The 72089-nt window shown below is 38.2% G+C and overlaps 1 long non-coding RNA gene across 2 annotated transcripts; it reads left to right on the top strand.

Annotated features, from left to right (window-relative positions):
* Positions 1–32012: 32012 nt before the first annotated feature.
* LOC110131302 (uncharacterized) lies at positions 32013–37449 on the top strand. Of its 2 annotated transcripts, XR_011490539.1 has the most exons (4): positions 32013–32119; positions 33164–33214; positions 35954–36080; positions 37311–37449. It is a non-coding gene; the product is annotated as an uncharacterized lncRNA (long non-coding RNA). The 2 variants fall into 2 exon arrangements; XR_011490538.1 differs by lacking the exon at positions 32013–32119 and having other exon boundaries at positions 33024–33214.
* Positions 37450–72089: the final 34640 nt, after the last annotated feature.

The following is a 72089-nucleotide window of genomic DNA, read 5'->3' as shown; positions in this document are numbered from 1 at the left end:
TTTTCTTGTTTCTTGAGGTAGGCCTGTAATGCTATGAATCTTCCCCTTAGCACTGCTTTTACAGTGTCCCATAGGTTTTGGGTTGTTGTGTTTTCATTTTCATTCATTTCTATGCATATTTTGATTTCTTGTTTGATTTCCTCTATGATTTGTTGGTTATTCAGAAGCGTGTTGTTTAGCCTCCATATGTTTGAATTTTTAATAATTTTTTCCTGTAATTGAGATCTAATCTTACTGCACTGTGGTCAGAAAAGATGACTGGAATGATTTCAATTTTTTTGAATTTACCAAGACTAGATTTATGGCCCAGGATGTGATCTATTCTGGAGAAGGTTCCGTGTGCACTTGAGAAAAAGGTGAAGTTGATTGTTTTGGGGTGAAACGTCCTATAGATGTCAATAAGGTCTAGCTGGTCCATTGTGTCCTTTAAAGTTTGTGTTTCCTTGTTCATTTTCTGTTTAGTTGATCTATCCATAGTTGTGAGTGGGGTATTAAAGTCTCCTACTATTATTGTGTTACTATTAATTTCCTCTTTCATACTCGTTAGCGTTTGCCTTACATATTGCGGTGCTTCTATGTTGGGTGCATATATATTTATAATTGTTATATCTTCTTCTTGGATTGATCCTTTGATCATTATGTAGTGTCCATCTTTGTCTCTTTTCACAGCCTTTATTTGAAAGTCTATTTTATCTGATATGAGTATTGTGACTCCTGCTTTCTTTTGGTCTCCGTTTGCGTGGAATATTTTTTCGAGCCCTTCACTTTTAGTCTGTATGTGTCCCTTGTTTTGAGGTGGGTCTCTTGTAGACAGCATATATAGGGGTCTTGCTTTTGTATCCATTCAGCCAGGCTTTGTCTTTTGGTTGGGGCATTCAACCCATTTACATTTAAGGTAATTATTGATAGGTATGGTCCTGTTGCCATTTATTTTGTTGTTTGGGGTTCACGTTTATATCACTTTTCTGTGTTTCCTGTCTAAAGAAGATCCTTTAGTATTTGTTGAAAAGCTGGTTTGGTGGTGCTGAATTCTCTCAGCTTTTGATTGTCTGTAAAGCTTTTGAGTTCTCCTTCATATCTGAATGAGACCCTTGCTGGGTAGAGTAATCTAGGTTGTAGGTTATTCTCTTTCATTACTTTAAGTATGTCCTGCCATTCCCTTCTGGCCTGAAGGGTTTCTATTGATAGATCAGCTGTTATCCTTATGGGAATTCCTTTGTGTGTTGTTTGTTGTTTCTCCCTTGCTGCTTTTAATATTTGTTCTTTGTATTTGATCTTTGTTAATTTGATTAATATGTGTCTTGGGGTGTTTCGCCTTGGGTTTATCCTGTTTGGGACTCTCTGGGTTTCTTGGACTTGGGTGGCTATTTCCTTCCCCATTTTAGGGAAGTTTTCAGCTATTATCTCCTCGAGTAACTTCTCATGGCCTTTCTTTTTGTCTTCTTCTTCTGGGACTCCTATGATTCGAATGTTGGGGTGTTTCGCATTGTCCCAGAGGTCCCTGAGGTTGTCCTCATTTCTTTTGATTCTTTTTTCTTTTTTCCTCTCTGCTTCATTTATTTCCACAATTTTATCTTCTAACTCACTTATCCTATCTTCTGTCTCTGTTATTCTATTCATGGTTCCCTCCAGAGTGTTTTTGATCTCATTTATTTATTAATTTTTAATTGACTTTTTAAAATTTCTTCTAGGTCCTTGTTAAACATTTCTTGCATCTTCTCAATCTTTGTCTCCAGGCTATTTATTTATAACTCCATTTTGTTTTCAAGATTTTGGATCATTTTTATTATCATTATTCTAAATTCTTTTTCAGGTAGATTCACTATTTCCTCCTCTTTTGTTTGACTTGGTGGGCTTTTTTCATGTTCCTTTACCTGTTGGGTATTTCTCTGCCTTTTCATCTTGTTTACATTGCTGTGTCTGGAGTGGGCTTTCTGTATTCTTGTGGCCTGTGGTTCCTTTTTATTGTGGAGGTTTCACCCAGTGGGTGGGGTTGGACGATTGGTTTGTCAAGGTTTCCTGGTTAGGGAAGCTTGTGTCAGCGTTCTGGTGCGTGGAATTGGATTTCTTCTCTCTGGAGTGCAAAGGAGTGTCCAGTATGAGTTTTGCGATGGGTCTATGTGTTAGGTGTGACTTTGGACATCCTGTATGTTGACACTCAGGTCTATGTTCCTGCGTTGCTAAAGAATTTGCGTGGTATGTCTTATACTGGAACTTATTGGCTCTTGGGTGGTGGTTGGTTTTGGTGTAGGTATGGAGGCTTTTGGATGGGCTCTTATTCCTTAATGTTCTGTGTAGTCAGGAGTTTTCTGGTTTTCTCAGGTTTTGGGCTTAAGTCTCCTGCCTCTAGATTTCAGTTTTATTCTTCCAATAGTCTCAAGACTTCTCCAACTATACAGCACTTATAATAAAACTTCTAGGTTAATGGTGAAAAGATTCTCCACTGTGAGAGACAACCAGAGAGGTTCACAGAGTTACATGAAGAATAGGAGAGGGAGGAAGGAGATAGAGGTGAGCAGGAGGAGAAAAAGGGGACTCAAGAGGAGACAGACAGATCTACGCAGTTATCTGTTCCCAAAGTGTTCTCCGTAGCCCAGACACCCACAAAGATTCACAAAGTTGGATTGGGAAGAGAAGGGGAAAGGAGGAAATAGAGGTGTTCTGAGGTAGAAAACAGAGTCAAAAGTGGGAGATTAATCACCACACTCATGAATAGAAATGGGAACTGAATATTGGATTCTTATATGTCCAAAATTTACATCACATACTGAAAAACAAAGATTAAAAATCTAGTGTAGAGGTTAGACTCTTTGAAATAGAATATTTAAAAACAAAAACAAAAAAACTTAGAAATGTATATGAAGTTTGGTTTAAAAATAGGGTTTCTCTCTCTCTCTCTTTTTTTTGCAAGGTTATAGTGAAATGAGAATGAAAATTAAGGAATAATAGAGGAGTATTAGAGGACTTTAAAAGGAAATAGGAGAGAAAAACAAGAAAAAGAAAAAAAAAATTTTTCCCTAATTAAAAACTCGTGAAAATATATGAAAATGAAAGTTGAGGAGTAATGGGGGAGTAATAGGGAATTTTAAAAGAAAATAAAAGAGAAAAAATAAAAAATAAAAAAAAGGAAAGAAAAAAATTTTTTTTTAATTAAAAAAAACATATACATATATATCTAGGAATGTCTCTGGAGTTGTTGCGGTCAGTGTAGGTTCAGTTCAGTTTCAGATAGCTCCTCTTTCCAGCTCACATTTCTCAATATCTATAGGCCCCTTCCGGTGTAGTCGGTGTTACCGTCAGGGATTTTAATCTGTTGCACCGGTCCTTTCTGAAGCGGTTCCCTTTGTTTATTTGGCTTCTGTTTGCCGTCTCTTCGGTGTCTAATTTCTGCCCTGACACAGGGGGGCGAAGGTGATCTCTTATTTAGGTTCGCTAGTTCAGTTCAGTCCTGCTACGGGGAGGGCGGTGCACTGCAGACAGATACCGCTCTGTGTGGATAGCACTCACAGTATTCCGGCCACACTGGGTTTGCCCTGCTCACGGTTGTCAGTGCTTTCCCCGTCTACACTGCTCAGGCTCCCGGCTGCTCTATATGGAGCGGGCCCTGCATTGAGTGCGGTTCCAGTTTTCGGGTACTCCACAAAAGCGCAGATTTGGTTGCGCCTGCGTTTTGTGCCTTCCTCGGCCTGAGCGGTTCAGGCAGCCAGAGGCTTGGGCGCACTCTTCCTGGATGCGGTGCACCTTTTCCCTCCGCGGCGAGCGGCCCAGGCAGCCAGAGGCTTGGGCGCACTCTCCCAGGGTATGGCACGCTTTTCCCCTCCGCGATCCCAGCGCGCGCCGCCAGTCGGGTCCAGGAAGTCTTTAGATAGGAACCGGGGGCCTGTTTGCAGTGTGGGAGGGGGTGGCTTCTCAGGGGCTGAGTTTGCCCTTTTCCCCTCCCCCCTGCCTCCTACCTCCAGCGGGGATGGGCCGGCTTTTCTCTGGAGATTCTCAGTCCCTTTGTTTTGCGAACCGCCGGCAGTGTGTTCGGGCCGGTTAATTTTGTCCCTTGCTATCCCACAGTTTAAAAAAGCTCCCTCCGATTGCTCTCAGGGTCTTCAGGCCGGTCCTTACCCTAAGCAATGCCGCCCGCTCCTCTCCGTTCCGCCCCCGCTTGTTGCTGGCGGGTACGGGCGTCTGGGGTACTTTTCTGCTGGGAGTTGCTTTTAGGCACGTAATCTGTGGGCCTTGTTTAATTTTTCCTCCCAGTTAGAATGCCGAAAACTTCCCCCAGTCCCGCCAGTGCGAGGGTTTCCTGGTGATTGGAAACTTCCTTTATTAAGACTCCCTTCCCGGGACGGGTCTCCGTCCGTAGCTCTTTTGACTCCCTTTTTATCTTTTATATTTTGTCCTACCTCCCTTCGAAGACAATGGGCTGCTTTTCTGGGCGCCTGATGTCCTCTGCTAGCGATCAGAAGTTGTTTTGTGAAATTTGCTCAGCGTTCAAATGTTCTTTCGATGAATTTGTAGGGGAGAAAGTAGTCTCCCCGGCCTATTCCTCCGCCATCTTGGCTCCTCCCCAGAGACCTGCGCACAGTTTTTCTAGTTGCAGCAAGCAGGGTCTGCACTCTAGCTGTGGTGCATGGTCTTTTCATTGCAGTGGCTTCTCTTATTGCCCAGCACAGAGTCTAGGTGCCTGAGCTTCAGTAGTTGTGGCGCAATTAGCCTCTCAGCTTGCAGGATCTTAGTTCTGGGACCAGAAATTGAATCTGTGTCCCTTGCATTGGCAGATGGATTTCTAACCACTGGATCACCAAGGAACTTCCTCTTATTTTTAATTTTTGAAAAACCTCAAATTTTCTCTTCTGTAGATCCTGCATTATTTTACATTCCCAGCGACAGTGTAGAGTTAAATCAGACAGATTTAACCTAGAAATTGCCTTCAAGAAAAATACTGAAATAGCATCCAGTTAAGTTTATATAAAATCTACCATACAAAGAATATAAACAATAGTAATGAAATGAATTGGGCCAAAATAATACACCCACCTAAGATAAGTACCTCTAAACCTAAAAATACCCATTCACAAAAAATTGTCAGTTGCTTAAATATCACTTCATTGTTCAAAAGAAAATCACTAAGATTATATCCTAAGATGTGAGAGATTCACAAACAAGATATTTGCTTTTCTCAGTCTTTGTATCTGTCTCTGTTGTCTCTCTCTTTTGTTAGGGGAAATCATGACAGTTATTTGGCAATTTAGGATTACTGATAAACCTTTTTCTTAACTGCTGGAAAGGTATTAGGCTAAAGAGGGTTATCTAACAGGCTAAACAGAATTTACTTGAATGTTTTTGTAGATTATATGTCTACACGTAATACATATATTAATGTTAATATTAAAAATCTGGAGCAACACCATTCTACTATACCTTCCACTTGTTCAACCTAAGTCACAGAAAGTTTTAAGATATGATTTGTTCACAAATTCACAGTTAATATCATATTAAACTTGGTTTTCTTAAAACTTTCACAGAAAAAAGTTCACATCCAATAATAACAAAACAACAACAACAAAAAAAAAAAAAGAAAAGAAAGACAGTTGGACTCAGGTCTATTATATAGAGAGCTTCACAGGTGGCTCAGTGGTAAAGAATCCACCTCCAAAGCAGTAGATACAGAAGACATGGTTTCATTCTGTGGATTGGGAAGATGTTGTGGAGGAGGAAATGGCAATCCAGTATAGTATTCTTGAATGGGAAATCCACGGACAGAGGAGCTCGTTGGGCATTAACCCATAGGGTCACGAAGAGTCTGACATGACTGAGCAACTGTGCACAATTTTAGAAAGCACTGTAATTTAGAAGTCATGTGAGAATAATGGATTTTTTGCTTAGTTGCTGTGCACAGGGCTTTCAAAAATCATGCATTAATGTACTTGTTTCCAGAAGTTTCCACTCTACTTTTTGTAAAAAAAAATGTTCATATACTTTCTTTGAAGGTCAAAATGGTTCATCATGAAACAAAGTGAAAAATGAAAGTGTTAGTTACTCAGTTGTGTCTGACTCTTTGTGACCCCTTGGACTGTAGCCTGCCAGGCTCCTCTGTCAGTGAATTCTCCAAGCAAGAATACTGGAGTGAGTTGCCATTCCCTTCTCCAGGGATCTTCCTGACCTAGGAATAAAACCTGGGTCTCCTGCATTGCAGGTATATTTTTTACTGTCTACCAAGGAAGCAAGTCCATCATGTTTGCTGACAAATTGTGCATCATTTGGATATAGCTGTTACATCAAGGGGTGACACAGTGAAAAATCCTTACAGCAAGTGTTACAAGTCATCTGTACCTAACATAAAAGTAAAAATCCACTTGTTCAGAAGTATCCACTTTTATCCCAGGCATATCCAATTCCTTCACCCAAGGGTTAAGTTCTTTATAAAATTCTTCAACCTTTCCTCAATAACTTGTTGGTTTCTCATTTCATCTTTGTTTTGTCCTTCCTAGAGTCATTTTTCCTTTGTGGAAGTTGTCTAGCTCTGACTCATTTTCATATTTAACAGCTTTGAGCAGACTTGGCACCCTAAGAAAGGAATCATGTCTTAAAGTATGCAAACACACAAGAGGATTGTCATTCTTCAATCACTTCATTTTGTTTGTTGGCATATCTCTTCTCTTCCACATTGGCAATCTTCATTCTCCATTTATTTATTTATTTATTTTTTCATTTATTTTTATTAGTTGGAGGCTAATTACTTTACAATATTGTAGTGGGTTTTGTCATACAGTGACATGAATCAGCCATGGATTTACATGTATTCGCCATCCCGATCCCCCCCCCCCCCCACCACCTCCCTCTCTACTCGCTCCCTATGGGTCTTCCCATTGCACCAGGCCCGAGCACTTGTCTCATGCATCCAACCTGGGCTGGTGATCTGTTTCACCCTAGATAATATACACGTTTCGATGCTGTTCTCTTGAAACATCCCACCCTCACCTTCTCCCACAGAGGGCAAAAGTCTGTTCTGTACATCTGTGTCTCTTTTTCTGTTTTGCATATAGGGTTATCGTTACCATTTTTCCAAATTCCATATATATGTGTTAGTATGCTATAGTGTTCTTTATCTTTCTGGCTTACTTCACTCTGTATAATGGGCTCCAGTTTCATCCATCTCATTAGAACTGATTCAAATGTATTCTTTTTAATGGCTGAGTAATATTCCATGATGTATATGTACCACAGCTTCCTTATCCATTCGTCTGCTGATGGGCATCTATGTTGCTTCCATGTTCTGGCTATTATAAACAGTGCTGCGATGAACATTGGGGTGCACATGTCTCTTTCAGATCTGGTTTCCTCGGTGTGTATGCACAGGAGTGGGATTGCTGGGTCATATATTATGTAAGCTCTACTAATTTCTTCCTCCACTTCACTAAATACTGTTGGGTTTTACTCTCTTCCAACAGCTGAATCATCCTCTTTGACAACTTCATCTACACTTGATCAGTCTACCCAAATGTCAGGATGCTGTTTCCTCACCTGTTTTTCTCTAGGAAACTTACCTTCACAATACTTGAGCTCTCTACTCTAGAGTCTTGCCACTGCCCAGAACTGTTAGACTTTCAAAAGATTAATTTCAAACTTATTATATTCTGATCTTGTATTACCACCTCTCCATGAAACCCACACTATCTAAGGTTTGGCCTCATAGGGATTTCCCATCTGTGATCTTTTTGCTTTTTATTTCTCTCTCTCCTGAATTTACACCTAAATCTCTATCTTTCAGCTCTGATTTCATTGTACAGTAATATTTCTCTTGATACTAGTCTCAAATCAATTTTTCTTTTAACTTAACCATTGGATGGCCTAGGGTCACTTCAGTTTTGGGAGAGTCAAATTATTTGATGTAACTGCTACCATATTTTTTTAGGGCTTGCATCATGATCTTCAACTCAGTTCCAACAGCAAGGTTCACTAATACTCATTAAACCCAGTCAACTCTCCATAGAGTCATTTCCCCCTTATTTCATTACTTTTTCCCAATTAATTTCTATTGGAATATAGTTTATTTACAATGCTATGTTAGTTTCAACTGTACAGCAAAATGACTCAGTTATACATATACATATATCCACTTTAAAATATTTTTTTTCCCCATGTAGCTCATTACAGGCATTGAGTAGAGTTCTCTGTACTACATAGTATACTGGTCCTTATTAGTTATCTACTTTATAGATAACAGTGCACTAAGAATTTAAACAGCCCAGAGACAGGGCAATCTGTGATGACTTGGAAGGGTGGAACGGGGGAGGGGGGGGGGAGGTGAGAGAGAGAAACTAGCACAATATTTGTAAAATAATTATAATCCAATAATATAAATAAAAATCCATAAAGTTCTTAACAGCAGAAGGTATGAATTTCTCCACTTTTCTCCAAACTTTTAAATCTTGCTGTCTATACCTGAATTTATCCTTTCTTTCCCCAAGGCTACCATGAAACTATGAGTCCTTTCTTTTACTGAGGCTAAATCTCTTAATTGTGTTCTGGAGCTTATCCTTCCATGCTTACTTAGAAATATCATTAATTATTGCTTCTCACACCTGAGACTTCTCTGACTCTACATTTATCTTCAGAGAAATTTGAACCCTGTTAATAACTACACAAATGTCTCTCTTTAGTGATTTCCCTGGTTTAAAAAATTAATTATTTTAAAATTTCAAAACATGTCATTGATTGATCCATGCAGAACTTTTTAATTCTAAAAACAAAAGGTCTATAAAGAAGCTTCACCTGTCGGTTTAAAATATAGCCCCATTTTCTCTTTCTAATGTCTTTAGGAGTCTCTCATTTCATTTCAGGTCTAAGAAACAGTAAACATATATTAAAACTGAAGTCTAAAGAGGTTTCCAAGCAAAACTGTTTTCATGAATATTGAAACTAATACCATAATACCTTAAAGTATCCATTTTTCTCTCTGAACTTTTGTCCAAGGCCCAAGGCCTATGCTAGGGAAAATTGCTTTTTGAAGTAGCCTTTAAATGGTACTTTGGGCAGCCCATGGTAAAGGATTTTGAATGAGTATGTTTGCAAATAAACAGGAAACAAAAGTCTATGAGATATCTATTTCGACAGTTTGCCATCTATCGCTGTCCATACCATCACTTATTATTGGTCACACACCTAATATACCTTTATGAGAATTAGATTCTTTTCTACCACTTATTTTATTGTGGAGAAGTACCTATTTCTTTGCCATGTTCAGATGGTTTTAGTTCTCTAATTTAGATGAAAATGAACAATGCTATTGACATCAATTGCTAGCAGGGTGATTTGATGCCTATGCCGCATAGAAACAGCCCTCTGACTGGCTTATCATCTTCATGCTTTGAAAATTCCTACTTAAGTTTCAGTGAAATATTTTGTGAGAAAAGAGAAATGGTTGATCCATTTATGAAACAAATATGAAGCTTCTTCTCTTAGAATCTAAATAAAACAAGAGTCCTCTGAAAAGTAAACCTAAAGCACTTAATAGCTTAGAAGCTTTTAGTGGATTAGGGCTTGATTTATTAGTAATGTGAACAAAGATGTGAACAGGGGAGCACAACTTTTAAGTTAGATTTTTTAAAACAAATACCTCCGTTATCTTTAAACTAAGGACAAAAGTTTCTGTTTGTTCCTTTAGTTGAGGCAAGCAGGGAGACCTGTGGGTGGGGAAGGGATGAGCAGGACCCCAGGTCTTGCTCTGAGAAGTCACCTTTGTTCTCTGAAAGGCCTTGGAATCCTTAAGAATTTACAACGTGCATTTTCCATGGGTAAACCTCAAGAGAGAATGAACATGTGCTGGATGAGGACCTTCTTTGCTTTCCAACAAAAAGATATGTCACCTACACATGAGAGCATGAAAATATTAGATGGTGAAACACCAGGCTGTGATTTTTACAAAGGATGTTTGATAGTGCAATGCAGGAATAAATCATAAAGTAAGGTTTTCTTCTATAATGGGGGCTCTTTGACATTCTAGTTATCCCAAGAGTCACTCCTTCATGTTAGATGTAAGACAGTCAATCTGTTCTCCTGAAACAGGAATTGGGATATACTCAATGACTCATAGGCAACTGTAGGTATTTTGTCAGGCCACACATACTTTTCATGTACACACAGTGCAGTGAAATATTAGCATAGCTAGTTGCAACTGAGGCAGTTTATACATTTGTGCTTTAGTGAATGAAATAATTCATTTTCTTGAAAAATATTTATTGAGATTCTGTAGACTCCATCAAGGATTCTCTGTATTTTTTAATCAGCAATGATAGAAGTGGATTGCCTGACATGGAACACTTTACAATGTGGAGTAGCTGCATAATGGAGATTGGATGCAGAAATTGATAATCATGGCTGATACAAGTTATCTGGGGGGAAAAAGCAAACAATTCAAAGATCTAGCATTGGAAAAAAATGCTGAAAGTGTTATTATTATGTGAGAGATATTAATAATAGAATTATATAATAAGCATAGCATAGCATGGAACCCAGGTCTCCCTCATTGCAGGCAGATTCTTTGCCCTTTGAGCTACCAGAGAATCTCATAGCATAGCAAGCCTAGATATTTTAGAGGAAAATCAGCCAGAGTGTAATTAGACATAAACCATATTTAGAAGGCTGGGGCATGAGAACAAGGCTGGCAGGGTGTTGTAACTTGGAAAAAAGAGGGCAGGGAATTTACAGTGTATCAGCAAAAGGAGTCAGATGAACTTCAGCTGCTTGGGGAATATGTGCTCAAAACTAATCTCTTAAAATGCTCTTATGGCTTGAAAACCATTGGTTGGCATTTTGATTTAGCAAGAAAGGAGGGGAGGAACCTATCAGGAAGATGGCATCACATGAGAATGACAGTAGAAATGCCCAGTTCCTCAGGTTTTCTTACATTGTTGATCATGCTTTATAACATGAACCCATGCGTCTTATATTATGTTTAATATTTATGTCCATCTCTGTTGGCTTTGCTCTCTGTACTCAGCCTCAAAGTCTATTTCTTCTCTCCAGCTCGTTCCTCTCACTGATCTAACCCCACCTCCCTCTGCATCCCAAACTCTCTCTAAAATAACAAATATACCAACCCAGATGATATTTAAGTCAAGATTGGGTGCATGTGGGTAGAGACATGAGAAGTGAGCGAAACACATGAAAAGGCTTTTCCTTTGTGAATGTGACACCTTACTTACATTTGGAGTAAATGACAGAATTTTATTAATTTTGATTGTTTAAAGTATTTGGTTCCTTCTATCTCTAAAATACATAGGTCCCAGAAATATAATGTACATCATAGTGACTATAGTCAATAATTCATATTATATATTTACAAGTTGCTAAGAGAGTAGATTGTAAAAGTTCTTGTCACAAGGAACAGTTGTCACTCTGTGGTGATGCATGGTAACTTTGTGGTGATCATCTTGCAGCACACACAATCATCAAATCATGATGCTGAATACTCAAAACAAATATAAATTTATGTCAATTTTATCTCAATAAAAAAGAATAAAAATAAAATATGCAGTTCTTTACATGGAGATATGAATTCTACATAATTCAGTTTGCTTTCCTTGACATCTCATAACTCTTAATGAGTTGTGTCATAATATTCTTCCTTTATATAATTTGCTTTTTAAATTTTTTTACCTTTTAAAAATTTACAAATATAACCCTTGAAAGCAATTTTTGTTAACAATACAATGAAACCAGTAGCGTGTTAGGTAGGGAAAAGGACAAGGTTCACTCCATTTTTCTTTCTTGTGGAGGGAGAACTAGGTAAATCCACACATAGTGAGATTATTTAGGATGGTAGTGATTGTCCTTTTCCTACAGATGACAAGTGACCCAACTAAGATTTACATACAATCTCTCTGACTCCAAAGCCCCAAATTTTAATTTTGTCCCTCATCCCTCTTCCCAAATAGTCAACATTTATCTCACTGATATGTAATCAGGGTCCTTTCCACTTGTTTTCATCAGTTGGATTTGATCAATTGGTTTGGTTGTTTCTGATGGCAAGGGATCCTACACTAAATTTAAGTCTCCATTAAAAGCAATATGACTGCTAAACAATCTATTTTGACATCAATGTGTTTACGGACTCCTAGAGACTTACAAAAAACAAACAAAAAAATGTTGAACTTAGCACACAGCCTCTTTAAGCACACATCCACAACTTGGTACTTCTTTATCCTTGTCTGCCCTATCCATAACTATCTTGAGGGTCTGTTTGTAGGAACAAAACACTGCTTAGGAGCTCCAGTATTTTTAACGCCACACCAGGTGCAGCCAGGTTGCCTAAAATACTTAATACCCATTGAGACAATCTCTGGAGACTCAAGTCTAGCATAACATATTTTTAAAAGAATAACTAAAGCAAAAGAAGTCACATTATTTTGGAAAGTGTTCCAGCTTTAAGAAGAGAGCTTCATCTCTCAAAGCGCACGTATGCTGTGAACAGCACTGATTTGTTTAGAAGGAAGATATTTACTATTTACTCCCTATGAAAAATACATTTTCAAAATGTTTTACAAAATGAAATTTTGAGCTACTATGAGACTCTGGATCAAGCATGTTGTCATTACTGCTAAAATTCCTGTGGCTTTCATGGTTAGCCTTTGGCATCCACAGTTATGGAAACTCTGAAGTCCTTCTAATTTTGGAAAATATGGGTGGGATATTTTAGTCTATTTGTGCTAAGCAAGATTCTTGTCTTTATCAAAGTTTAAGCCTCAAAATATGTCCCTGCTATTTTGAAAGAACTTAGAACCCAGTGGAAGAAATAAATTAGGTTAGATTTTATATTATGCATAAAGAAACCATTTACTAATTGGCATTTTACATTTTCTATATTTAAAACGGAAACTCAGATACTAGGAGCTACACCTTCTCTGTATAGTAGTATATGAAATCTTCTTCAAGGAAGAAAGGTTAAGAAATTTCTCAGGCACCCGTCATATTTGATCCAGAGCCCACTTTAAAATTTGCAGCAAATGCAGTGGTCACATCTACACTTCAATGAGATGCACTGAGAGTAGTTTGCATTAAGACTTATTGGATTAGGGCTGAGCTACATGATAAATTCAAGTGGGCCTTAGAAAGCATCACTGCGAACAAAGCTAGTGGATGTGATGGAATTCCAGTTGAGCTATTTCAGATCCTGAAAGATGATGCTGTTTAAGTGCTGCACTTAATGTGCCAGCAAATTTGGAAAATTCAGCAGTGGTCACAGGACTGGAAAAGGTCCTTTTCTATTCCAATCCCTAAGAAAGGCAATCCCAAAGAATGCTCAAACTACCACACAATTGCACTCATCTCACACTCTAGTAAAGTAATGCTCAAAATTCTCCAAGCCAGGCTTCAGCAATCCGTGAACCGAGAACTTCCAGATGTCCAAGCTGGTTCTAGAAAAGGCAGAGGAACCAGAGATCAAATTGCTAATATCTGCTGGATCATCAAAAAAGCAAGAGAGTTCCAGAAAAACATTTATTTCTGCTTTATTGACTACACCAAAGCCTTCGACTATGTGGATCACAATAAACTGTGGAAAATTCTGAAGGAGATGGGAATACCAGACCACCTGACCTGCCTCTTGAGAAACCTAGATGCAGGTCAGGAAGCAACAGTTAGAACTGGACATGGAACAACAGACTGGTTCCAAATAGGAAAAGGAGTACGTCAAGGCTGTATATTGTCACCCTGCTTATTTAATGCAGAGTACATCATGAGAAACACTGGGCTGGAAGAAGCACAAGCTGGAATCAAGATTGCTGGGAGAAATATCAATAACCTCAGATATGCAGATGACACCACCCTTATGGCAAAAAATGAAGAGGAACTAAAAAGCCTCTTGATGAAAGTGAAAGAGGAGAGTGAAAAAGTTGGCTTAAAGCTCAACATTCAGAAGACTAAGATCATGGCATCTGGTCCCATCACCTCATGGGAAATAGATGGGGAAACAGTGGAAACAGTGTCAGACTTTATTTTTCAGGGCTCCAAAATCACTGCAGATGGTGTCTGCAGCCATGAAATTAAAAGACGCTTACTCCTTGGAAGGAAAGTTATGACCAACCTAGATATACAGCGTATTATAAAGCAGAGACATTACTTTGCCAACAAAGATCCATCTGTTCAAGGCTATGGTTTTTCCAGTGGTCATGTAGGGATGTGAGAGTTTGACTGTGAAGAAAGCTGAGCACCGGAAAAATTGATGCTTTTGAACTGTGGTGTTGGAGAAGACTCTTGAGAGTCCCTTGGACTGCAAGGAGGTCCAACCAGTCCATCCTGAAGGAGATAAGTCCTGGGTGTTCATTGGAAGGACTGATGTTGAAGCTGAAACTCCAACACTTTGGCCACTTGATGCGAAGAGTTTACTCATTGGAAAAGATCCTGATGCTGGGAGGGATTGGGGTCAGGAGGAGAAGGGGACGACAGAGGATGAGATGGCTGGATGGCATCACCGACTCAATGGGCATGAGTCTGAGTAAACTCCGGGAGTTTGTGATGGACAGGAAGGCCTGGCATGCTGTGATTCATGGGGTTGCAAAGAATTGGACACGACTGAGCAACTGAACTGAACTTAACTGACACGATAAATTGCAAACTGACCACAATCATCCAACTCTTTATATATAAGAATCCTAGTGAAATGTTACTTTTCATTTCTTCTTACCAAGAGATAAAGCTTATTTCTTTATGCATTGAACTACTTGGCCACAAGACTTGCTTTAACCAATGGGACAGGAAAAAAATATGACACAAAGGCTTGAAAGGTGATTTTACATTATACCATTCCCCCCTGCTGCTCTTGGAAGACAGATACCAAGTGACCAAACACAGGAGAATATTGAGAAAATTAGAGAATAATAAATTCAGAGGAGGAAAACTGAGGCATACCAGCAGACAGCCATTTTCAAAGTCTGGATGTTAAAATTGTTTAATTTTCTTCACCTTATATGACTTAAAAAGACAGTCATAATTTGCATAAAGTGTAGAGGACTGCACTTTGTTACGAGAAACCTGGGCTAGACTTATGGAAAAACATGGTACACGTTGGGATCAAGAAGTGGTTTTTGGACGTCCCTGGTGGTTCTGTGGCTAAGAATCCACTTCCCAAATGCAGGGTTTAATCCATGGTTCAGGAAGATCCCATATGCCATGAAGCAACTAAGGCCTGTATGCCACAACTACTGAAGCCCATGTATCCGGAGCACAGGCTCCACAGTAAGTGAAGCCTCCGCAATAAAAAGCCCTGTGCACTGCAAGGAAGCGTAGCCCCTGCTGGCGGCAACTAGAGAAAGCCTACGCAAAGCAATGAAGACCCCTGCACAGCCAAAAGTAAATAAATAAATAAAATTATTAAAAAAAAAAAGAAATAGCATTTGTCATTGATAGGACTTCACTTGTCATGTGACTATTCTTATTCATTTTACAATAATACATCATGCTTTTTTAAAGCCTTATTTAATTTCCAGGAACACTGTGCATTCTATTTATCTTTATATTTGCATCTGAATCGCATGTTTCATAAAGAAAAGGAAGATCAGGATTCCAAATGATTTATTTTCCTGTGATCACAAAAGCAGGCAGGAAACTGTTCAGGTTCTGACAAAGTATCTCTCTATGAGCCTGTGTTTTTTGTAATATTTACAAAAGTGACTGCCAAAGGTCATTTGCCTCACATCTTGGGCTAGACTTATGGAAAAACATGGTACACGTTGGGATCAAGAAGTGGTTTTTGGACGTCCCTGGTGGTTCTGTGGCTAAGAATCCACTTCCCAAATGCAGGGTTTAATCCATGGTTCAGGAAGATCCCATATGCCATGAAGCAACTAAGGCCTGTATGCCACAACTACTGAAGCCCATGTATCCGGAGCACAGGCTCCACAGTAAGTGAAGCCTCCGCAATAAAAAGCCCTGTGCACTGCAAGGAAGCGTAGCCCCTGCTGGCGGCAACTAGAGAAAGCCTACACAAAGCGATGAAGACCCCAGCACAGCCAAAAGTAAATAAATAAATAAAATTATTAAAAAAAAAAAAAAGAAATGGCATTTGTCATTGATAGGACTTCACTTGTCATGTGACTATTCTTATTCATTTTACAATAATACATCATGCTTTTTTAAAGCCTTATTTAATTTCCAGGAACACTGTGCATTCTATTTATCTTTATATTTGCATCTGAATCGCATGTTTCATAAAGAAAAGGAAGATCAGGATTCCAAATGATTTATTTTCCTGTGATCACAAAAGCAGGCAGGAAACTGTTCAGGTTCTGACAAAGTATCTCTCTATGAGCCTGTGTTTTTTGTAATATTTACAAAAGTGACTGCCAAAGGTCATTTGCCTCACATCTTATAAAAGTGATTTGTAGAAAATATGATGTTTAAATAAATCAATATGCAATAAAGAAAATGATGAGCAATGTGATTCTTAAAGAAGCTTATAAATAACAGGATAAAGATACTATATTTCAAAATGTAGAAGTGTTTTTACACCTCTGCAAAATAATGACTAATAATACAAAATGAGACAGTAATAAGCTTTTCAGTAAGTGCTATGATGGTCTTCCTTCTATGTATAACCATATTTTTAAAATTACGAGGATTAATAGTAAAGGAAAACAAAGTTTTTAGATCCAGAAAACATGATTATGAGTTTACTTAACCTCCAGCGTTCTTAGTTTTTTCTTTACTTAAATATGGATTATACTACATTTTAATGTTAATATAAGAAGATTTCCTATTATGTAGAAATTTCAAAGACAGTGTGAGTAATTGATCTAAGTTAATTCACTGTACTTATTAAATACAAAAAGCATCAAATTCTTAGGGTGGAATAATGTCTCAAATATGATTAATAATGAAAATATACTTTCAAGTGTAATTGGCTATCAGTCAAATGAGTATTACAAGCAACACAAGTGAAGACCTGAAGAAGAGTGTACAGAATACTTTATATAAACAAGTCATAATTTAAAAACAGGAGCTACTAGACTCCAGTTCTCCTGAAGGTGGACAAGGGTTACTCATTCTCTGCCTCAGGATAACAACCTGTCTAAGTACATCTTCAAGGAACTTGACACAGTTCAGCTGACATCCATCTGTAACCATAAAACTATCTGCTTCAAGGATCCTCTATGACTCACCTCCCAGAATATTGGGAATAAAAGCAAAAATAAACAAATGGGATCTAATTAAACTTAAAAGCTTTTGCACAACAAAGGAAATTATACACGAGGTGAAAAGACAGCCTTCAGAATGGGAGAAAATAATAGCAAATGAAGAAACAGACAAAGGATTAATCTCAAAAATATACAAGCAACTCCTCCAGCTCAACTCCAGAAAAATAAATGACCCAATCAAAAAATGGGCCAAGGATCTAAACAGACATTTCTCCAAAGAAGACATACAGATGGCTAACAAACACATGAAAAGATGCTCAACATCACTCATTATCAGAGAAATGCAAATCAAAACCTCAATGAGGTACCATTACACGCCAGTCAGGATGGCTGCTATCCAAAAGTCTACAAGCAATAAATGCTAGAGAGGATGTGGAGAAAAGGGAACCCTCTTACACTGTTGGTGGGAATGCAAACTAGTACAGCCACTATGGAAAACAGTGTAGAGATTCCCTAAAAAACTGGTAATAGAACTGCCATATGACCCAGCAATCCCACTCCTGGGCATATACACTGAGGAAACCAGAACTGAAAGAGACATGTGCACCCCAATGTTCATCGCAGCACTGTTTATAATTGCCAGGACATGGAAGCAACCTAGATGCCCATCAGCAGAATAATGGGTAAGGAAGCTATGGTACATATACACTATGGAATATTACTGAGCCATTAAAAAGAATTCATTTGAATCAGTTCTAATGAGATGGATGAAACTAGAGCCCATTATACAGAGTGAAGTAAGCCAGAAAGATAAAGAACATTACAGCATACTAACACATATATATGGAATTTAGAAAGATGGTAACGATAACCCTATATGCAAAACAGAAAAAGAGACACAGATGTACAGAACAGACTTTTCTGTTCTGGGTGGGATGTCCTGAGAGAATAGCATTGAAACAAGTATACTATCAAGGATGAAACAGATCACCAGCCCAGGTTGGATGCATGAGACAAGTGCTCAGGCCTGGTGCACTGGGAAGACCCAGAGGGATGGAGTGGAGAGGGAGGTAGGAACGGGGATTGGGATGGGGAACACATGTAAATCCATGTATTATTCATGTCAATGTATGGCAAAAACCACTACAATATTGTAAAGTAATTAGCCTCCAACTAATAAAAATAAATGAAAAAAAAAATCTGCTTCAGAGAGACCAAGAAAGATCATGGTCTTTCATTGATTTCCTGCAAAAATACTGAACTTGTAGTAATTACTACATGAGCTTATATATCTCTAGGAAAAATCCAGACAAAAGCAATTAATCAAGACACTGTGGACCTGAATCTCTACTAATCATTTGATAACTCTTTTACTTTATGGAGGTAATATTAGAATTCAGTTCAGTTCAGTCGCTCAGTCATGTCCAACTTTGCAACCCCATGAACTGCAGCATGCCAGGCCTCCCTGTCCACCACCAACTCCCAGAGCCTACCCAAACTCATGTACATTGAGTCAGTGATGCCATCCAACCGTCTCATCCTCTGTCCTCCCCTTCTCCTCCTGCCCTCAATCTTTCACTGCATCAGGGTCTTTTCAAATGAGTCAGCTCTTCGCCTCAGGTGGCCAAAGTATTGGAGTTTCAGCTTTAACATCAGTCCTTCCAATGAACGCCCAGGACTGATCTTTAGAATGGACTGGTCGGATTTCCTTGCAGTTCAAGGGACTCTCAAGCATCTTCTCCAACATCATAGTTCAAAAGCATCAATTCTTGGGCACTCAGTTTTCTTTTAAGTCCAACACTCACATCCATACATGACTACTGGAAAAACCATAGGCTTGACTATAAGGACCTTTGTTGGCAAAGTAATGTCTCTACTTTTTAATGTGCTGTCTAGGTTGGTTATAACTTTCATTCCAAGGAGTAAGCATGTTTTAATTTCATGGCTACAGTCACCATCTGCAGTGACTTTGTAGCCCAAGAAAATAAAGCCAGTCATGGTTTCCACTGTTTCCCTATCTATTTGCCATGAAGAGATGGGACCAGATACCATGATCTTAGTTTTCTGAATGTTGACTTTTAAGCCAACATTTTCATTCTGCTGTTGCACTTTCAACAAGAGGCTCTTTAGTTCTTCTTCACTTTCTGCCATAAGGGTGGTGTCATCTGCACATCTGACGTTATTGATATTTCTCCCAGCAATCTTGATTCAAGCTTGTGCTTCATCCAGCCCAGCGTTTCTCATGATGTACTCTGCATATAAGTTAAATAAGCCAAGTGCCAATACACAGTCTTGACATACTCCTTTTCCTGTATGGAACCAGTCTGTTGTTCCATGCCCATTCTAACTGTTGCTTCCTGACCTACATACAGGTTTCTAAAGAGGCAGGTCAGGTGGTCTGGTGTTCCCATCTCTTGAAGAATTTTCCAGAGTTTATTGTGATCCACACAGTTAAAGGCTTTGGCACAGTCAATAAAGAAGAAATAGATGTTTCTCTCAAACTCTCTTGCTTTTTGGATAATCCAGGGGATATTGGCAATTTGATCTCTGGTTCCTCTGCCTTTTCTAAAACCAGCTTGGACATCTGGAAGTTCACAGTTCTCATATTGCTGAAGCCTGGCTTGGAAAATTTTGAGCATTACTTTACTAGCGGTGAGATGAGTGCAATTGTGTGGTAGTTTGAGCATTCTTTGGGATTGCCTTTCTTAGGGATTGGAATAAAAACGAACTTTTCCAGTCCTGTGGCCACTGCTGAGTTTGCCAAGTTTGCTGGAATATTGAGAGCAGCACTTTCACAGCATCATCTTTCAGGATTTGAAATAGCTCAACTGGAATTCCATCACCTCCACTAGCTTTGTTCATAGTGATGCTTCCTAAGGCCCACTTGACTTCACATTCAAGGATGTCTGGCTCCAGGTGAGTGATCAAACCATCGTGATTAACTGGGTTGTGAAGATTTTTTTCTACATTTCTTCTGTGTATTCTTGCCACCTCTTCTTAATATCGTCTGCTTCTGCCAGGTCCATAGCATTTTTGTCCTTTACTGAGTCTATCTTTGCATGAAATGTTCCCTTGATATATCTAATTTTCTTGAAGAGATCTCTAGTCTTTCCCATTCTATTGTTTTCCTCTATTTCTTTGCACAAATTGCTGAGGAAGGCTTTCTTATCTCTCCTTGCTATTGTTGGAACTCTACATTCAAATGGGTATATCTGTCATTTTCTCTTTTGCTTTTTGCTTCTCTTTTTTCACAGCTATTTGTAAGGCCTCCTCAGACAGCCATTTTGCCTTTTTGCATTTCTTTTTCTTGGGATGGTCTTAATGCGTGTCTATTGTACAATATCATGAACCTCCATCCATAGTCCATTAGGCACTCTGTCTATCAGATCTACTCCCTTGAATCTATTTTTCACTTCTAATGTATAATCATAAGGGATTTGATTTATGTCATACCTGAATGGTTTAGTGGTTTTCCCCACTTTCTTCAATTTAATTCTGAATTGGCAATAAGGATTTCATGATCTCAGCTACAGTCCACTCCCGGTCTTTTTTTTTTTTTTTTTTTGCCGACTATATAGAGCTTCTCTATCTTTGGCTGCAAAGAATATAATCAATCTGATTTTGGTGTTGGCCATCTGGTGACATCCATGTGTAGAGTCTTTTCTTGCATTGTTGGAAGAGTGTGTTTGCTATGACCAGTGCATTCTTTAGGCAAAACTCTATTAGCCTCTGCCCTGATTCATTTTGTACTCCAAGAACAAATTTACCTGTTACTCCAGGTGTTACTTGACTTCCTACTTTTGTCTTCCAGTCCCCTATAATGAAAAGGACATTTTTTTTGGGTGTTAGTTCTAAAAGGTCTTGTAGGTGTTCATAAAGCCATTCAACTTCAGCTTTTTCAGCATTACTGGTCAGGACATAGACTTGGATTACTGTGATATTGAATGGTTTGCCTTGGAAAAGAACAGAGATCATTCTGTCGTTTTTGAGATTGCATCCAAGTACTGCATTTCATACTCTTTTGTTGACTATGATGGCTGCTGCATTTCTTCTAAGGGATTCCTGCCCACAGTAGTAGATGAAATGGTCATCTGAGTTAAATTCACCCATTCCAGTCCATCTTAGATCACTGATTCCTAGAATGTTGATATTCACTCTTGTCATCTCCTGTTTGACCACTTTCAATTTGCCTTGATTCATGGACCTAACATTCCATGTTCCTATGCAAGATTGCTCTTTACAGCATTGGGCCTTGCTTCTATCACCAGTCACATCCATAGTTGGGTATTGTTTTTGTTTTGGCTCCATCCCTTAGGAGAATTACAGGGATGTAATGGTGAAGATATTGAAGAGGGAGAGGATATTGCATAAGAGGTAATTTGAATACTTTGAATAGCACATTTAAACTAATTACTTAGCGTTTAGCTATTTCTGCAAGACTTCTTTACTAGGCAAATTAATAGAAATAAAGATTGCCAGAGAAATATTGAATATATTTACTACAATATTCTCTTTAAACCATTTTGGTAGTATATTATTCTATACAATTTCATATTAATATAATTGAACTCTGGTCTTTTTGTAATGTAAAAAAAAAAGAGAGTTCCTAAAAAGAACTATTAGACAAATTTTTTTTTACAAATCAGGATTGCATACCAGGATTAAAACTACTTTCTGTATTATAGTCTACAATATTAAGATATTTTATTAAGCCAGACAGGAAACATTTTCAATGAGGCCAAACCATTAAATTTTCACTCTGTTTTAATTGTTTAAGCATTTTAAGGTATGTGCTCCATAGTGTGATATGGAAAGACAGTTGGTTTATCTTGGTGGTTTTCCCTCAAAGCCTTTAACCTGATCTAATTTTCAGGGAAACCCTAAATGAGGGACATTTTACAAGATAATTGACCAGCATTACTCAAATGTCAAGTTCCTTAAAAATAAGAAAAGTCTGAGAACTCAACACAGACCAGAGAAGACTAAAACTTTGACCCTAACTGCAGTGTGATAATCTGGATTATATCCTGGGTTACAACAAGGATATTAGTGGAAATACTAGTGAAATCCAAATAAACTGTGCATCTGGTTCAGAATAATACTTATAGCTATATAAGTATCAGGTGGAAATCTTTGAATGATTTATAAATGAATGTATATATTTACTCTCATCCTCCTTCGTCGCCTTCTCCTGCCCCCAATCCCTCCCAGCATCAGGGTCTTTTCCAGTGAGGCAACTCTTCTCATGAGGTGGCCAAAGTATTGGAGTTTTAGCCTCAGCATCAGTCTTTCCAATGAACACCCAGGACTGATCTCCTTTAGAATGGACTGGTTGGATCTCCTTGCAGTCCAAGAGACTCTCAAGAGTCTTCTCCAACACCACAGTTCAAAAGCATCAATTCTTGGGCACTCAGCTTTCTTCACAGTCCAACTCTCACATCCATACATGACCACTGGAAAAACCATAGCCTTGACTAGATGGACCTTGGTTGGCAAAGTAATGTCTCTGCTTTTTAACACGCTATCTAGTTTGATCATAACTTTCCTTCTAAGGAGTAAGTGTCTTTTAATTTCATGGCTGCCATCACCATCTGCAGTGATTTTGGAGCCCCCTAAAAAATAAAGTCTGACACTGCTTCCAATGTTTCCCCATATATTTGCCATGAAGCAATGGGACTGGACGCCATGATCTTAGCTTTCTGAATGTTGAGCTTTAAGCCAACTTTTTCACTTTCCTCTTTCACTTCCATCAAGAGATTTTTACTTCGTCTTCACTTTCTGCCATAAGGGTGGTGTCATCTGCATATCTGAGGTTATTGATATTTCTCCCAGCAATCTTGATTCCAGCTTGTGCTCCATCCAGCCCAGCGTTTCTCATGATGTACTCTGCATAGAAGTTAAATAAGCAGGGTGACAATATACAGCCTTGATGTACTCCTTTTCCTATTTGGAACCAGTCTGTTGTTCCATGTCCTGTTCTAACTGTTGCTTCCTGACCTGCATACAGATTTCTCAAGAGGCAGGTCAGGTGGTCTGGTATGTATTTACCTTAGATCCTTCTTTCTTCAAGTTAGTTCTGCCTAAAACTCAGAACAAATAATGGCTCAGCAAGCCAGTATGTTTTACTCACGGAAATGTTCTCTTAAGCTATATTAATGAGACTCTGTATTTGCTTGAATATCTGCCTTTCTTCAAGATTCATGTCAATTATTTTATGGCCCAGGATGACCCACCTTGTGCCAATGTTATCTCAAAATGCATGTTGTGGGTGAGGGTTTAGTGCCACTGTCTGAGTTTTGAGACATTTCTTTCCCTAATTAGCAGCCTGCTAATAGATATATAATTTCTTGCTAAAAACTAGCGAGGGGGCACTCTTTCTGCCCTTGTCTGATGTCTATGTCAGAAGCCATCTCTATCTATTTTATACTTTAATAAAACTTTATTGCACAAAAGTTCTGAATGATCAAGTCTTATTACTGATCCCAGATCAAATCCCTCTCCTCTGGAGACCAAGAATCCCTGCGTCTTTCACAGCATAATGACAACCTTCCAATATGATGTGTTTGATACTGTAGAAAGACAACCTCTGGTTGAGACAAAAGGATCTGGTGAGAAAGAAGACAAAGGCTTTGTGAAGGAAATAGTTTTCAGTGCATCTTGCCTGTCCCATACCTGCAGTAGAAGCTCAGATTACTGCTGCCCGAGCACCCAGGTATCACCTCTGATGAGGGAAGTTGCCATTGGCACCCAGAAAATGGTATTATGTTCTTGCTATCTTAGGATTCCACGTGTATACTTGCTTTGTTTAAACTGGGAAATAAATATTAACAAGGAGCCACATATTACACTGCGTGGGTAACAAAACATAGAAATCAATATAATTGTATTCAATAATAATAGATCCTTGGCTAATTCATATCAATGTATAACAAAAACTACTGTAATGATGTAAAGTAATTAGCCTCCAACTAATAAAAATTAAAAAAAAAAAAAAAGAATGGGGTTGATTTCTTCTTTTATATTTTCTTGTTACAATTGTGTATAGGTTCAAATTTCTACAGTTTCTAAATCAGGATTATCATCCCTTTCCACTGGGCTTCAATCTGAAGTTACATAATAAGAATAAATATTGCACTATGTTGCCTAAAGAATGTTACAATAAATATTTAAGTTATACCATACAGATTAACAATATTACTGGAATTGAGAAAATGGTACATAATAAAATTGGGCAAGAATTATCAGCAAAGTTTTATAGGCTCTTTTTACTATCAGTGAAAAGCTGAAGGAATTTCCACTCATTAACATATTATGACATTGATACTCTTTGATTTATATTTCAAAACTGTATTTAATTTCTGTCAACCAAATGTAGACTTCAAAGTTGAGATTTCTCTACAAATAAGCTTCCTACTGAAAGTAATCATCCCACTTCTTTAATTATAAAGATCAGATGGAAATTCACACATGTTATCACAGTAGGCTTTGCAAATATACAAGTATTAATGCACATGTACTTCTTGATCTATTACTTAGCTCAGCACCATTGATTTCACATGTCTGGGGTCACAGTCTGAACATGATACCAGTAAAATTGTCTGAAACACTCCATATGAGGTGTCATAACTCTGGGATGCCCACTCACATCATTAATTTTCAAATTATTTATTTCACATAAAAAGAATACTAACAGTTTCCAAAATGCACATTATACTTTCAAATGCACTAATTTTTTCTTAAATAGCTCTGACAAATTCTATAGTTAAATCTTTATTAAATAAATATCATTTTCCATAGGAGAGTGACATTGCACTTAAATATTGTCATATTTTTTAAAATATCTCTTTAAATTATTTCAATACACAGAAGTTGGAAGATTTTAGCTGTTTGTAAATTTTCATTGATGATCCAGATAAGAAGCAATGGGAATAAAAACTCTTCAGAGAAAATTTAGAACAGAAACTGGCAATCTATCAGGAAACAAATTATCAACCACATGTAAGTCTCAAAATTTAGGGTCACTAGGCAATAAAAATAGGGACATCAAATTTTATCAAATGAGTTGGAGTGATGCATTCAACAAGTGACCTGATTAAATTCACAGACCATTTTGATTTCAAATTTTATTTTTTAAATATCTAGGTACAGATTAAAAAATTGCACTTTGAGATTGTTGTTTATTTCTTCTTGTTTTTTAAGAAATGGTTTGGATATCATCAGGTAAATGTTGTTGGGGTCTTTTAGAGAAAATTACAGTTTGACAAAAAAGGCATGGGAGTTCCATCATATTTGAATGTGCTGTCCGTCTATGCAACCACACCTTCAAACATGTTAATGAGTTGTTTCCCTGTGTTGCCTTAACACTTAAGTGAGGTTGATACAAGTAGAATAGAAAATTTTGTTTCATGCAGACACTTTTGCTTAACATTTAATGCATAGGTAATTTAATTCAAGATATCCTTCCATAGAAAATATACTGAATGTCCTGTGTTGTAAACATTTATAAGTTTCAGTGATTTATTTTGAGCTGACATCAGAAATTCAACACATAAATTTATGAGGAACATGGGCTGTGAATATAAGGCTTGAAAATTTCAGTAATTTTGGAGAAGAGAAATAGTGTCCTCATTAGCCTGAGTTCTCCTGCTAAGCTAGCCAAACCTTTTCCCAGCAAGGGCTTTCAACCCTGACTACATATCAGACTCACTTAGAATTTTAAGATACCCAAGGCCTACTCCAAAGGCTTCAAATCAGAGAAATTCCACAAAAATCTATTGAGGTCATTCCTTAGCATCACTTTTTACATGTATTCCCCATCCCGGTCCCCCCTCCCACCTCCCTCTCCACCCGATCCCTCTGGGTCTTCCCAGTGCACCAGGCCCGAGCACTTGTCTCATGCACCCAACCTGGGCTGGTGATCAGTTTCACCCTAGATAATATACATGTTTCAATGCTGTTCTCTTGAAAGATCCCACCCTCGCCTTCTCCCAGAGTCCACAAGTCTGTTCTATACATCTGAGTCTCTTTTTCTGTTTTGCATATAGGGTTATCGTTACCATCTTTCTAAATTCCATATATATGTGTTAGTATACTGTAATGGTCTTCATCTTTCTGGCTTACTTCGCTCTGTATAATCGGCTCCAGTTTCATCCATCTCATTAGAGCTGATTCAAATGAATTCTTTTTAATGGCTGAGTAATATTCCATGGTGTATATGTACCACAGCTTCCTCATCCATTCATCTGCTGATGGGCATCTGGGTTGCTTCCATGTCCTGGCTATTATAAACAGTGCTGCGATGATTAAGGGCCTCAGCTTTAACCAGCATGGCTAACCATTCACCTGAGCAGTGAACTGAAGTGACAGCCTCCTCTACCATCTTTCTTCATCCAGAGCAGGGGACGATTGTGGTCTTCAAGGGACAGTTGGCAAAGTCTGAAAAGATTCTTGGTTGCCAGAGTTTCAGGATATGGTTGACATCTGGAGGGGAGCAGGCAATAATGTGGCTGAACATTCACAGTTACAGTCCAACTAAGAAAGAATTGACTTGGACCCAAACATCAATAGGATGAAGGCTGAAAAACCCTGAGGCAGAGTCACTAGTTTCTCATGACCTGGGTGACTGCAGACCAAGTCAATTTATCTATAATCATTTTTAAAATATCTGCTGTTTATCTTCTCATTCTAAAAACTCTAAGAAACAATTAGAGAATTGTCCCTTCCCTTTTGACTTTAATTTGCTGTTTCTACTGCTCTTTATCTTTCCTGGTGAAGGCAGCTCTTTTGTCCTTTTCCTATTTGCCCATTTCTGTCCCCTCTAAGCTTAAAAACCTAACTATAGGAATGAGATCACCAAACAATTGAAACAAACTGATTTAGGCTTCCTGAATGCACACCACGCCTTGTTTAACCTGCCTATTCTTTTTCTGGATTAAAAGAGGTTAGAGTGAAGAAGTAGGCAGTTAAAGAATGGCTTTATCTCCAACACTAACTGTCCTCTTGGCAATCCTGCAGGCAGACCACTCGGACAAGGTAACATCTGCAGAGAGTCAGCCTACAACCATGGGGGAAGATGCAGAACCCAGCCTCCTGCCTCCGTGACTCACTGAGAGTCTCCCTCACTTTTCTCTTGAAAACCTATCCCGATTGAGCAGAATCTTCAGCTTCTCAGGACTCAAGTCAAATTCTCCCCCAGATTGCTGGCTTTTCTGATTAAAGGACATTTCCTTTCCATTCACACTTGCCTCTCAAATTACTGGTTTTTGAACAGCGAGCATCCAAACCTGAGTTCTTTAACAAGGAGACCAGCCAGTTTGAAAATGGATGATAAGACAAAGGGCTCAGGCAAATCCTTCTCTTCCTCCCTCCCTTCCCTTCTTTCTTCATTTTCTTTCTTCCTTAGTTGCTTTTGCATGTTTAACCATTACTTACTTGCTTGTGTGAACGCTAAGTTGTTTCAGTGTTCGACTCTGTGCAACCCTATGAAAACTAAACTCTCCAGGACATGGGATTTCCCAGGCAAGAATACTGGAGTGGTTTGCCATGCCTTCTTCCAGGGGATCTTATCCATCCAGAAATTGAACCCTTTTCTCTTAGGTCTCCTACATTGGTGGGCGAGTTCTTTATCACTCGCACCATCTGGGAAGCCCGTTACTTATATGTTGCCAAAGCAATTGCATTATTAGGTTAAATAATAAGTACAATTGAAAAAGAGAAACCAATCAAACTGAGCAGCCATTATTAAGAGCTGAATTCAGACTATGTTATTGATTTTCTGCTCCATACTTCCCTCTCTGTGATTTCGTACAGGTAGCCAAAGAAAGCACATACTTTCAGAGAAAGGCACATTTTAGCACTTCTATAAAAAGTCTAATTATGAAAAAAGTACAAAATTTTTTACATCATAAGCTTGTCGAAAAACAGATAAATTATAAGTTGCCATTGTGAGTTAATTTGAGGTAGGAGATGACAGAAGTTGGTTAGACATGAAATAATTGTACCTTGAAAGTGAGGTCAAGGGTTAGAGAAATTTAGATGCTGTTTGGTTGGTGGAAAATAATTGTCTCAGTGAACAGGGTAGGGAAGAGCAGAAAAGCTGAAAGTATAACTTTGGTTAGGGGACTGTTTTTATATTAAAAAGTGAACATCAAAAAAATAAAATAAAATAAAAAGTGAACATCAAATCTATACACAAAGAATAAAATTCTAATCAAAAGTTGTACAAGTATTTGATGTTTTAGTCAGCACTCAACATTTTAGGTAGCATTCAAGCCATATGAATGCATTTCCTCCATCATCAGATATTTTATTACAGGGAAGAAAAGAGTGGGTTTAAATTATCCAGATATTTATTTTACCCCTATTATATTAATGTTGTATTCCTAAAGCCTCAATGGTATTTTGCTTGTTTAAGATAACATGACTGCAGTTTCCTTTAGTAAAGGGCATATAGACTTGACTTCCAGTTATTAAATAAAAATTCTAGTAACCCAGGGTCTCAGAGCTTCCATGAGGACACAGTTGGACATGACTAGCCGTGTCCAGGGCTAGTGCTAGGATTGCCGGGCACTCAGCTGTCTGTAGACTCACACTCCATCAGGGGTCAAATGTTAACTGGTCCAAATCTGTGTTGCTCATATACTTAGGCAGAAACTTTTTCTTAAAGATCTCTATTTCTATAATAATTGCCCCATTCCTAGGACTGTTCTTTTGCTTTGGGTTTCTGGTTTGAACTTTTTGCTGAGGCTGCAGACCTGTCCTGATCCCCAATCCCCAAACAACTCTTGTCAGTACCTGGGTGGGAAAGCTCCCCTGGAGAAGGAAATGGCAACCCACTCCATTACTCTTGCCTGGGGAATTCCATGAACAGAAGAGCACATGGGTCACAAAGTCAGACATGACTGAGCGACTGAGCACACACCCATGATGTTCTCTGAAGGGGCCAGTGGAGAAGAGTGAGCTACCTGCCGTGAATGACAGTGGTGGATTGAAGTGCTCCAAGTGAGACAGTGAGTGAAAACACAACATAGAAAAAAGAAAAATAAAAGAAAATTGGTAAAGTTGTCCCTGAATCTTGACCCCAAACCGTCTTCTAGATCATAAGAGAACAAGGCAGCTTTCATCATTTTGATCCTGCATATAAAAAACAGACACGAAATATTCACAGTGATGCAAGCTGGCTTTGAAATCAGCAAGTCCTGGCTGACACCAGCCACCAAATTGGCACATTCATTGGAAATGATGTTCAAAGCAGCTCACAGGAGGAATGGGAAAAACAGCTTTGGCTTCTCTGATAGAATACAGAGCAGCGTTTCCTTTGGAATCCACATTCATGCTTGACATTCTAAGCATGGATGGAGATATGCAGAAAGATGAAAGTGTCCTACATTCAAATTTATTTAATGTATTTATTTTTAGAAGCCGATTGATCTAATAACAAGTCTACTTACTTCAGATTTTAAAATAGCCTGTGGACTGTCCCATTTCACTCTGTGATTACTTCTGGAGAGAGACTCAAAGCTAAATTAAATCCATGTACTTTATGGTCTGGGGATGGCTCACTAATAAAATGCTGATAGAATAGATATGGACCAAAAGGAAGAAGAGGCTGGGTTTTGGCTCAGGGCCTCTCCCAGGGGCTTTTCACTCTCTCCAGCGGTAACAATCCTGATGGGCAGAGACACCTGCAACATGGAACAATTAAATAACACGTGGGCCTTAGAACAGTGAAATTATGGAGATCCTCCCCATTTCTAGCCACACTCAAAGAAATATATATTTAAAGATGAGAATTTCACAGACTTCCTTGGTGGTCCAGTGGTTAAAATTCTGCATTCCCAATGCAGGAGGTCTGGTTCAATCCCTGGTCAGGGAACTGGATCACACATGCCATAACCAAATAAGAAAACAAAAATGAGAATTCCAGGTTAAAATTATGGGAAGATAAATATCAGGGGAAGAAAAGTGAGGCAGTTGAGACCTCTGATTATTGATTGAGTAATAGGATCAGTTTGATGCTGGAGGAGATTACTTAGTTTCCACCTTCTGTGTTTTATCAGAGGCATTAGCTACTGGGGGAGCTATCTCTTTCTTCATTTTCTAGAGTGCATGTTTTTACATTTCTGGGTTTTTTGATTCCTCAGCGTCTTTGTTCACAGTACCTCCAAATTCCTTATGTACGTTGTAGCCAGTGTTAGAAAGAGAATACCCTATACTTTATTGTAATCATTGAACTGTAATTAATAGGAAAATTAAGTGATTAGAAATTAGAAACTATGCTTATGTGGAAACATGCATAATATTAAAAACCCTATTATATAATATCATATTTGTACTACTTGTTTTTTTAATAAAAGTAGTCTATTCATCTTGGGTTCCTTTCATTTAACAACGTCATTTACCAGTTAATCTCTTGCACAATATTATTTGTACTGAATATGTTTGGTAAACAATCTTTAAATAGCCATTTGGTGTCAGATTTTTGTGGGTAGATCATAAGAGTTGTAATTATTTGCCCCAACATATCTACGTGAATACACATTAGGATCAGGAACCTGTGTAAACATGATGAAGTCCAAGGGAAATCACATGGAAAAAATGATAGACCACAAATACCAGGTGGGAAAAATTTGCTTCTGTGCAAATATTTTATGACAAATTTAGAAATGGTCACACTCGCCCACAGGTAAGTGTGAATCTTCAGAATGGGACTGCAGCTAATAGAACAAGTCTGACACAATGACACATCAACAAAAAAATATAGACCTCTCACCCTTTCTGATAAACCTACAGTCACCAGAAGTAATGAGTTCCACTCTGTGGGCAAAGGAAATGTGACATAATCAGTATTCTAGAATTTCAGGGTCAATTTCTGTTTTATAGAAAGTTATGAATGTTAACCTCTATAGCTAAAAATAAGAATTATACAAATAGTTGAATGAAAGTAAACATTATATTAATACCTAAGTCATCTTAAAACCCATGTACCAAATCTTTGTCTGACTTTGTTGTTGAAGTGGATTTATGCCTATAAATTGAAGTTTGATGAAAGAAAGAACAGAGCTTAAAGGGTGCACTTTTAGTTTGATTTAAAATATAACAAGGAACTGTTAAGTAAACATAATAAGAAAATACTTGCCTCTTTCAAGATTCACTGCATATTCTCTTTTTATTTATTCTGAGTCTATTTTTAATTCTTTAATAAAGTTTAATATTTTTCTTCATCAACATCTTCATTATATTCTGTATAATTCTTCTTATGGAAATAGCATCTTATTTCTATTTTTTGCATGATTATTGCTTTTATGAGGGTATGTTGCCAACTTGCATACATTATTCAAGTATTTAGAAACTTGACCAAAGTCTCTTATTGCTTTGTTAGCTTGTCTATTGACTCTGTGGTTAATAAATTTAGTTCTTATTCCTCATTTCCATTTTTATTTTTTTTCCCAGGACCTCTATTCCTGTATTTATCAGAAAGAGACTTTGTATCTACAAGAAACAGAATATTGAACTTAGAGACTCATTGCGTTTAAGAATAGGAACAGGCAAAGATCTCCATGACTATGTGTATTTTTTGTATTTGAATAACTCTTCATACTTATTAACTCAAACTTAATAATTGCATATTTCAATCTTCTATTTCTATCTCAATTACATTAATGGCTATTGGTGGTCTATTTCTTCTTAGACATCAATTTTTACACTTTGTATATTTTTCTGATATGTATATATTCATTTTTTTCAATTGTTTAGCTAATAAATTTTAAATTTCAAAATTACATTTGTAAATAGTTCAACTTCTCATAGATTAATATGTTCATCTCATATTTTGTAGGGATACATTTTAATGTCTTCCTTTTACAAAATTTTGTTTTCAGTAGTTATAAGACAGATCCACTACTAAATTACAACTGATGATAAGTAGCAAAGAAAGAAGGGATTTACCTCCATGGCAAAGCATTTTTGTAACAATAACTTCAGCAAAATTTGAAGTATATTTACTATAGCTGTGTATATTTTAAAATGTTTGCAAATGTTAGCAACTAACATATTTAGATTGATAAAATACTGAAGTTGGTATAGTCAAAACTGTAAGTCACATGTATCGCTACCAATTCCAAGTATATTTCTATCTCAGTGCTTCCTTAATTCAGCACAATACTGTTTGTCAGGATGCTGTGCTCCTAGAAATTAGTTTTCTTATTATCACTGCAAATAAACATTTAATATTTAATGTTGAATCTCTAACTCAGCATACCATTCATATTTTCAAAGCTCTGATTCCATAACTTGGTTCGCAACATCCAGCATTTATTGGAATTAACTTTCTCTATTTTAATCATCATATGGTAATAATATAAACTTGGCATCTTTTAAATTTTTGAAATTCTTCTGTTAATGGAGCCAACTCATTGCTCACTCTCCCTTTACTTTTTATAAATGCATAAAGAAAACTTGGAATAAAATATGAGCAGAGTTTAGAAGAGCCCCATATTTTAAGTAAAACGTCACATTTATAGGATGATATGTGTATGTGAATGCAGATGTGTCACCTTCCATCAAGTATTAGTGAAAGTGTGAAAGTGAAACTGTCAGTTGCTTCAGTCACGTATGACTCTTTGTGACCCCATGGACTGTAGTGCACCAGACTCCTCTGTCCGTGGAATTCTCCAGGCAAGAATACTGGAGTGTGTTTCCATTCCCTTCTCCAGGGGATCGTCCCGACCCAGGGATCAAAACTGGGTCTGCAGCATTGTGGACAGACCCTTTACCATCTGAGTCATTAGGGAAAGCCAAGTTTTGTAGAGCTGAAGCTTTTTCAGCAATATTTTGTCTTTGGTATTTTCTGTGGTCCAGGACATGATCCTGATGATGGATATTAAATATCAACAAATGTTTTGCAGGCTACTTCCTTGCAGGAAGTTAGGACTGCATATTGAATTCACAATTTTTTCTTCTTATGCTTGCAATTTTGCTTTTGAGCTCATGACTGTAAACATGCTTATTCTACTGGAATTTCTCTATTGGACATACAGAATGAACACAGGATGGAGACAGGAGGACCAAACAGACACATTCTAAACAGAGTAAGTCTTCCTAGAGGAAATCTAGCCTCCTTGTGATCTTTATACTTTTTCATTTCTAAGATACAAGAATGAGAGAAATGATTAACGAATCCAATATTTCTCTCAAATGTGGTTTTTTGTGGGGTCCTAACTTTTAAGACAAGCCCTTAAAAAATAAAGCAAGAAAGAAAAGAGGACAAAATTCTTCCAAAAAATATGCCCAGACAATATTGTAGAGCCTCAAGCTGAAAGATGGAAGAGATCAGTTTCCATTACTAATATTCTTTAATATAAAAAAATGTGTCAAAATGCCTTCATTTTGAAAACTAAATATTCATCTTCTTTTAGTAAATTTGACAATGCCCACTTTGGAGTGGCCAGAAAGTGCTGTGCCAAGGCCTTGCATAATCCTGACTCCTGTTCCTACAACCTTATGGGTTTCTAAAATGAAAGTTAAAATAATGGAAATAGTTGAATTAACCTCTTAGTTTTCATAACTTTGCACAATATTTTTTAAATTCTTCATGTACCAAATTGTGGCTACAGGTATTTTGCACTACAAAAGCCATCCCATAGTACACTCTACCTTCCCCCTGGTGATTAAAGTAAACACGAAAATGTTGAAAACAGCAATTCTTAGAAACTTGGATCCTACATATATCCTACATTTCTTTTTTAGAACACTTGTGGTATCTTCTTTTTTTCCTATTCTTTTTTTTTTCTATTTATTATAATTAAATCAGATTGCCACTACATTTTCTTTTTGAACTAAGTAACTGTTTTGGGGTAAGATATTCATTTTTTGATGAAAACTGCATTTAGTAAGTAATCATTAGAAACAGCCTAGTTCATGTAAAGCAATTTTGAGTCACTTTCCATTGAGCTGACTACTAATTCCTTTGTCAAGCTTAATAAATCTTTTAAAAATGAATTTCTACTGAGCAGAACTGTATGCAGAAGTAGCTTTTATGTCATTCCTAATTAAGGAAAACTTTACATTTTCCTGTTGATTATCACAACATACCCAGTACAGATATTAAAGCTTGAGGAAATAAGGCAGGCATTTATTTTCCAGGGTTCAGAAATTATTTAAAAAAAAGTCTAGCTCAATGCCTCAAAATCCTGGGAATGATTTTAGTTTTAAAACTATATTTTATTTTAACCTGGGATATTTGGCTGAATGCTTCAGTTTTATTCACCCTCCCATTCATAATGTCCAAAATACATATTTAAGCAATAGGTATAAACCTACATAATTCTATTCTTAAAACCCACATAATTTGTTTAGGAAAAATATGAAAAAATATAAGAATTTAGGAGAAGGGTCCATGCATATGCAACAAATCAATATTGGACAGAGTTAGAAATTTCAAGAGAATTAACTTGAAATATTTCTTTTGATAAAATTAATCAATTCATTGTTAAAAATGAACAAAGTCATTGCAGACTTTTTTGCATTAAGGAAGACTCAGTCAGAGCAATGTTGACATTGCCACAAAAATTAAAAAAAAATTGAAACTGAACACATTACCAAGTATGACTAAGCTTCACATGAAAAAGGCTTTAAATACTGAGGCAGATGTCATAAATAATATTTTAGCAAAATATTATCAATTGGTCATTATTGGTGAATTTTTTTACTTTACTAACAAATAATTTATGCATTAATTTTTCTATAAAATATTTGATGTTCACATTAGTATGAGTAAGCTGGACTTCTGCTTCAATCCTTTGAAAGCTATCTTCTTTTTTTTTAAACTTTATTTCTAATAAGAAAATTGCTTTTTGCAAGTCTGTTCTCTATGTCTGCATCTCTATTCTTGTCTTGCAAATAGGTTCATTAGTACCATTTTTCTAGATTCCATATATATATGTGTGTGCATGTGTATGTGTGTGTGTGTGTTAATATACAATATTTAGTTCTCTCTTTATGAATGACTTCATTCTCCATTGACAGGCTCTTTGTTCCTTTTTATTGCTGAGTAATATTCCATTACATATGTGTACTACACTTCCTTATCCATTCATTTGTTGACGGACATCTAGGTTGCTTCCATGTCCTGGCTATTGTAAATAGTGCTACAGTGAACATTGTGGGAGATGGGAGGAGAGGATGGGGTGGATTGAGAAAGTAGCATTGGCATACATATACTACCATGTGTAAAATAGATAACTAATGGGAAGCTGCTGCGTAACACAGGGAGCCCAGCTTGGCACTCTGTGATGACCTAGAGGAGTGGGATCAGGGTGGGGGTGAGAAGGAGAGCCTCAAGTGGGAGGGGATATATATATATACACATACACACACATGTATGTATATCATTACTGAATATTATTACTGATTCCCATTGTTATATGGCAGAAAACACCACAACATTGTAAAGCAATTATCCTCCAATTAAAAAAATAAATTAAACAAAATAAGAAGAAAATCACTTTTTTTGTTAGTGTTTTTAAATTAGCTACTTTTCAGTGTCTTATCTAAAAAAAGAAATGGGCAACTGTAAAGCTTAGTTTCTTCAAACATCTATAGAAAATTACTGAGTATGTGCAAAGGTGCTGTTTATACCTGGCTCAGTGTTTATAAGTACAGGTTTTGTTCATTTTTAGCAATGACAACACTATTGAAAGTGGACATAGTATCATCAGGTGAGGATGACGGCCTCCCACCAGAAGAGTGTATGTTGTGTTTTTCCAGTTGAGGTTGTGAGTTTGCACATGTGCAGTTACACTCTTAGTTTTATTTCTCCTTATGACCAGTGACACAAGTGGAAGAATTTTCTATGAACATGGGTCATGAAATATACAGCAGTGACCAAAAGTCAACCTAACCAGCCAACAAAGAGATCACACCTGTGACTGGGGTCTTATTAGCACCAAATTCAAAGTAAGTAAGTTAATCCTTCGCAAATTAGTTGGGCCCAGACTATATTAGTTAGCCTGTTTTTAGTTTCTCAGAGCTTAGCTTTATATTTATAAGAATAAGCAATTAGTAAATGCTATCCTATCACAAAACTTTAAATGCAGTATTTTTTACTAAATATCTATGTTTTTTGTTTTCCCCAAATATATATGTTTCAAGTTTGTTTGTTAATAGTCATAAATTTACTTTAAGTATTTAAATATAAATATTTTTATTGCTGGGGAATTCCTGGACATCAAGTTATCAGAAAGTTTACTATTTATTTTATGAAAAATAGAAAAACCGTAGGGAAAAGTTGGGGCTTCCCAGGTAGCTCAGTGGTAAAAATAATTCACCTGTCAATGCAGGAAATGCAGGAGACAGTTTTGATCACTGGGTTGGGAAGGTTCCCTGGAGGAGAGGATAGCAACCCACTCCAGTATTCTTGCCTGGAAAATTCCATGGACAGAAGAGCCTAGTGGGGTACATTCCATAGGGTCAGGCTACAGTCCATAGGATGGCAAAGAGTTGGACATGACTGAGCATGCATGCAGGGTTAACTGACAATTTTTATGGGAAATCAACCAAACAATGCCCTCCCTGCTGTGTTAGACTTTTTCCCACTGAAAGTAACATATTTTCAGGACATGAGCTGACCCAGAGCAACCCTACAATGTTATATGGTAGATCATCACAAGGAGATCAATCTAGTCAATCCTGAAGGAAATCAGTCCTGAATATTCATTGGAAGGACTGGTGCAGAAACTGAAACCTCAATACTTTGGCCACATGATGCTAAGAACTGACTCATTGGAAAAGACACTGATGCTGGGAAAGATTGAAGGCAGGGAGAGCAGGAGATGACAGAGGATGAGATGATTGGATGGTATCACCGACTAGATGGACATGAGTTTGAGCAAGCTCCAGGAGTTGGTGATGGACAGGGAAGACTGGCCTGCTGCAGTCTATGGGGTCACAAAGAGTTGGACATGACTGAGCGACTAAACTCATGAACTGAACTGAAATCATCATATTAAACAATGAGAAAAACTAATACAATTAGCAGGGCAGACAGTTTATCTTTGAGAAGAAAATTATTTTATATATATTTATGTATGTATGTGTTTATTTTCAGGAAAATAATTAGAGAATTCATGAGATTAGAAATGAAAAGCCTAAAAAGAATAAGGTTCAAAAATTTTAATAAATCTACAGGAGTTCCTGGTACAAAGAGAGATCTAGAAATTTGTCAAGATTACAGAGCAAGAGATAGAGAAAATGTGTGAGGACTTTTAAATAGCAGGTCAGTATAATATTAAAATTTAAAGAAGTTGTTTTTTGGTGTTATAATGTGAGCTCCAATACCATGATCTTAAACTCTGGCAGAATATTTTATAGACATCCTTTACTGAAATATATGTTTGTGGGAATATTCATGACAGTGATGAATTATAATGATGATATTTATGATGGTATGTTATTACAATGAAATTAAGGTAGTAATACAGTAATATTTAACATTAGTAAGTGTTCACTAGATATCAGGCATTGTTTGGAATGCATTGATCATCAATTCTCATTTAGTCCTTGAGATGATATAATTGTTATACCTGTGTTACAGATGAAGAAACAAAGTATTAAAAAGATTGAAATACATCTATCTTTGTTTTATTTTTCCAAATGTCATGTTTTTAATTTGGAAAATTCACCATATTGTAATTCTTTTTTTTTTTAATGAGATGTTCTTTATTTACAATATTGTTTTGATTTCAGGTAAACAGCAAAGTGATTCATTTATACATACACATATATCTACTTTTTTTCAGATGATTTTCTCTTATAAGTTATTACAAAATATTGAATATAGTTCTCTGTGCTATACAGTAGGTCCTTTTTGGTTACCTATTTTAAACACAATACTGATTATCTGTTAATCCCAAACTCCTAATTTATCCTCCCTATCTTGTTATCCCCTTTGGTAATCTAAGTTTGTTTTATATGTCTGTGGGTCTAATTCTGTTTTGTATATGAGTTCATCTGTATTATTTTTTGTTTTTCAGATTCCACATAAAAGGGATATCATGTGATATTTGTCTTTCTAGGTCTGACTTACTTTACTTCTTTTCTATGAAAGTGAAAGTGTTAGTCGCTCAGTCGTGTCCGACTCTTTGCTACCCCATGGACTGTAGCCCACCCAACTCCTCTGTCCATGAAATTTTTCAGGCTAGAATATGGACTGGGTTGCTATTCCCTTCTCCAGGGGATAGATACATGTGTGCTAAGTCACTTTAGTCTTATCTGACTCTACATGACCCAAGCAAGAATACTGGAGTGAGTTTCTATGCCTTCCTCCAGGGCATCTTCCCAAGCCAGGGATCGAACTCACATCTGTTGTGTCTCCTGCATTGGTAGAGAGGTTCTTTACCTCTAGCAACACCTGGGAAGCCCTTAAAAAAGCCACTGTTTTTTGAGCCAGAATCGAACCAGTGGCCTAAGGATTAACTTTTTTATTCCATTGTGTGGAATTTTCCAGGCAAGAATACTGGAGTGGGTCTTCATTTCTTTTCTTTTTTTTATTTTTAATTTTTTATTGTTGGAGGCTAATTACTTTACAATATTGTAGTGGTTTTTTTCAGCCATGGATATACATGTATTCCCCATCCCGATTCCCCCTGCCACCTCCCTCTCCACCTAATCCCTCCGGGTCTTCCCAGTGCACCAGGTCCGAGCACTTGTCTCATGCATCCAACATGGGCTGGTGATCTGTTTCACCCTAGATAATATACATGTTTTGATGCTGTTCTCTTGAAACATCCTACCCTCGCCTTCTCCCACAGAGTCCAAAAGATGGATGGATGAAACTGGAGCCCATTATACAGAGTGAAGTAAGCCAGAAAGATAAAGACCATTACAGTATACTAACACATATATATGGAATTTAGAAAGATGGTAACGATAACCCTATATGCAAAACAGAAAAAGAGACACAGATGTATAGAACAGACTTTTGGGTCTTCATTTCTTACTACAGAGAATCTTCCCAACCTAGGGATTGACTTTGCATATCTTGCGTCTCCTGCATTGGCAGGCAGATTCTTTACCACTGCGCCACCTGGGAAGCCTACAAAATCACCACAAATCTTCAAAAGACAAGGTCTTGGGCCCTCTATGGAAAAACAAAGTTTATTCCCCATTGATTTAGGTACTAAAGGCAACTGAGATTCTGCAAATGAAAGGCTCCATCCAGGACACTGAATCTCCAGCAAGCATTGTAAAGATGCAGGAATTCTCAAGATCCCTCCATAGTTACACTTCACAGGGCCATCTACTAACTGGCAACTCTGATAAGTCACTTTATTTCCTGTCTTGACTCCTGGATCTCAAGTTATCTAGAAATACATCAATTTGTAAATTGATAGCCACATAATAAATTCATTTTCTGCTTTGGTTATTTGATTAAATATGGCTTTGGTAGGAAAAAGAAAAGCTATAAAAGAGTGTAGGGAAGAGTAATCATGTAGAAATAGAAAACTGGAGGTGACTTTGAACAATGAGGATTTGAGATCTCACAGATATTTCCCAAGGTCCAGGGATGATGTGCCAGCTGATGAGGCACAGCTCTGGCGTGGCTCCCATGGTGGCTTGAGGCTGCAACCACAATGGTGGGCTGCAGGTCACTGTGACATTCCAGTGTCATGATGCTTGTGGGAATTCTTTACTATCACTGCTGAGCAGACTATGAGTTCCTTGGAAGGTGGGAGAGAACTCACTCAGCACAGTGTCTCTAACTGATATGTAGATTACCTGCATGATATCAGAGACAGAACTCATTCTAATCAAAGCACTCCTCTGAGAAGAACTATATTCAATAGTGTTAATGACAAAGGTTCTTGATATCCTTAATTCAATAGGAATTGATTAGAAGCCAGACAAGAAATGCAGGTATGGCTTTATTGGGGTCCCTACTGCCAGAGCAAGTAACAGGTGTCCTTGCTTGCTTGCCAGGGAGGTGCAAGCTTGTTTCCTGCATGGACTGAGAGCAGGGATGTGTCCAGAGGTTGGCTGGAGAGGTGGCTTAAGTGATTTGCCCACCCCGTAGGTGGTGTTAAGCTCAGGGGGCAAGCTCAGGACCCTGCTTTTGCTTCCAACACCCAGTTTTTGTTCCAGGCTCTTCAGAATTGATAGTTGGGTTTCTGGTTTCTTTGCATCTTTTGTCCATAATTTACCCCAACTACACATGCATGCACTTGTTTTTAGCCGGTTACAGTTTCGTTGCTTCAGGAGATGTTTGTCCAGGTACAAACATTGCAGCAAAGGACCCCAGGCCTCAGGTCCCAGCCTGTCTCTGTGGCACTTATATGAAATGTAAATAATACAACAGTACAGATTGGTGGTGCTAGAGGTAAAGAACCTGCCTACCAATGCAGAAGACATAAGAGACATGGGTTTGAACCCTGGGTTAGGAAGATCCCTTGGAGAAGGAAATGGCAACCCACTCCAGTATTTTTGCCAGGAGAATCCCATGGAAGAAGAGACTGGTGGGCTACAGTCCACGGGGTCACAAAGAATTGGACATGACTGAAGCAACTTAGCACGCACACAGATGAACATGGTCCTATGTGACTGACTGTTCATTATCACAATTCATATCTCCACATCTTCAATTATGAGTGCGTATTTTTAGATTTACCCAACCTTCTCTTAAGAGCTCTGTACCTTGTTCCATTATTGTCTGTGTATTTGATTTGAGTCAGATGGGAGGGGCAGGAAGCATTTAACTATCTTTGGATAGCAACAACGAAACTGCCCTAATGTGAAGCTGAAGATCCTTTGGGTTACTCTCCATCATGAGCAGCGTGCTCCAGGCGGGACCTGAACCTACACTTGGGGTTACCTGCCCTTCCTTCCCTCAGCTCCTAGTCCCCAAGTCCCTTGAGACACTGTTCTCCTGGTACAACTGTTTGATTGACAACTACAGAAAACAGTACGATTTTGTGGTGGTTTGTCTGCAAACACTGTGTTCTTACAATCTCAAACAGTTCTACAAAATGGAGGCATTTTGTTTCATTTAGAGTTGCTTTGTATGCAGAGGTCTTTTAATACCCTTTTCACAATTTGCCTCCTTCCTCAAGGAGAATTTTGAGGTCATTTTATGGTAGCAAAACACTTTTTTGTTTTGAACTGAATGTTTATTCTCTGATGATATTTCCTGGCTCCCAAAGCCTAAAGAAAATCACAGGGAATAAAATAGAGCTCTCTTTCTTTGATGTCTATCCAAGAGCATGGAAAAACTATCACTTCTTTCACCTAAAATTCCCTTAATTTGGTCCCTTGACTGCTAAGAGATAACAATTAAAGTATTCAGGCCCTAAAATGGAATCAAAAGGTATAATAAAGGACCACAAGAAGCATTCTGAGACATACTCTTTAAGATTTCACCATGGTTACAAATGTAAGATTAAGTTTGTATCTCAAAAAATAGTATGATAAAGAACAGATATAATTTTTTGATACCGAAGGCCAAAAAACTTTAGCCTGTTATTTTAAGTTTTCTAGATGATTGCTGATTATAGTTTTAATTCTATGTTATAAAATTAGGTATGCTAAAATTTTGAACTTGCTTCAGTTCAAACTTCCATTTCTTTTATAGAACAAAACATTCTTAATTTTCCCATTTTGAATGTTAAATTTAAATAATAATCAAAATGATACAATAGTAGTGTATGATCATGTAGGTGAAGAGAGATTATATAACTTGAAATACCAGAGGTGTTGTGTGAATAAGAACTCTACCTCCATACATACCACTCTTCCCCTTTCTCTTGCAACAAGCAATTTGCTTATGGATAAAAATATTTTCAGGTGATTATGTATAGTAATCTGTTAATCTCTTTTTGGTCATCAGAGTATTTAAGTACATTTCCTTTGAAACACTATAGAGAAATTATATTAAATTTTCAAATTATACAGAAGTTTATTAATCTGTTGCATAGAATTATAAAACGTATGTTCTCTGGTGGAGAAGGCAATGGCAACCCACTCCAGTACTCTTGCCTGGAAAATCTCATGGACCGAGGAGCCTGGTAGGCTGCAGTCCATGGGGTCGCAAAGAGTCGGACACGACTGAGTGATTTCACTTTCACTTTTCACTTTCATGCATTGGAGAAGGAAATGGCAACCCACTCCAGGAGAATGGAGAATCCCAGGGATGGCAGAGCCTTGTGGGCTGCCATCCATGGGGTCACACAGAGTCGGACATGACTGGAGCGACTTAGCAGCAGCAGCAGCATGTTCTCTAGTAGACTTACTATCACTGAAGTTTACTTTTATGCTTTTGTACCTCATATTTTAAAATTTTTAAATAGGAAATCTGTTCCATTCATTCAAATAACTATTGTTATTCCTGTTCATTAGCTGAGTTGTGTCTGATTCTTTGCAACCCCATGAGCTGCAGCACAACAGGCTTCCCTGTCCTTCACTATCTCCTGGAGTTTGCTCATATTCACATTCATTGAGTCAATGCCTTCAATCTTTCCCAGCATCAAGTCTTACTCAATAGTTGCTAAGTCATGTCCAACTTTCTGACCCCATAAATTGCAGTTCACCAATCTTCCTGTCCCTCATTATCTCCGAGTGTGCTCAAACTGGGGTCCACTGAGTCAGTGGACGGAGTGTTCACTGAGTCAGTGATGGCATCCAACCATTTCATCCTCTGATGCCCTCCTCTCCTCATGCCCTCAATCCTTCCCAGCATCAGAGTCTTTTCCAGTAAGTCAGCTTTGAATCAGGTGGCGAAAGGATTGGAGCTTCAGCTTTAGTATCATTCCTTCCAATGAATAGTCAGGGTTGATTTCCTTTAGGATTGTCTGGTTTGATTTCCCTGCCATTCAAGGGACTCTCAAGAGTCTTCCCCAGCACCACGTTTCAAAAGCATCCATTCTTCAGCACTCAGCCTTCTTAGTGGTCCATCCTCACATCTGTATGTGACTGTTGGAAAAACCATAGCTTTGACTGTATGGGCCTTTGCCAGCAAAGTGATGTCTCTCTTTTTAATACGTGTCTTTTAATTTCATGGCTACAGTCACAGCCTGCAGGGATTTTTCATCCCAAGAAAATAAAATCTCTCCTTGTTTTCACTTTTTCCCCATCTATTTGCCATGAAGTGATGGGATTAGATGCTATGATCTTTGTTTTATACATGTATTAAAAAAAATAAAATTTTTGTTTGCCTATATAAAAGGCCCACAGTAGGCATTGTTATAAGGGCACTTTTTACCCCTCCACTTTGGGTTGTTATTAAATCAAGAGGGTTTTTAAATAAGAGTTGTTAAATGTTTTAAATAAGAGTTGTTTTTTTTTTCCATTTATTTTTATTAGTTGGAGGCTAATTACTTTACATCATTGCAGTGGTTTTTGTCATACATTGAAATGAATTAGCCATGGATTTACATGTATTCCCCATCCCGGTCCCCCCTCCCACCTCCCTCTCCACCCGGTCCCTCTGGGTCTTGTTAAATGGTGTAAGTTCTGAGTTTTCTGTCATCATACTTAGCAACTAAAAAACAACAACAATATATAATTTCACATTTTTAGTAATAATCACACCAAAATATTTATCTGAACTAAAGATTATTTTGACATTACATTTTTAAAGAATATATGCTATAAAGCATGCAGTATTAAAAGGAAACCTACTCCATCTATAATGACCTTAAATGCATGAATACACTTAAAAAGTCTTGATTGCTTTAGCCTTTGATAAATCAATAAAATTTAAAAGTTTTTTGTTTGTGACTCAGTAAATGATGAATAGAGTCAATATTTTATGCAAATTTGTCTTTCATAAAGATTTTTACACTAAGAAACTTTTATATGACAGCTTTAACTTGACTAATGCACATGATACAGAGATTGGATGGAGTGAACATGATCCATCATATTTTTCCAACTGATTTTGACTAAAAAACCAGGACAACAGAACACCAAAAGCAACTATCACAAGACATTGAAGCATAAGTTGGAACAGAACTACTCACAGGAAAGTCAAAACTCAACATATAAGAATGAGATATTCAATGAAAACAATCAAACTACTGACCAAAAATTTCAAAATCTACTTTTTCAGAATTCTGGGTATTAGCTGAGATTTAAAAAAATCAAAGGACCTTCTTCTCCACAGAAACTGCCAACTCTCATGACAAACAACGCTTGTAACTTACTAACTTGGCTTATTCCCTCCCTCTTCCTCAGCCCAGAAGTCATCTTGATGTACAGTAGTTGTATCACCAAGGTTACAGTTACCATCAGCAGCCATGCCTCCACCAGATGACTGGGGAGAATGAGGCTGGGACTCCTCAAAAGTCCCCATCCTGTTTGCAGTTCTCAGAAAGAGTCTCCCTTGCAGGGCTTTGTCATGGATTGACCTGATTTGGAGTTTGCTGAACAGGAAAGGCCCTTTTGTAAAAATATGTCTAAAAAATAATCATCAGTAACTGTTTAACATGGCATCTTCCTGAATTTAGATATAAGTTGGGGCAAACAAGTGTGTGCTTAGTCACTTCAGTCGTGTCTGACTCTCTGTGACCCCGTGGACCATGGCCCGCTAGGCTCCTCTGTCCATGGGATTCTCCAGGCAAGAATACTGGAGTGAGTTGCCATTTCCTTCTCCAGTGATAAAGTATGAAGTGAATGAAGTGAGTGAAGTGAAGTCGCTCAGTCATGTCTGATTCTCTGCGACCAAGAGATTGGCCATAAATGCAGAAAGGAGAGCTGGAGACTGAGATTCCACAAAGAACTTTGAAAGCTCTGATATTTACCTGGTGAACAAGAAACTCACATGCATTTGCAGGGCTGTGAGTTTGTCCAGAAGATGTCTAAGAGGGCTCCAATCTCTCACCCCTTGGTGACCTTGAGGTCCTGCACAAACAGGAAGTTAAGGCTAAGGTAGAGTTGCAAAACAGACCTGACCACTGAGGCTTTTGTCTGGACACATAGACACACACTCACACACAGGTGCCCTCAGCAAAGATGAAAAGGCATATGGTTTCAAAGTATTTAAGGAAGTCTTTGCACACAGATTCACTGTGTACCAGAGTAAATCTTGTAGAGTTATCTGGGTATGCTGATTCAACGTTTACTCTGTGGGTAATGATCTGAGTTATTAAAGTTTTATCTAACTTGAGTTGGAGTTATTGGTGATACTACCAGGATCCCAAAGGCATTTAGATCAGTCTTGATTTATTACCTTGGTCTGTTATGGGAAAATTGTCTGAGACTTGGGTCTTACAGTTCCAGATAAAGACCATGTAGTCACCAATGTATCCTGCTGTAGCTGAAATAATGCCTCAGGCCAGGTAAAAGATGCCTGCATCAACTACAGAAAGACAGCCTGATGGTCAGTTCAGTTGGCTGGTCCATGACTTTGGAGGTCATTCCTACAGGTGGGCCTCACTCTGCTCTATGAAATCCTGTTGATAGTATGGGACTTAATTAAATGCTGTACTAGAAAAAAATGGAACAAAATTGGTCTCAGATACTGTGAGTGAGATTAATTAGAGTGGCTGACAGGGGTGTATTCATGGGAAAATTTTGCAGAAGTCAAAAAAAATATAGAAACTATGGATGAACATCATTTTGAGATGATTCATGGTGAGTCTCTCATGTTTCTGTATCTCTTACAAGAAGAAACACTGTTTACCTTTGTTCCAGATAATCATTTCAAGGATATTTTTTTTTCATAACAAATGGCTTTACAAGATGGAGCTAATATTTCCCTCTGGATCAAATATGAAGTTTTTATATTGTCTGCATAACAAAGGCAATGTGTCCCTCTGAGGCAATGGGTCTACAGTTGGGCTGAGCACTCTATAGCATTTGGGTTGCTCAGCTAAATACAGACTCATCCTCCAGGCCTCTCTCCTTTGCTCCTCTGGAGAAGAGGAGAATGAGCACAGCATTTTTCTCACGGGACTTGCTGGACTATGATTAATAACATTCTTTATATCTAACTCAGAAATCTAGATACTGTCAGTATCTATGATATATAACAATCAACTTTTTAGTTTGTAAATAAAGTCTGACTTTTAAGAGTTCTTGGCAGCTCAATTCCAGAAAAATAAATGACCTAATCAAAAGATGGGCCAAAGAACTAAACAGACATTTTTCCAACGAAGACATATAGATGGCTAACAAACACATGAAAAGATGCTCAACATCACTCATTATCAGAGAAATGCAAATCAAAAGCACAATGAGGTACCATTACCCGCCAGTCAGAATGGCTGCTATTCAAAAGTCTACAAGCAATACATGCTGGAGAGGGTGTGGAGAAAAGGGAACCCTCTTAACTGTTGGTGGGAATGCAAACTAGTACAGCCATTATGGAGAACAGTGTGGAGATTTCTTAAAAAACTGGAAACAGAACTTCCATATGACCCAGCAATCCCACTCCTGGGCATACACGCCGAGGGAACCAGAACTGAAAGAGACACATGCACCCCAATGTTCATCGCAGCACTGTTTATAATAGCCAGGATATGGAAGCAATCTAGATGCCCATCAGCAGACGAATGGATGAGGAAGCTGTGGTACATATACACCATGGAATATTACTCAGCTATTAAAAAGAATTCATTTGAATCAGTTCTAATGAGATGGATGAAACTGGAGCCCATTATACAGAGTGAAGTAAGCCAGAAAGATAAACACCAATACAGTATACTAATGCATATATATGGAATTTCGAAAGATGGTAACAATAACCCTATATGCAAAACAGAAAAAGAGACACAGATGTATAGAAGAGACTTTTGGACTCTGTGGGAGAAGGCGAGGGTGGGATGATCTGAGAGAACAGCATCGAAATATGTGTATTATCAAGTGTGAAACAGATTGCCAGTCCAGGTTGGATGCATGAGACAAGTGCTCAGGGCTGGTGCACTGGGATGACCCAGAGGGATGGGATGGGGAGGGAGGTGGGAGGGGGGTTCAGGATGGGGAACACATGTAAATCCATGGCTGATTCATGTCAATGTATGGCAAAAACCACTACAGTATTGTAAAGTAATTAGCCTCCAACTAATAAAAATAAATGAAAATAAATAAATAAATAAAAGTTCTTGGCAAACAGATAAAACCCAGGAAAAAATAGTAATTTATTTTGAGAAAATATTTAGCAAGTTTTTGACAAAGACATACATTCACAATATATTCAAAATCACCTCACTGAAACATAAAAGGAAACAAAAGCAGCTTTACATCTGGTAATAAGAAAACACCTATGGAATAGGGTACAGGCTGCCAAAAATAGAGAATTTGGGTTCTGACAATAATAAATATCACACTAGGTTTTCAAACAAAAATTATAAATCTTACTTATCTGATTTAAACTATACAATAAAATGTGGTATTACTTTATGAAAATGAACTTTAATCTAAAATTATAAAATTAATATACAAAAAATACTTAATTGGTAAAATGTACAAAAGACATAAGTAGTCTTTATGTGGTATAAATATTGTAATCCTCTTTGACAAAAGCAGTTTACAAAAGCATTAAAAAAAAAACCTTTAGAGCATTTTGATTTATGGCAAAATTGAGAGGAAGTTAGAGAATTCCTATACATCCTGAACCCCCTCACATTCAAAGCCTCCCTGTCAATACCCCCCATCAGATGGTATATTTGTTACAGACAATGAACCTCCATAGACACATAGTCACCCAAAGTCCATAGTTAACATTCATTTTGGATGTTCACCACTCTATGGGTTTGGACAAGAGTAATATGAATGACAGGTACCCACTATTATAGTATCAAAAATAACTATTCCACTACCCTAAAAATTTGTACTCCACCTCTTCATCTTCCCTGTGCCACAACCTCTGATAACCTTGATCTTTTTACTATCTCCATAGTTTTACTTCTTCTAGAATATCATACAGTTGAAATTATACAGTTTGTAGTCTTTTAAAAAAATATTCATTTTTAATTGATCAAAGATTGTTTTACAATACTGGTTTGATTTCTGCCATCAGCAGCATGAATTAACCATAGGTGTACATATGTCCCCTCCCTCGTAAATCTCCCTCCCACTTCCCCCCATTCCCACCCCTATCGGTTATTACAGAGCCCCAGTTTGAGTTCCCTGAGTGATACAGCAGATTTCCCACTGGCCATCTATTTCCACATATCACTGTACATGCATCCATGCTACTCTCTCCCTTCCTCTCACCCTCTCCATCCCTGTCCATAAGTCTGTTCTCTATGTCTTCATCTTCATGGTTGCTCTGCAAACAGATTGCTCAGTGTAGCCTTTTTAATATTGGCTTCTTTCACTTAGTAACATGCATTTAAGTTTCATCTATTTTTAATGATTTGTTGGCACATTTTTTTAGTGATGAATTGTATTGTCTAGCTGTACTATGGTTTATTTATCCACTCATCTACTGAAGGATATCTTGGTTGCTTCCAAAGTTTAGCGGGTATGATAAAGCTGTTATAAACTTCAGTGTGTAGGGTTTTGTGTAAGCATATGTTTTCAATTCTTTCAGTAAATAGCAAGGAGTGAAATTGCTGGATCATATGGTAAGTGTGTTTAATTTTTTAAGTAACTGTCCAGCTGCCTTCCAAAGGAGCTGTGCCATTGTGCATTCCCACCAACAATGAATGAGGGTTCTTCTTGCTCCACATTCTCACCAGCATTTAGTATTATCAATGTCCTGGATTTCATTAATTCTAATTTACATGTAGTAACAGAAAATGTTACTTTTAAAAAAACTCATTGTTTTCTTTCCTAAATGGTACTTTCATTTGCCTGCAAGGAATTAAAATGAATATGTCCTCCTTCCCTCCTAAATACTATATTTTCTATTTTAATTGAAAAACTAATGGTGCTCATTTTGTAGCTTATTAGTTTGAAATGCAATAAACATCTTAAAAAGTGTACCAAACAAAATGTAATTGTATAAAGAAAACCAAGGTCAATAGATAAGATATTGCCAAGAAATCTTTCTACTACTCTGTCTCAATCTCTTCTTTTTCCCCTCAAATAAATAGTAATCATTTTTTACTTTTATTAACTTATTGAATATCTAGAAACATTGTTTTGCTAGAGTTTTTATAATACCATATAAATGAAATAATAAAATGTGCAATCATGACATTTTCCAACTTTACTGAGGTATAATTGACAAAATAATTATATTTGTACATTGTGATTATTTGATATATATATCAAAGCATTCTTATGTCTTTGATTTTTATTAATATCTTAATTTTGAGTTAGATCCAATTGATTGTTTATCCTCCTTTTGAGTCTTATTTTTCTGGTCTTGTAATTTTTTACAAGACACTGTAATTTTTACCTTATTGGATGCTGGATAGTCCTTATTTAATCTTGAACTTTGTTCCAGGAAACAAAGTTACACGGAAACAGTTTGCTCATTTCTGGGCTTGCTTTTAAGTTGTGCTGGATGGGAACATAACAGCTAATTTTTTCCCACCATTAAAGTTGTACAACAAGCTTCTGTGTACAGTACCTGATGTTAGATCTCTGTTTTCCACTGTGACTGTTTGGGACATAAACTCTAGTTGACACTGGATGGGCCCTAGGAATTGCTCTGTCTGTTCCTTCCAGGTGATTCCTCCCCCAGACTCAGGTAAGTTTCTGACATGTATGCACTTCAGTAATATATGTTCACTCTTTCCTCTCTAGTGTTTGTACTCTCGAAACCTGGCCTCATGGATCCCAGCCTTGCAGCTCCATCTCCCCAGTCAAAGGAAACCCTCCTGCCTCTGTGGGTTCCCCTCCACAATGTGGTCTTGACATAAACTTCACATCTTACTAAGCATTAGCTCAAATAAACAAAGATCTGATTTTTTAAACTGTTAAAATTGTTTAACAATTGTTAATTGCTTCTTACATAAAACATCTGTAAGAAAACATAGAAGAATATCTGAATGACTTCAGTTTGGTAGTGAGTTTTTAGAAGGATACCAGAAGGATGATCCATGAAAAAACATTGATTGATTGGAGTTCATAAAATTTTTAATATGTATTTGCTCTATATGCAGGGCACTATTAAGAAATTTAAGGAAACCACAGGAAAAATACAAAATATTGGTAAATCAGATGTCAGATGTAGAATGTATCCAGAATATTTTAAAATAACACAATACCCAAAAATAAGAAAATAAGAGACCTAAATAAAAAGACAGCAAAATAAGTGAACAATTTTCCAAAGAAACTACATGACAGACAAAGGATAATATGACTAATGATGTACATTAATCATTCTAAAATGAAAAGTAAAACCATAGTGAGATGGCACTTCACACATATTTTGCCAGAAAAGCAAAAATAACAACACATAAATGGACAATACCACATTTCAGAGAGATGTAAGAGCTGAGGGGATTTTTGTAAAGTTGGGGTGAGAATACAAACTGAGACAACCGCTGCAGTTGGTTTTTTTTTTTTTTTAAATAAAGTAAGACGTATACTTCCATCCTAAAGGAGATCAGTAGTGGGTGTTCATTGGAAGGACTGACGCTGAAGCTGAAACTCCAATACTTTGGCCACCTCACGCAAAGAGTTGACTCATTGCAAAAGACCCTGATGCTGGCAGGGATTGGGGGCGGGAGAAGAAGGGGACGACAGAGGATGAGATGGCTGGATGATATCACTGACTCGATGGACATGAGTTTGAGTAAACTCCGGGAGTTGGTGATGGACAGGGAGGCCTGGCGTGCTGCGATTCATGGGGTCGCAAAGAGTCGGACACGGCTGAGCGACTGAACTGAACTGAACTGAACTGATACTTACCTGTGGGTAGAGAGCAAATCGGTCAAGATGGCGTGTGCCGGCTCTCTGGCCCCACGTTTTGAAAATAGTGACTATGTAACAGCTGAGCTCATTTGTAGCACTGCACATGCACGTCGCAAGGTGCTCACTCGGTCGCAGGCTACTTTGTGCAGTATGCGTATGTGAGCTCCACCTACAAAGGGGCAGCATTACTGCTGCGCCACGAGAGGAGAGAATATGTCTGCTGCTCCAGCTGCTGCGTCAGCCAGGAGAGAGACTGTTATGGCTGCCGTGCCAACCCGGAGAGAATAAACGTGTCTGCAGTTCTTAGGGCTTCTTGAGTCTTTTTACAACCTCTTAGCTCGCACCTTGCCTGCCCTAGGTTCAGCGAACAGTACGAACAGGGTGAACAGACAACGTGCTGTAAGCAGGATCAGCAATACGTAATGTATACATACATGGTAATAATACAGTCCAGCAATCCCACACCTAAGTATTCACTAAGTGAATTAAAAATATATAAAAATAAAAATATATGTTCACACAAAACCTGTACATAATTGTTTACAACAGCTTTATTCATAATTACCAAAGAATGAAACAATCAAGATTTACATCAATAGATGAATGGGTAAATAAGCTGTGATGTATCCATGCAATGGAATATACTCAGTGATAAAAAAGAAAGCAAGCTATTAACATCGATTAATATCAACTGCCTTTTGCTGAGGGAAAGAAATCACACACAAAAACTATACCTTGCATAGTCCCTTTCAATGACATTCTGGAAAACACAAACTGTAAGGATGGAGAAAAGATCTGTGTTTGTTTGGGGTTGAAGGGATGTTTGACAACAGATCACATAAGCAATTTTTTAGGGTGATAAAACCATCCTCTTTATACTGTTGGTGATGAATGCATGGCTTTATAAAAAATCCATAGAATTGTGTAACATAAAGACTAAACTTTGCTGTATGCAAATTAAGCTAATCAACTAGAATTTGGGGGAAATCCCTGGATAGGATGGTGATTTTACAAATAAAAATGACTATATTTCTAATTTTCAGCATAATCCCACTAAAGGGAGTTGGGATAAAAGACTCTGACCTAGAGTCAGCAGTGTTTTGACTGGAAACTCTAAGGCTGAAAGACGGAGGGAAGAGCACATAAATAATAATTGCATATGCTAAATTTATGTCTTGTATCTGTATGTGTTAACTATTCTTCAAACATGTTACATACATCTAGGGTCAAGCAAATTCTTAAGTAAATTATAAGTAATAGTAGCCACGTTTCTAACTGTCACAGTGAGAAGTTACAATTAAGAAAGTATAGGGGAAAGCTTGTTTGGCAGTCCAGTGGTTGAGAATCTACCAGCCAATGCAGGGGACACAGGTTCAAACCCTGATCTGGAAAAATCCCACAGGCTGCAAGGCAACTAGGCCCACGCTCCTCAATTACTGAGCCCACACACCCTAGAACATGTGAGCTGCAACAAGAGAAGCCACCACAATGAGAAGCCTGCACGCCAGAACCAAAGGGTAGCTTCCAACCTGCAACTAGAAAAAGCCCATATACAGCAGCAGAGACCCAGCACAGCCACAAATAAATAATAAATAAATATTTTTAAAAAGTGTGGGTAGGGGAAGAGTGAAAGTCCTATGGAACTGAATTTATTGAAGATACCAGGATGAATTTATCAAAATATATAAAAAGACAGATATACCCAAAATGAATATAGTTTTATATATATATATATATCAGAATAACATACACAAACATATTTTCTAATTTTGTCCATTGAGAATGTTTGCAGGAAATGACAGAACAAGGGCAATGAGCGTACTCAATATCCATATCTTGTTTTCTAAATGCCATTCTCTATTAAAATGAATCAAATCTCCTTTAAGAATATATCTGATTTTAGAGCCTATGTAAAGAAAAGAGAAAATGAACTTGAATCACCTTGAAGTGCCAGGAGGTGAGGAAAAGACACCTCCCTTGACACATCTACTAGGAAGGGAGCTGACCATAAAAAACTCCAAAAGACTAAAGATGGAACAATCTGTGCAATAATATAAACAGTTACAGTGATAATGTCACAAAGAATAAAACATATGTCCATGAATCAACATTGATATAAATGATGGAATATGTAGGCAAATGGGGAGAAGGAATAAGTGTTCCAAAACACCATCAGAAGTGGTTTTCTTCCAGCTGGCAAAATCAGCAACACACCTTCCCTTTCTTCTCTCAAGACTTCTCTCATCGTACAGTCTGTGTGGTAAACAAGTCTGTAGGAATATTTTCCCTCTATTCCACAGGGCAACATACTGCATTATCACATTGATTATGACATGATCATCGATTATTAATTAGAAGGCAGCAAATGTTTTTGACAAATTGTTAAGACACACGCAATTAAGAGGGTGGGAAAGAAATCCCACTAAATCTCAGGGACCTGGGTGAAGATTAGAAGTTCAGTGATGTGGGGAAAGTTCAGACGTCCTTCCAAAGTGAAGAATTAGGTCCTTCCTACCACAATCACTTCCCTGGTAGCTCAGACGGTAAAGCGTCTGCCTACAATGTGGGAGACCCAGGTTTGATCCCTGGGTCGAGAAGATCCTCTGGAGAAGGAAATGGCAACCCACTCCAGTACTCTTGCCTGGAAAATGCCATGGACAGAGGATCCTGGTAGGTTACAATCCATGGGGTCACAAAGAGTCAGACATAACTGAATGACTAAACTTTCTAAATTTTCTACCACAATCACAGGAACACAAAACCTAGCAGTCTCCTTCGGATTTTGAAAGTGACATGCACCTCATTTGGACATTCACTCCAACCTGATTACTAAGTAACTCCAAAGCTCACCAGTTTTGAGTGGGATCAAAAGGACACACAGTACGTCCAGGCTGCCATATGACTTGCTTAGCCTTTTGAACCACAGGAACCAAGAACCAGTGATCCTTGAATTGTGTGGGACACATAGTGAAGCAGGTTCTCACAGGTGATTCAAAGAACCTGAAGACTTTTGCATAAGGCTCTACAATCTTTTATAAATTACTGTTTTCATTTTGAGAAATGTCTTCAGGGTTGTTATTGGGCATTAGTAAAGACTCAACACTTTACTATAAACTACCAAGTCATGAGACCTGAGTAGTCCATGATGAACTAAGTGGGAATGGATGACACAGAACCACCTCTGCTGTTGGGGTCCTTTAATGGACCGGAACCTGGTGGTACGGAGTCGACGATAAGAAAGTGAAAGAGAGAAAGAGGCTGATATCCCTTGGTTTACGCAGAGGAGCAATAAAGTCCTTGACACAGGACTTGCATCACTCACCAAGGTACCAGGCGCCCTCTCGAGGGGGTCTTAGAAGCCCGGGCAGAAAAGTGAGCACGACGGGTCTCCACGCTCCAGAAAGTCAGCCAGAAAAAGATAGAGAGAGAGAGAGAAAGAGAGAGAGAGACAAAAAAAAAAAGACCCGGGGACCTAAGCTCTAATGGAACAAAGGTGCTTTAATGATTTTTCTATGAGTATATACAGGCTGCAGTACAAGAAACTTCTTTCAGGAATGATAGAGTTCAGAAAATCAAACGTACAGCAACTGTTACCAAGGGAACAAGGGGTAATGTTAGTCACAAGGTCAGGACACAATCCATATCTCAAGAAAGGGGAACGAGACTAAGCAGTTTTATCCTAAAGAGAATGTTTACTAAAGGAGACCCAAGCCTGCCTCACACAATGACCTCAGTCCCTGGGAGCAGCGTGCTGTTCCACTTAAAGAGGGACGAAGGACTCACGAGAGACAGCACGTAGGAATCCTCTCGTCAAACATTCCCTGACACTCTGCCGTGGAAGGGGTTGCAGTGAAATAGGTGTTTGTTCTGGGTGTGGAATGGTCTTCCCTGCCCTTGATATTTCTGCCAAAGCCAGCATCTATTGACTTACAAATGCTTCACACATCATCACGTTTTTATGTACAGCATTGCTTCTGACCAATGAGGTCATTACACATCAAAGGAAGTGAGGTTTTCGGGCCTGGTGCACTGGGAAGACCCAGAGGAATCAGGTGGAGAGGGAGCTGGGAGAGGAGATTGGGATGGGGAATACATGTAAATCCATGGCTGATTCATGTCAATGTATGACAAAAACCACTACAGTATTGTAAAGTAACTAGCTTCCAACTAATAAAAATAAATGAAAAGAAATTAATAACACAAGTGGCAGTTAGCCCTGTATTTATGAAATTATTAATTTTTTTCTAGATATAAATTAAAATCAATCTATTTGCAGGCTCCCAAATCAGCTTCAACATTTTAACTTGTGTGTGTGTGTGCACTAAGTTGCTTCAGTCATGTCCAACTCTTGGCGACTCTATGGACTGTAACCCACCAGGCTTCTCTGTTCATGGGATTCTCCAGGCAAGAATACTGGAATGGGTCACCATGCCCTCCTCCAGGGAATCTTCCCGATCCAAGGATTGAACTTGCATCCCTTAAGTCTCCTGCACTGGTAGGCGGTTCTTTCCTGTCACCTGGGAAGACCTTTTAACCTGCAAGAATATTTTCATTGAGTGTGTCTGTATTCCTGATTTCTACTAGGATCTAGAAATGTGGATAATCCTATAAGGGACCTAGATGAAAAGTTTAGCAAGATTCAAGAAGTACTAAAACTACATGCAAAGTACTAGAAATAATGGTGGATAAATGAAGGATTCCCTGGGGTGAAAGCTGAAGGTTAAAATCTCCAAGCCCAGCCAATATGATGTATCTATGTCAACATTCTTTGAAATAAGATATTGTCTCCCTACTTTCCTACTTTAATTACCATTGCTTGGGCTAGTCTCAGCTTCAGAGACAAAAAACTAAGACATAATATACAAAATCATATGTGTTTTTCAATCATGAAAAATAAGGTCAGTAGTTTCTTGAAATCACAAGATTTCCTGATCTTTACAGCACTAAACTCCCACACCTACAGGGTGAACTCCTGCTCCTCAAGGTCCCTCATGAAGTTGTGACACTAATGACCACATTCACGTTCTAGCCCAGATAAGGGAGAAGGGATAGAGGTTTAAGGACATTATCCAGCACATGTGAACAGCATTTACATTTATATCTCTGAGAAAATGTTTATCCCTCGACCACACAGAGCTTCAAAGGAGCCTGGACATTACAATTCTCTTATTTTTTAATTGAAGGATAGTTGATGTGTACAATGGTGTGTTAGTTTCAGGTGACCAGGAACAGCATGATTCTGTTTTTTTTTTTTTTTTTAAGCAGATTATATTCCAGTATGTTATTACAAAATATTGAGCATAGTTAGTTCTCTGTGCTATTCAGTAGGTCCTTGTTGGTTATCTATTTTATATACAGTAGTGTGTATATGTCAATTCCAAACTCCTAATTTATCCTTCCTGCCCCCTTTCCTCTTTGGTAACCATGTTTGTTTTCCATCTTTGTGAGTCCATTTCTATTTTATGTGTAGATTCATGTTTATTATTTTTTAGATTCTACATGTAAGTGATATAATATAGTATGAGTCTTTGCCTTAAAAGGGGCATGTTGACACATGTATTTGAGATTCAGGCTTTAAACTTGAGGTAAGAGTATAATACAAAGGTGCGGTCTTAGAGATACCCACCAAGCAACATCCCTCATATCCATGTGTTCTGGATACTGATGCCTGCATAAAAAGAACTATCTGAAAGTTAACTAATCAAAGCAAGAATTGTTTGTGTTCCAGACAGATGGGTGAGGAACTCATGTAGGACCCTGCTGAATCATTCTCCTGTTGGCTGACTAGGGTCACGTGGTGGGATTTGGCTGGCAGCTGGCTGGTCTCTTTCCCCATGTCCAAGGTAAGAGAAACCCAGGAAAGATGGTAGGCACTGAGAGAAGGGATCAGGAGGCAGAGAGACTGAAACTACAGTTATAGACAACTAGCCAATCTGATCACATGGACCACAGCTTTGTATAACTCAGTGAAACTAAGCCATGCTGTATGGGGCCACCCAAGAAGGACAGGTCATAGCGGAGAGGTCTGACAGAATGTGATCCACTAGAGAAAGGAATGGAAAACCACTTCAATATTCTTTCCTTGAGAACCCTATGAAAAATATGAAAAGGCAAAAAGAGGACATTGAAGGATGAACTCCCCAGGTCAGTAGGTGCCCAATATGCTACTGGAGATAAGTGGAGAAATAACTCCAGAAAGAATGACGGGATGGAGCCACAGCAAAAACAACACCAAGTTGTGAATGGGACTGGTGATAGAAGAAAGATTCAATGCTGTAAAGAGCAATATTGCATAAGAACCTGGAATGTTAGGTTCATGAATCAAGGCAAATTGGAAGTGGTCAAACAGGAGATGACAAGAGTGAATATCAACATTCTAGGAATCAGTGAACTAAGATGGACTGGAATGAGTGAATTTAACTCAGATGACCATTATATCTACTACTGTGGGCAGGAATCCCTTAGAAGAAATGGAGTATCTCTCATAGTCAACAGAAGAGTCCAAAATGCAGTACTTGGATGCAGTCTCCAAAATGACAGAATGATCTCTGTTCCTTTCCAAGGCAAACCATTCAATATCACAGTAATACAAGTCTATGCCTGGACCAGTAATGCTGAAGAAGCTGAGGTTGAATGGTTCTATGAAGACCTACAAACCTTCTAGAACTAACACCCAAAAAAGATGTCCTTTTCATTATAGGCAACTGGAATGCAAATGTAGGAAGTCAAGAAACACCTGTAACAGGAAAATTTGCCTTGGAGTACAGAATGAAGCAGGGCAAAGGTTAACAGAGTTCTGCCAAGAGAATGCACTGGTCATAGCAAACACCCTCTTTCAACAACACAGGAGAAGACTCTACACATGGACCTCACCAGATGGTCAACACCGAAATCAGATTGATTATATTCTTTGCAGCCAAAGATGGAGAAGCTTTATACAGTCAGCAAAAACAAGACTGGGAGCTGACTGTGGCTTGGATCATGAACTCCTTATTGCCAAATTCAGACTGAAATTGAAGAAAGTGGATAAAACCATTAGACCATTCATGTATGAACTAAATCACATCCCTTATGAGCATACAGTGGAAGTGGGAAATAGATTTAAGGGGCTAGATTTGATAGACAGAGTGCCTAATGAACTATGGATGGAGGTTCATGACACTGTACAGGAGACAGGAATCAAGACCATCCCCAAAAAAAGAAATGCAAAAAAGCAAAATGGCTGACTGAGAGGCCTTACAAATAGCTATGAAAATAAGGGAAGTGAAAAGCACAGGAGAAAAGGAAAGATATACCCATTTGAATGCAGAGTTCCCAAGAAAAGATAAGGAAGACTTCCTCAGCAATCAATGCAAAGAAATAGAGGAAAACAACAGAATGGGAAAGACTAGAGATCTCTTCAAGAAAATTAGAGATGCCAAGGGAATATTTCATGCAAAGATGCGCTCAATAAAGGACAGAAATGGTAGGGACCTGACAGAAGCAGAAGATATTAAGAAGAGGTGGCAAGAATACACAGAAGAACTATACAAAAAAGATCTTCATGACTCAGATAATCACAATGGTGTGATCACTCAACCTAAAGCCAGACATCCTGGAATGTGAAGTCAAGTGGGCCTTAGGAAGCATCACTATGAACAAAGCTAGTGGAGTGCTGCACTCAATATGTCAGCAAATATGGAAAACTCAGCAGTGGCCACAGGACTGGAAACTGTCAGTTTTCATTCCAATCCCAAAGACAGGCAATGCCAAAGAATTCCCAAACTACCACACAATTGCACTCATCTCACACACTAGTAAAGTAATGCTCAAAATTCTACAAGCCCGGCTTCAGCAATAAGTGAACTGTGAACTTCCAGATGTTCAAGCTGGTTTTAGAAAAGGCAAAGGAACCAGAGATCAAATTGCCAACATCTGCTGGATCCAACATCTGTTGGATCGAAAAAGCAAGAGTTCCAGAAAAATATCTACTTCTGCTTTATTGCCAATGCCAAAGACTTTGACTGTGTGGATCACAACAAACTGTGGAAAATTCTTCAAGAGATGAGAATACCAGATTGCCTGACCTGCCTCTTAAGAAATCTGTATGCAGATCAGGAAGTAATAGTTAGAACTGGACATGGAACAACAGACTGGTTCCAAATAGGGAAAGGAGTATGTCAAGGCTGTATATTGTCACCCTACTCATTTATATGCAGAGTACATCATGAGAAACACTGGACTGGATGAAGCACAAACTGGAATCAAGACTGCCAAGAGAAATATTAATAAGTTCAGCTATGCAGATGACACCACTCTTATGGCAGAATGTGAAGAACTAAAGAGCCTCTTGATGAAAATTAAAGAAGAGAGTGAAAAAGTTTGCTTAAAACTCAACTTTAAGAAAGCTAAGATCATGGCATCCGGTCCCATCACTTCATAGCAAATAGATGGGGAAACAGTGGAAGGAGCAACAGACTGTATTATTGGGGGGATCCAAAATCACTGCAGATGGTGATTGCAGCCATGATATTAAAAGACACTTCCTCCTTGGAAGAAAAGCTATCACCAATATAGACAACATATTAAAAAGCAGAGACATTACTTTGTCCCCAAATTTCCATCTAATGCAAAGCTATGGTTTTTCCAGTAGTCGTGTATGGATGTGAGAGTTGGACTACAAAAGCTGAGCGCTGAAGAATTGATGCTTTTGAACTGTGGTGTTGGAGAAGACTCTTGAGAGTCCCTTGGACTGCAAAAAGATACAAGCAGTCAGTCCTAAAGGAAATCAGTCTGTATATTCATTGAAAGGACTGATGCTGAAGTTGAAACTCCAATACTTTGGCCACCTGATGGGAAGAATTTTCTCATTGGAAAAGCCCCTGATACTGGGGTAGATTGAAGACAGGAGGAGAAGGAGACAACAGAGGATGAGACAGTTGGATGGCATCACCAACTCAATGGACAGGAGTTTGAATAAGCTCTGGGAATTGGTGATGGATGGAGAGGCCTGGCGTACTGCACTCCATGGGGTCGCAAAGAGTCAGACACTACTGGGTGACTGGATTGAACTGAACTGTCTTCAACATCCTCCAATCTGTGACATTTCCCAGCCATCCCATCCTTCATAAACTTGACACCTTGGAAGACTAGAGGCCAGTAATTTTGTGTATTTTCTCTCATTTGGGTTAATCTGATAGTACCTCAAGTTTATGTTTAAGTTCCAATTTTACTTTTTTAAAAAATGTCAAAGAAATGATTTTGTGCTCTCAGTCCATTGTACTAAGGACTGTATGACATTTACATGTCTCATTACTGGAGGTGTTAACAGAAAATTTCACTAAAGTTGTATCTGCCAGGCTTACCCACTGTAAAATTACAGCTTTTCTATTGAGAATTAGAAAATATTTGGAGCAGAGATACAAATATAGTGTACAAATGTAAATTTTCTCATTATATTTCTGCCCATGGAGTGTTTATTCCTGCCCAAGTTATTACTGTGGTATATGCCAAAAAAAAGTGGTATTTTATTTCTGGCTTTCTTTCAACATGTATTAGTTGAAAATACTAATAATTAATTAACATCATTCTGGATTTTATTTTCCTATCTACTGTTTTGTGATAAGAATTATTAGCATTGATAACAGTGGCTAAATTTGAAAGTAATCCTGAGTTTTAGGTTTTATTTCCACTCTGTTTTGGGGTAGCTATTGTTAGCATTACATTGATTTATTTTATTAACACCACTTGGTAGGGAAGCAATAAAGAGATTCCACCTTCTCCTAAGCTGTCTTTTCTTCTCCTCTAATGCTTTTTAGTTTTTAAGTCAGAGGCCCTTTTCATTTTTCACTTCTTTCTTTTTTCTCTATCATCTCCCTCATGCTGAAGGTATTAACCACAATATAAAGGCTTTGGATATGATGCCATGAGGGAAAAAAATTAATTGACAGAGGAGAGGACAATTATATCTTTTCTTTTTATTTTCCTAGTCAGAAAACTGAAGCAGTAATGAAATGAGAGAAAGTTGCTTGACATGGCACCTCAGTGCAGTTCTGTTAGCTTCTACAGTCCCTAGACAAACAGGTTGGAAGCAAAATTCAAACAAACCAAGGGACTAGTAGGAAAGGAATTAAATACACAAATTCAAAACAGAGAGTAACTGTTCCCTAAAAGGTTTTTAAAACAGAATTTTTAGTTGAATCTCGAAATGTTTCTGACATTGAACAAAATGAGAAACAGCCCTCAGGCCATATATGGACTGTTCTGAGGATTCTGGGAAGTGTCAATTTGGAATTCCACCCACAAGAGCAAAGTGGGGCTGAGATGCTTATAGAGATGAGTAGCTAGGATGATTACTGAGGATCAAACAATGCGGCAGTTGAAGAACAATTTCAATTAGAAAAGAAAACAGCCTGTGTGTGAACCTCAGTCCAGGTTTGATGCATGAGACAGGGTGCTCAGGGCTGGTGCACTGGGATGCCCTGAGGGATGGGATGGGGAGGGAGGTAGGAAGGGGATTCAGGATGGGGGACACATGTACACCCATGGCTGATTCATGTAAATGTATGACAAAAACCACTACAATATTATAAAGTAATTAGCCTCCAATTAAAATAAATACATTTTTTTTTTTTAAAAAGACTTGTAAATTAGTTAAATTTCATCTGAAGATAAGTTAAGAAGGTATTCCATGATGGTATCGAGATTCAAGCTCTTCTCAGGAAGAAAATAAAACTTTTAAAAGGGCAGTCCTTCTGCACCATCATTTTATCATAGGTAGATATTAAGAATAGGGGCTTCCCGGTAATGCTAGTGGTAAAGAATCCACTTGCCAGTGCAGGAGACATAAGAGAACATGGGTTTGACCCCTGGGTCAGGAAGATTCTCTGGAGGAGGGCATGGCAACCCACTCCAGTATCCTTGCCTGGAGAATCCCATGGACAGAGGAGCCTGGAGGGCTACAGTCCACAGGCTTGCAAAGAGTCAGACACAACTGAGTGACTTAGCATGCACATATATGATAAGAGTGATTTATTTCATAATCTCTAGATAAAGTTATATAGCCTGATAAACTGAGTCATAACTGACCTTTGGTCTTGTCCTTAACTTTTACATACTTCTGGTCCTTCACCTGTACAATCTAAAAGTCAAATGACTGACCCATTAATAGTCCCCACTTACAAAGCATTCCTGGCTCCCAGGATAATCTTCAGCTTGTACCAGAGATGGTGGCTCCTGGGAAGTTTCACCTGATGCAGTGTGCTGCTCGGGTGCCCTTGAATTTATGCAGCTCATGGTGGACCAGCTTTACTCAATCTGTGAAAGAGACCAGCAAACTTGGTGAGGAATAAAAGGAGGCTTTGGATCATGGTCTTCAACCACATGCATTTTAAAATCTGTTTTTCAGAACACTTTATCCCTCTTCTCAATATTTTTTCATGCACTATTTTAACAATAATTCCCACATTTCTCCCCCTGAGCTTGTTGAGAGCTTTTATCCAGAGAAATCAGTTTTATGATTAAGGTGGTACTTGCAACCCAGAGCAAACTAACAGCCCTATATAGACTTAGCTTGGGGACTTGTTCATCAAGTTGAATAATAGCTAACTAATAAGTGCTCCCTATCAGTAGTTACTTTTATGAACTCTTTTTTTTCTGTGCAAATTATCTCATGTATTCTTAAAAAACAAAACAACCTTACAAAGTAGGCATGACTGTGATACCACTTTCATGGGAAACAGAAGTTAACCCAGGATATGGACTCAGAGGTATAACATATCCTAATTAACCTAATTTTCTTTTGATATCTAATTTTTCATGTACAAATTACATATTTTTCTGTAAATAAGCACCATTCATGAAAGAAAAACACATGCACTCATTTAATTCAGTTCCCTTAAATAGTTTGTCACTTGATCAAATATGTATTTATACTAAAGTACCTTTGTAAAATCCAGCCTAGTATTGTTTTGAATAGAAAAAGGAAAATGCTATTTGGTAAGTTACTAAGCCTACAAAGTCTGGGTGGGGCTGTGTTTGAGTGTGGAGGAAGAGGTAGTATACAGGTTATGATGGGCCTACCCAGAGGGAGCCTAAGGGTGTTGATGGACATAGTTTTTTTTTTTTTTTGGGGGGGGGGGGACATAGTTTTAACTATGACGACAATGGCAGTGACTTGGACCATAAACTGCACCATCTTTGCAAATTTATTTTTGGCTCATGACTTATTCTGTAGTAGAATATTATATTAATATTCTATTTTTTTCTAATTACATTGCTGCTACCTGCTCTTGAGAAAGAAACAGGCATTTGAAACCACACATAGAAACACACACAAAGTATGTCAACCACAATCTCATCAAACAGAATAAACTTCTGTTAATAGTTTTGCCAACAGACTGAAAGAGTTATATTCTAATCGGGGACTGGAACACAGGGAATTCTCTGGGACACCTAATCAAATTTGCCAATTCTGTGGTAAAATTTAATGATAGACTACAAAAGCCGAAGAAGCAAGACCAATAACAACAAAGGAATTCAAAGATTGAAAGTTTGGATCACCTAATAGTATTTTATCAATGATAAATCTCTTAAATTGATTATTGTAACTTGGTTATGCAAGAAAATGTTCTTAGAAAAGATCCACTAAAGTGTTTAGCAAAGCAAAGCTCAGCAGTGGCCACAGGACTGGAAAAAGTCAGTTTCCACTCCAATCCCAAAGAAAGGCAATGCCAAAAATTGTTCAAACTACGAGACAGTTGCACCCATCTCATGAATTAGCAAAGTAATGCTCAAAATTCTCCAAGCTAGGCTTCAACAGTATATGAACCAAAAACTTCCAGATGTTCAAATTGGATTTAGAAAAGGCAGAGGAACCAGAGATCAAATCGCCAACATCCGTTGGATCATCAAAAAAAGCAAGAAAATTCCAGAAAAATATCTACTTCTGCCTTATTGACTATGCCAAAACCTTTAACTGTGTGGATCACAACAAACTGTGGAAAATTCTTAAAGAGATGAAATACCAGACCACCTTACCTGCCTCCTGAGAAATCTGTAAGCAGGTCAAGAAGCAACGGTTAACTGGACATGGAACAGACTGGTTCCAAATAGGGAAAGGAGTACATCAAGGCTGTATACTGTCACCCTGCTTATTTAACTCATATGTAGAGCATATCGTGTGAAATGCCCGGCTGGATGAAGCACAAACTGGAATCAAGATTGTTGGGAGAAATATCAATAACCTCAGATATGCAGATGACATCACCCTTATGGCAGAAAGTGAAGAAGAACTAAAGAGGCTCTTGATGAAAGTGAAAGAGGAGAATGAAAAACCTGGCTTAAAACTCAACATTCAGAAAACAAAGATCATGGCATTTGGCCCCATCACTTTCTGGAAAATAGATGGGGAAGCAATGGAAACTGTGATAGACTTTATTTTCTTGGGCTCCAAAATCACTGTAGATGGTGACTACAGCCATGAAATTAAAAGATACTTCCTCCTTGAAAGAAAAGCTACGAGCAGCCTAGACAGCATATTAAAAAGCAGGGGCATTACTTGGCCAACAAATTTCCATCTAGTCAAAAATATGGTATTTCCAGTAGTCATGTATGGATGTGAAAGTTGGTCTCTAAAGAAAGCTGAGCACCAAAGAATTGATGCTTTTGAACTGTGCTGTTGGGGAAGACTCTTGAGAGTCCCTTGGACTGCAAGGAGATCCAACCAGTCCATCCTAAAGGAGATCAGTCCTGAATATTCATTGGAAGGACTGATGCTGAAGCTGAAATGCCAATATTTTAGCCACCTGATGTGATAAACTGAGTCATTGGAAAGACCCTGATGCTGGAAAAGATTGAAGGCAGGAGGAGAAGGGGATGATAGGATGAGATGGTTTGGATGGTATCACTGACTGGATGAGTTTGAGTTGGCTCTAGGAGTTGGTGACAGACAGGGAGGAAGCCTGACATGCTGCGGTCCATTGGGTCGCAAATAGTCAGACACAGCTGAGTGACTGAACTGAACTGAACTGAAAGTGTTTAGTGATAAAAGGGCATAATGTTCTGACTTAACTCTTCAATAGTTCAGAAAACTGTAATATGCATATACATAAATACAGAAGTGATGAAAAAGTAGATGGGATGAAAATGTCAATAACTGATAAATCTTAGTAAAAAAGATATGTGGGAGTTGTTTGTACTGTCCTTGCAACTGTTCTGTAATTTGAAGTATATCTAAATAAAAAGTAAAAAAAAAAAAGAGAAGGTTCGGATCATTTGACCAGGCGAAGAGATTAAAAAAGTGAAAGTGAAGTCGCTCAGTCATGTCTGACTCTTTATGACCCCATGGACTGTAGCCCACCAGGCTCCTCTGTCCATGGAATTTTCCAGGCAAGAATATTGGAGTGGGTTTAAGATCACTTCACTAGATAATATGCTAACTGAGGCTAGAGACTGAATGAACTGGTTCCTGGAAGGAGATTAAAAATTCCAATAATTACCATGCAGTGTTGCCAAAAGAGAAACAAAGGAAGATGCACACAGGTCTTTGCCATTCCTATACTCTCTTATACAATACATATGATTAATATTAAACTCTATACTTCAGGGTTTTGGTGATAAGATAGAAAAGGGATACTATGACTGAAAAATAGAACATAATAACCCAGAGCTAGGAGAGCAATAGATGGAGCCATTCATAAATTGAAAAACTTAGCAAACTTATAATTGGGTCATATTTTGTAAAGAATTGTGACTAAGGTTTTGGACTTATAGAATTGATGTGAATCATAGAGATAAAAATTCAGCTATGTTTTTGAGAAGGTATTACTTTCTAAAGAATCACTTGTCTAAACTAAAGGATGGTGACTGTCTAAGATTTAAACTTGCCTATTGAATGCCTCACCTCCCAGAAGTGTCTATACACAAGAGGAAAGTTGAAAATCTGTGCATTCACACCACATAGCATATTCTTCAATGTTTTCTCATCTGTGGTTGAGAAGAATAGTGTGTTTCAGAAGAGGGATCCAAGAGCCGTGGAGAATCATGGATCTCCTCCAAGGGAGGGAACCTGACCTACACTTGGGGTAGGGCTAGTACATCCTCCCAATGAGATTACAGAATTGCTGTGTCTTAGGGATGGCCCTATGCCTCCCTTTTCTCTTTCTGAAAAGCAGTGTTTGTTGTGGTTTTCTGGATTTATTCAACCCTTGGTTTTGGTGTGTCTGGGGAATGAAAGAAAAACAACTTGCTAGTTAATAGGTTTACAGATAAAGAAGATCCACATGGAGACAATGTTAAGATGATCACAATTCTTGGAACTGTGGCCTTGGGGTTAGATCCTTTGAGAAGAGGGTGAGAATAGTTTATGTGCATGGGAAGAGAAGCAAATATTTTCATCAAGAGGGCAATTGTGTTAGGTTGTGTTATTGCTGAAGTTTTCCCTCTCCTACTGAGCCCATCCTCACAAGATTTCAGGCTGGGCCAAGGAGCAGTTGAGGCCAAGAAATATTTGTAGAAATGATGTGTGCTATTTCTGAGAAAAAGTCATGAGATATCAAGTGGTTCTGACATTGCTCTTTTAGTTGTGCCAAGATTGTTCTAGATATTGGCTACTCATCTTGCTTGGGTCCATCATGGGAGAGAAGTGGAATGACCAGCAGTCTTTAACCAATGTATAACAACTGTGAGACTTAAATTTATATTTCTGTGTATCACTGAGATTTTGAGATTATTACTGCAGCATACTGTAGGAAAATCAAACCAGTACTCTGAAAGATTATTTAGGGAGAATCAATTTCTATACAACAGGAAATAAGGCAGGTATTGGTGACAACATTGAACATGGAAAACAGATATGCTATTTGTCCACTAGTTCAACAAACACTTCTTGAAGATAGTAACTACATTGAGGGACAGTGCAACTGGTATTATGATTTCTAATGTTCAGAAATGCATGTGACCAAGATTTTCTTATTGTGAAATGTTGGAAACTGATGATTTAGAACTAAAAGAAAACTAGCTTTGCAGGAGAAATACAAAAATATTGTTTTACTGAGGTCGATATATGCCAGTGTGAACCAAGTATAAAAGTATGCAAAGCATTTCAGATAAGAATCAAGAATCTGTCAATAAAGCTGAAGGTAATTTGTTAAGATATCCCAGACAGGCAGCTTACAGAACAGTCATCAGAAACAAGAAAGTCTTTTCTTCTTGGACCTGAAGTTCTTTGTGTCCCATGAATACAAATGAGTTTACCGAGTCCCAAGGAAACAGCCATGAATTTCCATAGTCTAAAATTAGAGATACCAAGGGAACATTTCATGCAAAGATGGGCTCAATAAAGGACAGAAATGGTAGGGACCTAAAAGAAGCAGAAGTTATTAAGAAGAGGTGGCAAGAATAAACAGAAGAACTGTAGAAAAAAAGATCTTCACTACCCAGATAATCATGATGATGTGATTACTCACCTAGAGCCAGACATCCTGGAATATGAAGTCAGGTGGGCGTTAGAAAGCATCACTACAAACAAAGCTAGTGGAGGTGATGGAATTCCAGTTGAGCTATTTCAAATTCTGGAAGATGATGCTGTGAAAGTGCTGCACTCAGTATGCCAGCAAATTTGGAAAACTCAGCAGTGGTCACAGGACTGGAAAAGGTCCGTTTTCATTCCAATTCCAAAGAAAGGCAATCCCAAAGAATGTTCAAACTACCACACAATTGCACTCATCTCACACGCTAGTAAAGTAATGCTCAAAATTCTCCAAGCCAGGCTTCAGCAATACTGAACTGAGAACTTCCAGATGTCAAGCTGGTTTTAGAAAAGGCAGAGGAACCAGAGATCAAATTGCCAACATCTGATGGATCATTGAAAAAGCAAGAGAGTTCCAGAGAAACATCTATTCTGCTTTATTGACCATGCCAAAGCCTTTGACTGTGTGGATCACAATAAACTGTGGAAAATTCTGAAAGAAATGGGAATACCAGACCACCTGACCTGCCTCTTGAGAAACCTAGATGCAGGTCAGGAAGCAACAGTTAGAACTGGACATGGAACAACAGACTGGTTCCAAATAGGAAAAGGAGTACATCAAGGCTGTATATTGTCACCCTACTTATTTAACTTATATACAGAGTACATCATGAGAAATGCTGGGCTGGAAGAAGCACAAGCTGGAATCAAGATTGCTGGGAGAAATAACAATAACCTCAGATATGCAGATGACACCACCCTTATAGCAGAAAGTGAAGAGGGAGTAAAAAGCCTCTTGATGAAAGTGAAAGAGGAGAGTGAAAAAGTTGGCTTAAAGCTCAACATTCAGAAAACTAAGATCATGGCATCTGGTCCCATCACTTCATGGGAAATAGATGGGGCAACAGTGGAAGCAGTGTCAGACTTTATTTTTTAGGGGGCTCCAAAATCGCTGCAGATTGTGACTGCAGCCATGAAATTAAAAGACGCTTACTCCTTGAGGATGGAAAGTTATGATCAAAGTAGATAGCATATTAAAAAGCAGAGACATTACTTTGCCAACAAAGGCCCGTCTGGTCAAGGCTATGGTTTTTCCAGTGGTCATGTATGGATGTGAGAGTTGGACTGTGAAGAAAGTTGAGTGCCAAAAAATTGATGCTTTTGAACTGTGGTGTTGGAGAAGACTCTTGAGAGTCCCTTGGACTGCAAGGAGATCCAACCAGTCCATTCTAAAGGAGATCAGTCCTGGGTGTTCATTCGAAGGACTGATGCTGAAGCTGAAACTCCAATACTTTGGCCACCTCATGCGAAGAGTTGACTTATTGGAAAAGACCCTGATGCTGGGAGGGATTGGGGACAGGAGGAGAAGGGGACGACAGAGGATGAGATGGCTGGATGGCATCACCGACTCAATGGGCATGAGTTTGAGTAAACTCTGGGAGTTTGTGATGGACAGGGAGGCCTGGCGTGCTGCAATTCATGGGGTCGCAAAGAGTCAGACACAACTGAGTGACTGAACTGAACTGAAAAAGCAGTTGGTCTTTATCTTTCTGGCTTACTTCGCTCTGTATAATGGGCTCCAGTTTCATCCATCTCATTAGAACTAATTCAAATGAATTCTTTTTAATGGCTGAATAATATTCCATGGTGTATATGTACCACAGCTTCCTCATCCATTCGTCTGCTGATGGGCATCTAGGTTACAGTATACTAACACATATATATGGAATTTAGAAAGATGGTAATGATAACCCTATATGCAAAACAGAAAAAGAGACTCAGATGTACAGAACAGACTTGTGGACTCTGGGAGAAGGCGAGGGTGGGATATTTCAAGAGAACAGCATCGAAACATGTATATTATCTAGGGTGAAACAGATCACCAGCCCAGGTTGGGTGCATGAGACGAGTTCTCGGGCCTGGTGCACTGGGAAGACCCAGAGGGATCGGGTGGAGAGGGAGGTGGGAGGGGGGACCGGGATGGGGAATACATGTAAATCCATGGCTAATTCATTTCAATGTATGACAAAAACCACTGCAATGATGTAAAGTAATTAGCCTCCAACTAATAAAAATAAATGGAAAAAAAAAAGCAGTTGGTGGGCTAAGTACAATGGCATCCCTAATTCTTACCCTAACACTCTTTTGGAAGAAACAATAAACAGAGAAGGCTGAAAACTGATGTAAGACACACATCATGTTTGGAGTTAGTGATGGGAAATGTCCTAATGAGTGTGAGACAAATAGACATCAAAGCACAGGTACCAGTGTGTTGTGAAATTTAGTGAAATTCTAAAGACAGAAATGCTCATAAACATTGACATAAGGAAGTTCATTGACATAAGGAAGTGAATTGAATGACTAAATTAAAAACTCACATAAAGCATCAAAGAACAAAGCCTTTTTTTATTTTAGTAAAAGAATATTATACTAATGGAATTGTAGACAAAGCTCCTAGATAAGTTGCATGGACAAACATGTCAACTCTAGAGAGAGATTTTTTCTATGGATTGAGGTGAAGAATCTTGGAACTCAGGAAAAGAGGCTATCTAATTGACCGGGAAAAAAGTAGTGCTATTTAGAAAAAACAGACACTCTGAGAGGTGTTTCACAAATCCCATTATTGTAAACACAGTAACATCAAGGGGCGGGGGGAGAAGGAGGGGATTAAGATGGTAGAGCAGGGGAACAAGGAGCTTGCCTACCCCATGGACACAACGAAAAAAACATCTATATGGGGAGCAGTTGTCACTGCAGACAAACTGGAGACAAAGAAAATGACTCATCAATAGCCAAACCTATAAAGGAAGATCCACATGTAACCAGATAGGAAGGGAGAAGAAGCGATCAGATTAGGGCCTGTGACTGTAGGAAGGAGAACAGAAGAGGACTGTGATAATTTGGGCTCAGAGATACTCCTTGGGGAATGAGGGGTTCAAATCCCAAGTTGGGCATCCCAGGCCTGGAATCCAACAGCAGGAAGACAAGTGATCTTAGATGGATTGAAAACCAGGAGGGCGGTAAGAACCCCAGACTCTGATGTGAATCACATGCACACACATGCTTACTCTGTGATGAGTGCAGAGGAAGCAGGTTTCAACTGCCTGAAGCTCTGGCTGGTTTCCTGTGACCATCCCAGCACACACCCTCACCCGTATCAGGTGCCCACTCCACCCCTCTTGCTCCAGTGCAGCTTCCCATGAGGGGGAAGGTTGTTGTTGCCAAAGGGAAGTGAAAGTATTGGGGGGCTAAATAGTCATCTGAGATCCTGCAGTTCATCTAAACTGGGTGCGGACAGCATCGCTGGCAGTCACAGACGAGGCTGGTCAGGAGAAGCCTGGAGCTCTGGCTGCTGGGCTGCGACTCAGTACATGGCCCAGCCCCTCTTTCTTTGCCACTGAACGCCACTAGGGCAAAAGTTCCACTGCTGGGAGGGAGGAGACACACACTTAGAAGATATAGAACCAATTTGGACCTGTATCTCAGGACTAATGCTCTAGCAACTTGGGAGTAGCAAGCTGTGGCAGCCGTTGAGCAGAAGAGAAGCCCCAGTTTATGACTGATTCTGGGTCAAGCCCTCCCACTTCTAGTTCCACTTCCCTTGAAGACAATAGCTGCCAGCACACTCTGGGGAAGAGGTGACCCAAGCTCACTAGAGATTCAGCTCTTCCAAAGTCACTGAACACACACAGGCTGCATAAGGATGCTACCACACAATGATACAACTTTAGTGCCAGGGTAAGTAATTGTTTCATCTAACTTGATAAAGCCAGAGAAAGTTAAACACCACAGGAAGACAGATGGATTTATTTAAAATGAAAGAACAGAATAAATCCCTGAAAAAAATAACTAAAGAAATAAATAATTTATCACGTAGAGTTCAAAGCATTACTAATAGAACATTAAATGGACTTGGGAAAAAAAGATTAAAACCGTGAAAAATTAATTAAGAACTAGTAAATATAAAAATAACTAGGAAGAATTGAAGAATAAAATAACTGAAATTAAAAAAAATAGATTACAATGAATTAACAGCAGATGAGTGATAGAGAAGAATTCATGTGATCTAAAAGATAGAAGAATGGAAATCAACCAATCATAATATCAAAAAGAAAAAATTTCAAAAATTGAGGATGGTATAAGGGACATCTGAGACCACATCAAGAATACTAAATTTGAATTATAAGATGTTCCAGAAGGAGAAGACAGAAAAGCACAGAAAATGAATTTCATGAAATTATGGCTGAAAACTTTCCAAATGAAGAAAGAAACATATCCAGGTGGAGGAAGCACAGAGTCCCAAACAAGAGGAAATCAAAGAAACCCACACAAAGACATATCATAGTTAAAATGGTAAACGTTTAATAAAAATGCATAATTTTAAAGGCAGCAAGTGAAAAACAGTCACATACAAGGCAACTCCCAAAGACTATCAGTTAGTTTTTCTGCAGAAACTTTTCAGGCATGTGGGGCATGGGATGGTTTATTTAAAGTGCTAAAAGGGCAAAGGAACTACAACCTAGGATACTTCACCAGCAAAATTGTTATTTAGATTTTAAAGAGATAAAGAACTTTTCAGACAGACAAAAATTAAGAGTTCATCAACACTAATTTACTCTATAAGAAGTGTTAAAGTGTCTTCTCCAGTTGGAAAAGGAAAGGCTAAAAAAGAAGTTAAAATATATAAGAAAGGAAAAATATCCCACAAGTAAAGGCAACGT

This window comes from Odocoileus virginianus, chromosome 12, assembly GCF_023699985.2.
Source record: "Odocoileus virginianus isolate 20LAN1187 ecotype Illinois chromosome 12, Ovbor_1.2, whole genome shotgun sequence".
In the NCBI taxonomy this organism is placed as follows: Eukaryota; Metazoa; Chordata; class Mammalia; order Artiodactyla; family Cervidae; genus Odocoileus; species Odocoileus virginianus.
Note: the sequence above shows the minus strand (reverse complement) of the source record. Positions and strands in the feature narration are given on the sequence as shown.